General features: G+C 43.2%; 3 protein-coding genes across 3 annotated transcripts in view; 2 read left to right on the top strand and 1 right to left on the bottom strand.

Annotated features, from left to right (window-relative positions):
• The first annotated feature begins 31,091 nt into the window (after nucleotides 1-31,091).
• LOC137428106 (uncharacterized) lies at nucleotides 31,092-38,014 on the top strand. The gene is made up of 4 exons (XM_068118039.2): nucleotides 31,092-31,194; nucleotides 31,367-31,492; nucleotides 34,182-34,325; nucleotides 36,324-38,014. Exons 1-4 carry the CDS (start codon nucleotides 31,092-31,094, stop codon nucleotides 37,244-37,246), a joined length of 1,296 nt encoding a protein of 431 aa, XP_067974140.1. The 3' UTR covers nucleotides 37,247-38,014.
• A 1,222-nt stretch (nucleotides 38,015-39,236) lies between these two features.
• The window catches only part of LOC144888196 (uncharacterized), a 153,047-nt gene continuing 120,935 nt past the window's right edge, over nucleotides 39,237-71,348 (bottom strand). Inside the window, exon 5 of the mRNA XM_078778091.1 lies at nucleotides 39,237-39,950. Within this exon, the coding sequence (XP_078634217.1) occupies nucleotides 39,546-39,950 (405 nt within the window). The 3' untranslated portion in view covers nucleotides 39,237-39,545. The remainder of the gene's footprint in view (nucleotides 39,951-71,348) is intronic.
• LOC144892281 (uncharacterized) overlaps nucleotides 69,049-71,348 on the top strand; it is a 93,917-nt gene continuing 91,617 nt past the window's right edge. The window contains exon 1 of the mRNA XM_078778102.1: nucleotides 69,049-69,253. Coding sequence (XP_078634228.1) covers nucleotides 69,094-69,253 — 160 coding nt within the window. The 5' untranslated portion in view covers nucleotides 69,049-69,093. The remainder of the gene's footprint in view (nucleotides 69,254-71,348) is intronic.

The raw sequence follows: 71,348 nt of genomic DNA, 5'->3' as shown, positions 1-71,348 counted from the left end.
TATATATATATATAATGTCATGTCGCTGGGGATTAAGATCCATTTCAATGATCTTCAATGCATTTCTACTTATTCACACACACATACGCATGCATATACTTACGCTAACATTCGGGGTCTGCCTAGTAGGCTATGAGCCAGACCCTCAAATTTTCGACATTATGCTCAATCAGAGGGAGGATGGCTAACAGTTATTTTTGGCAAGGCCAGGGACCCTAGTGCTGAAAAAAATGTGATAGCAGTGTGAAACTCTTAGCCGTATCTGTGTTATCATCACATTTGTCAGACCACCCCAATAACGCTTTCGGTAATTTTTCCGCCTAAGATTTAGGGGGGTAGGGTTCATTTTTGGGCTTTCAAATAATATCTCCTATATGTATCAGTTAGTGTTGTATACCAGGTGAAAGATAATTGAATTATCTTTCACATGATGTATAGAAAGTGCCTGTGTGATATATAGTAACCTCTTTATGATCATTAAAACATAATTATTTCCGCCAACCCTCAAAAATTTATCACAAAATCCCCAATGAAAACAAAATTAGGCAAAAATTCAGTTTGGCGGATATTAAATGAATTTTTGAATTTGAGAAACACACAGTATGATTAAAGTCAAATTTGGGCCTTAAATCTCATACACCTTGATAAAGATGAGAAAATCCAATATACAGTAGTTGCTGTAACCATGACCTAAAATCCATAAATGTATATCTTCTCCCCCGCCTCTTATGATATATTGATTTCCATTTTACGATTTTTGACCGACAGCATGTATATAGTTTGTATACCATTATTGGTCTAAAAATAGTATATATAATATTGGGATGTCAGCCATATATAGGCCAAAAAGTACTGAAATTGGTGTCAGAAATGTCTAATTCTAAAAATATGAAGGCATTATGACCAAACTGTATGTGGTGTTCTTGAATATACCACAGACGTATGATGCATGTGATGATTAACCTACTCCATGTATATGTATGTATCCTGATGTACCCTAACTTGGCGAGATAATTTACATCATATTCATGCAAACGTTTTTAGTCTTGTAGTGTTGTATGGTTCTCTTATATTACCAGCTATACATAAAGTAAACCAAAGGAAAACAATGTACTTTCTATTTAAGCAACATATATTTATAGACATCATACCATAAAGTACACGAGTTATCAATTCAGCGTACACCATATTTGTTACACATATGAACATGATCTTTCTCCATACAGTTCTACAATTCAGAAGTTATCCTCGTCATCGTCGTCGTCTTCTTCATCGTCTTCTGCCGAACTGTCATCACTCTCACCATACACTCTCTGGTTGTCACATGTGGTGAGTTTGCACATGTCTGTGCACTTCAAACCACTGGCCATGCAGACACACATGGGTAGTGTGCATCTTTTCGAACAGGTGCATGCCAGTAAATCCAGAACCGCCTGTGGTGCGGGCTGTCCTTGCATCCAGTCGACTGCCAGCTGCACGCGACCATCCTGGGTATCCCAGTGCCATCCTTTCCCGATTGGACTCGGTACTGCTGGATCCATCTTGAGACTCCTCTTCCAAATAGCGGCTTGATAGTTGGCTTGCTGTGCATGTTTGGTTAAGCAGTCTTTGCACGGAGGTAGCTGGTGACTGTCGATCTCTCCCCTCTTGGCACAGAACAGGTGATATCTCAAGTCATTCACCTTCACTGTCCCCGACTTCGGTGCGTACATGAGACAAGTGAAGTTCTCCAATTTATCCATCAGTTCCTCACTGACGTCCCAGTCCTCTCCCAGCTGTGTACATGCATCCTGCACATCTTTGTTGGTTCTGATGAGTTTTAGTGCAGTCAGTTTTCCTCGTCCAGCGAACGTGCTGACTGTGTCGCATCTGGTATAGGCATGCATTCCAATTAGGGCCTGACATACATTTGTGCCGACTGACTTTCCTATTTTCCCTATGTCTAGGATTTTAGCCCTTGCTTTGGTGCCACATTTCTGAAACAACTTGGCATGAATCTTGGTATGAAATGCCAAGCCAATGACAAGTACGTCGGTGTCATCTGAGCTAATAAGCACAGACTGGTATCCATGTGCGGCAGCATGGGCAACATGCAAGAACAGACGACCATCTGCTTCCTCGTGTGTGCTTTCCAGGGCCACTACTTCTTGGCTAGCATCAGATGTGATCTGATAACACTTGTCATCGCATGTTACAAAGAGAACCTTTCCCTGTAGGCGTCTGATGTACTCTGGTTTCTTCCACTCTTCGACCAGGAACATGATAAGACTTGACTTGTTCCCAACATAGCTGAGAAACTTGCGCCATTGCCTTACAATTTGAGATGCCTTGATGTTTTTCAGCTCAAGTCCAAGTTCTTCCCCCCTGGTTAACCGTTCGCTGTTTTTGATGGAAGTCTCCTTGTATGTGTCAAAGACGACATCGATCCTCTGGCTACTGCATCCATCCTTCAGGGCCATGGATAGGACAATCATGGCCACTTCGGCAAATGTAGTTTGATCACCTGCCACCTTCTGTATAAGGAGCATCCCGTCAATAATTGTTGCCGAATTGTCGGGTATCCTTTCAGCCGGGGTCACAGTCCTTTGCAAGGCCGTGGCTAGGGCAGCTTTGTTGGTTTTCCGTAGAAGGCCTTCGGGTGTCGCCAGGGCCCATGGCAAGGGACCTAGAGGATGAGATAGCACCTCTGCCATGTGAAGATCTCGGCCCTGTGCCATCACGATAATTCTACCAAATAGAGCTCTGTCTGCTTGAAGAATTACTGCCCTGCCATTGCTTCTGCATTCCTTCTTCTTAGTGAGGTTGCTGAAACTCTTCAGCTTGTTCAGTTGCAAAGGGTCGTGGAATTTCTTGATTGGTGGGTTGCTCTCAAGTCGCTCAATCTTGAAGTTTGTGTAGCACTTGTGTCCGACTTCCCATGCTTTCTCCAGATCCTTGGCAATATTTGGAGGGGCTGCGCGTGCGGCGTGCACTTTCTATACTTCATTTGAAAGGTAATTCAATAACCTTTTACCTGATATACCACACGAGCTGATATATACACGTGATATTATTTGAGAGCCAAAAAACTAACCCCACCCCTTAAATCTTAAGCGGGAAAAATGACCCGAAAAGCGATAAATGGGTGATCTGACAAATGTGATGATAACACAGATACGGCTAAGAGTTTCACACTGCTATCACATTTTTTTCAGCACTAGGGACCTTGGCCTTGCCAAAAATAACTGTTAGCCATCCTCCCTCTGATTGAGCATGGTCGACCCCTCGGCTCATAGCCTATAGCAGGCATGTAAGACATCGGCCATTATAAAGCTCGCTGTGTTAATTGTGGAAAAGTTCTGAGGAGATTGCGGCTGGCTCAATAGCGCAGTGGACTGTTGACGCGTAATCAATGGAGGTTCCTGGTTCGAGCCCCGCATTGTCAGAATTTTTTCACACTTACCCCCCCGCAGGAATTTGATTCCTGTTTCTAAAATTATTTATATATATATATATATATATATATATATATATATATATATATATATATATATATATATATGAAGAGTTTCGTCACAAAACCCTATATGTGCCATGGACAGACCTTTGAGTAAAACGAAATTTGCTGTTCTTATCAATCTGTATAGGTTGGTGAAAGTTATTTCAAACTAAAATGTCTGTTGAATAGTAACAAAAAGTTATGCCAAATGTAACTGAAATCATACATTTAAAAATAAAGATTAGTTTGATTAAGTTATTTCAGTTTCTTCACAAAACGCCATATGTCCACTGCAGAGACAGGCGAGATATTGATAATAATGAACCAATGAATTCAAACCATCACCAATTTTATTTTTCACAAATAAACAGTTGTGCACACCGAGAATGTGATGTGAGAGGAGTGTTACAATGTTACTCATTGCCACTGATTGCACCAGAGGTTGACTCTGTGGCTACAGACAAAACTTCATCATAATAATCTTTCACCTTCTGCGGTGCACCAATGTCTCTCAGTAGATTCACAACATCTCGCTTCTTTGCCTCCTGCATAGTGCTCACCATGCCAAGACGTTTGGGACTGTATTGCGCCCAATGTTTTCCTCGCTTCAGTAAGCTGTGGTAGCAATAGGCAGGAGTGTAGGCATTCTTGAATCCGATCTTCTCGCTGTTCATTTCAAGCATTCTCGCGTCACTGATGTTGAACGATTTTTGACTTTTCACAAAGCCCTTAGTTTCAGTTTTAAAATCGAATGCTTCCCAGTCCTTGCCATAAACATACACATTTCCATGTTGGCGGAGGATCGAGTGATACTCTTCGGGCAGCAATATGGTCTCTGTCCTCCTTATCTGCTTTTCGATGCGCCCAAACACTCTGTCAGCAGGGAGGAAACTATGTCCTCTGCGACAAAACGTCCTCCCAAATCTGCATGTGGAGTACACGTTCCCCATCAGAGACATGAGCATTGATACTACATTAACGTTCTTGTTTTGCCCATAACACGAGTCACTGAACAGGTGCAGTGACCCAGCTTGGCGAATACTGCCATTCAATTTGCTTTGAAAACAGTCATGAAGTGCCGAAGCAATCATATTACTGTCCTTATTTTGATTCTCCAGCCAGACATACAGATGGACATCATTTTTTGTCTGCTCGCTGTTGGTTCCATGGTGAACAACTGCGCAAAAGAGGTAGAGGTACAACTGCCGGGAATAATATGCCTGCCCAACGGCAGTTTTCGGCAACACAAGATTCTGCATCATGTCGAAGCATACAGTCACGGAGTTGTCCACTTGCATCCCCAGCATATCATAAAAGGCTCTGGCTCGTCTGCGGTGGAGAATGAGCATTGCTGCTTCCGTTTTCCTCTCCTCGTCCGTCATGTCTGGGTCCCGCAACTTCAGTTTGAATTGCATGCACGTGGAGCAAGCGTCTGTGACGGGGTGGCCAAATCCAAGGTTAAATTGGTGTGTGAAAACGGAATAATATAGTGAGTAGCTGGTGTCTTGGTGATCTTGGTTGGTGAAAAGTTCGTACATCTTCTTCACCGACAAGTCAGATGGAAGATACTTCCGACCTGGGGCACCACGGCGGCCATAATGGCTGGCTCTGCATGTGAACGACTGAATGTGCTCCTTCACTGCCTCTCTCTTTTCTTCTTTTTGAGTGGCATTACGAGTGCCACCTCGCCGTTCAGTGGGAGCTGCAGCATTCTCAGCGTAGTAACGAGCCACGCTCGATACACGATCCTTGCTGATGCCTGACAAATACAACAGACCGCAATGAGGACATGGTCACAAAGCCGAGGACAACACACAATCGATTGTGGAAACTACAGAACAGGGAACCAAGGAACCAAACATTCCTGTACATAACCAGAGTGAATCAGTGATAACAAGACAATAAATGAATTTAGATTTATTGTACTCACCAAGAACTTTGGTGAATGTGGGTTTGCAAACAGGGACCTTCGCAGGGTGGTTTTCTGTCAGCAGATAATACTGTTACGGACCGCGGATTAGATGTTATATTTGCCGAGCGGAGGCTCCGCGACCGAACAGTTATTCCCCGACTAAAACCCGATTTACCCCAAACTTTGGTCGTATCGCGCCGCAGCTGCTCAATCTGGAAAACTCTAAAGCGACCGAATGCAAAGAGGAAGAAGACGTACAGAAGAGTAACTGGGTTTATTATTATTCACACATATAAGCAAAAAGAAAGCAGTCACGTTTATTTACAGGGGACATGAGACGCAGGTGACACAGTGAAAATTACTAGCTTACCTAACAGGCTTAACTTATTCCCAGGGACAAGACAAAAGACAGACTACGAACACACTTACACGGGGAATGATGATAGGGATGGCAGGTCGATGGCTGGCGGGATAGGGAGGTCCAACTGGTCCTGCAGCACGATCGGCTCGTTGGGCAGCCGCCGTTCCTTCGCGGCCCTGCTCCAAACTGCCGTCCAGGCCCCACGCTGCTGTGGCTGCAGTTTCGGCGGCTCGAGCCGCTGTAGATGCAGTTTCGGTGGCTCAAGCCGCTGTAGATGCAGTTTCGGTGGCTCAAGTTGCTGTAGATGCAGTTTCGGTGGCTCAAGCTGCTGTAGATGCAGTTTCGGTGGCTCAAGCACGCAGCTCAGCTCTGACGACCCAGCTCTTGTCTCCTCCCTCCTTGTCTCAACTCTTTCAAAGCTCCTCTCTTGGACTCAACTGCTGGACTTATCTCTCTCCTTGGGGAACGCCCCGCCGCGGGTTATATAGGCCCCGCCCCTCAACCTTTGCGAACCTCCCCCAAACGTTCTCTCTCCGCCCTCTCAAGCCAAACCCCTTGTTCATGGTTGGTCGAGTGGGGCTGGCTCACTCCTCCCCTCTCTGACGAGGTGGGGACCCGCCTTTCTTCCCCAACCCTGCCTCGTGGCCAATGGTGGTTGAAGAGAAAACCGCCCAAAATGCAGTTGGCCATCGAAATGAAATGAAAGGGGACCTATTCTTATTTCACTTGGTACAATGGAGTATTTAAGTTAATGGGAGACACAGCCTTACCCTAAGACACATAATAAGATATAAGCTATCGAACAGGGGTATTCTATTATTGGCTGACGTGGATGCTTTATGGACTAATTACCGAGACGCCCTTTTTACCTTTACACAACTCCGGAGGCAGGAGGCGCAGCATAAACAATAATAATAATAAAGCACACAATAAAAAAAAACACAATCCTCATATCCGCAACAATACTTTACAGATACATTCCGATCTCTCGCATTCTCACTCTCTGCTCGCTTTCGTTTCCTTTTTGGTGCAGTGATGTCCATCAAAGTAAGGATGTGCTGATCCTGCGAAATTTTCACGCTTTTCTCATACATTTTTTCATGGTTGAGTGTAAGATCAATATCCGTCAAAAGATAGGCCTGACAAGCTCGATTTTTGGGGGTGGTTTTACCCGCACCATTTGGCCGCAAGTGTTGACACCCGATTTCGGGCACTTTCCCAGCTCCGGAATGACGGATTTTCTTTCGTTTTTCCTGCTCATGGTTGTCTTTACATCTCCCTCGCTTTCTCTCTTTTGGTGAGAGCAAAACTGCTTCTTCAAATCCGTCAAAATCGTTCATTTTCTCGAATTTACGCTCCACCAAATAACACTTTTTCAACAAAGACTTTCAAACAGGAAGTGTCGCTGAACACTTGTGCGCAGACTCAGGTCAGATAAGAGGTCTTTTCTGATAGGCTGCATGTAGAATGTGAACATATCGCATTTTGCAAAAAAACTGGCTTGGTGCTTAACGAGTTTTGTGAAAAAATACATTTTGCACCGTTAAATTTTATGTATTATATCGCTTTTTGAAAATAAATAGTAAAATATGCATATGTAAATGACTGTTTGCCGTGTGTATGGAGGGGTTACTCAATTTTGGTGTTTAACGAGTTTTGTGACGAAACTCTTCATATAATATATATATATATATATATATATATATATATATATATATATATATATATATATATATATATAACTGTAAGAAATAGTAGAAACTCCAAAGTACGAGCAGGGCGTCTCATTTGTATTGAATAAATAATCGTTAGATTAAATAAGACGCGGACGTAGCTTCAGGACGTCGATCTTTAATTGTTGACAAGCTTTCGACCAACAAAGGTCTTCTTCTGAGTCTACAAAAGACGTGGTCGGGTTTTCATTTTGACTGCATTCACAAATGACTGCATTCACAAGCAACATTTCGACGTGGTCGGACACTCAGGGACCTCTTGGTAAAAGCAAAGCACCCACAGCCCCACAACAAAGAAACTAGGATCCCTGGCTTCTATAAATGCACAGCAAACAAATGCATTATTCACAAGCATTTACTAGAAGGAAACAAATTCTGTAGTTCGAGCACTGGACAAAAATTCCCCATCACCTCCTATATGAACTGCAAATCTACATGGGTCATATACCTAATCACTTGCCAAAAGTGCACCAAACAATATGTTGGAAAAACTGAAAATACACTCTACACACGATTTAATAACACCCGGTCAGAAATCAATAACTTCCACACCAGTCAGGGCAAATCTCTACCTTACACGATACACTTTAATCAACCGGATCACTCTATAAATGACATTCAGATCTCTGCCATTGAATCAATCACAAATCGATCACACACCACGATTCTGAAACGTGAGTCCTTTTGGATACACAAACTTCGGACAAAAGTCCCTCATGTCATAAATTTTGATGACTAAAGCATGTTCCCACATCAACCCAATCAAATTGTTAACCGTAACCCATTCATTCATTCATTCATTCATCATTCATTCATTCATTCATTCTACCTTTATATGTCATTTATATAAATATATAAATATATTATATGAATATAAATGGGATATGAATATATGCTTATGTGTTTATGTATGTATATCTCTATATTTGTAGATGCACATGCACCCTAACTGTAACGCAAACGGTCACTTCCGTTGAACTTGGGGCTGGTGAGTGAACTTTGGCGTGGCTCTTCCTTCTGTATGCATTTTCTACACACATCACACATCTCACACACATATCACCATACATACTTGACTGATATACATGCCTGCTGTTTTTGTAGACTCAGAAGAAGACCTTTGTTGGTCGAAAGCTTGTCGACAATTAAAGATCGACGTCCTGAAGCTACGTCCGCGTCTTATTTAATCTAACGAATATATATATATATATATATACCTTTATATAGGACTCGAACTGTAGGACTCGAATGTAGGACTTTATGTAGGACTTTATGTAGGACTCGAACCCTGGTGTTGGGCTAGCGGCTAGGGTGCCGGCTTAGGATCCAATGGATCCTGGGTTCGAATCCCGGCCGATTGCTGAATTAACGCCAGGGGGGTTGACTCAGCCTGTCATCCTTCCGAGGTCGGCAAATTGAGTACCAGTTCACTGGTAATTCCCTGTTTGTCGTTAAAGGCAGCAAAAAGGGTTGGCGTCAGGAAGGGCATCCGGCCGTAAAACATTGCTTCAAAAAGGGGACCGAAAAACAACAACAACCACGGTTCCCGAAAAAGGCCAACCCCCGCCTTGCGGGGAGAAATGGCCTCTAAAGGTGGTTTTTATATTTATATATACTAGGGCATGCCCGTACTATATATATATCTAAAATTATATCCCCCCCCCCCCCTCTATTTACATGAAATGGTTTGGTCCATTCGCAAAGCCAAAGCGAACGGCTTGCGAGTACGGTGACAACCCCCCCCCCCCCTCTATTTACATGAAATGGTTTGGTCCAAAGCGAACGGCTTGCGAGTACGGTGACAATCCCCCCCCCCTCTATTTACATGAAATGGTTTGGTCCAAAGCGAACGGCTTGCGAGTACGGTGACAATCCCCCCCCCCTCTATTTACATGAAATGGTTTGGTCCAAAGCGAACGGCTTGCGGAGTTTGGTAAAGAAATCGCCATCGCGTGCACAAACGCGCAGGAAAGCGAATGAATCGCAAATTAGTTTTAATTAGTTTTAAAACATAGTTTAACGGCAACATAGTTTGCCAACGTGAAATAAATGAATACGCTCTCAAATGTGCTGTCCGAGGCAGAGTCTGTTCGCCACGTTCGGCACACGTGATAGCTCGCTGCTCTCTGATTGGTTGAATCGTTTTTTGGACATAGCTCGGTAACTACTTCTCCGATTAATATGAAACCTTGAAAAGGCACATCCTCGGGTCCCCAGCAATATACCTGGCAAGTTTAAAGTATATCGGACCCGTGGTTGTCGAGAAACAGCGGTCACAGACATACAGAGATTACTGGAATTATAGATACTAGGGCATGCCCGTACTATATCTATATCTAAAATTATATCCCCCCCTCTATTTACATGAAATGGTTTGGTCCATGAAATGCTTTGGTCCATTCGCAACGCCAAAGCGAACGGCGAACGCTTTACATGAAATGGTTTGGTCCATGAAATGTTTTGGTCCATTCGCAACGCCAAAGCGAACGGCGAACGGCTTGCGAGTACAGTGACAATCCCCCCGGGGTTTTAATTAGTTTTAAAACATCGTTTAACGCCAACATAGCGCCAACATAGTTTGCCGACGGGAAATAAATGAATACGCTCTCAAATGTGCCATCCGAGGCAGAGTGTGTTCGCCACGTTCGGCACACGCGATAGCTCGCTGCTCTCTGATTGGTTGAATCGTTTTTTGGACATAGCTCGGTAAGTAATTGTCCGATTAATATGAAACCTTGAAAAGGCACATCCTCGGGTCCCCAGCAATATACCTGGCAAGTTTCAAGTATATCGGACCCGTGGTTGTCGAGAAACAGCGGTCACAGACAAACAAACAAACGTACAAACAAACAAACACACAGAGATTACTGGAATTATATATATATATATATATATATATATATATATATATATATATATATATATATATATATATATATATATATATATATATATATATATATATATATATATATATATATATATGTCATGTCGCTGGGGATTAAGATCCCCAGTGATGGAGGGCCAATCGAGCCTTAACTCTGAGGTGTATACCCCAAAATATGGCGGTGTTATCTCTTTTTGGCGCGTGAGGGAAACGGAGGTCCCTTGGTCTTATTTGAATGAACGGACGCTAAATCGAACCCATGAACTAATAAACGTACAAGGCAAATCAACAATACAACAAATGAAATGCAACAAATGAAAATAATGCAGGCAATAAAAAAATGAATGCGTGGTGAACTATAATTCCTAAATGAGGGACCCTCCATACGGACTCGTATACAGACACAGAGAGAAATAAATTTGTCATCATATATATTCAACTGGACAATCGTCCAAACACTCCAGCCATTCTCAGAGCGAAGATAGACACAGCTGCCCAGGAAAACATTTTAACACGGTATATTCAGAAGAATGTTCCCAGACAAGCTCCACCCTCATGGCTTTCCCCAGAATTGCACAACTATCCCCAAGAAGATGACCCTCTGTACATATGGGGGATCTAACACACCTCACGTTGATGCTGTGCGTATACCCTGCTCATACCAGCGAAGAATAGTCAATGCTGAATTCTTTGTCAGAGTCTGATGGCTCCGCCATATTAGGCCTACCAACATTGTCCACCCTATGGCTTGTGGTGCTCAGCTGCACTTTGAAGAACGATGCGAAATCTTAATATCCAGAGGAACTGTTAAACACGAGATGCCAACCAGACCATGGCAAACTGTTGAAGCTGATCTCTTCATCTTTGACAATGCAGAATACCTGCTCATATATGACTACTACTCCAAATTCCCTCGAGTCAAGAGATCAGCAGCCATGCCATCTGCCAGATGATTATGTCTATCTTCTCTGAGCACAGCATATCTGATCGTATTGTAACAGACAATGGGCCGTAGTTTGTATCCATCACATTTGCCAACATCGGCGAGAACTGGGGTTTTGACCACATTACCTCGAGCCCTCACTTCCCCTCATCAAACGTCAAGTACAGTCAGTTAAGAACATTCTTGTCAACGCCAAGCATGCTGACTGATCTGATCCTGTGCTCCACGCCTGTCGACCAATCCCTTCTATCATGTTCTAAACTACTAAACCAACGCACCCTCAAGACCAAAATCCTGATTTGCATCCCTAATACTCATGCTGGGAAGGACAACATCACGTTTCAAATTCAACAACGCCAATATCAGCAAACCATTTGACCAACATGCCGGACCGCAAATTTTCAACCTCAACCCGGGTCAGCCTGACTGTCTCGGACAGCAACACTGAACAATGGTTACCATTAATTGGCGGGTATATGCCCAGAACCCTGCTCATACAAGATATCTACCAACTTGGGAACCACGCAATGCTGGAACCACCGTCATCTGAACCCATCGCCTGACAACAACCATAGAGGTGCCCAAACAGCTACCTGATATTTTCTTGGGAACGATCGAGTAATATGTATTGTGAAGATCGTATTGTTATGTCGGTGGGGTAGCAATATGTAGAGCCAGATATATCTGTGTCAGTAGGTATTCGTCTGTCGCGGTAAGGGATCTGACCTGTAATAAGTTCTGTGTGTTTAGGCATTTTGTCGGGTAAGAGTATACTTGTGAGCATACCAGGATGTTCGAGTGATAAATAGAGTAGGACTTAAAGGGTAGTGCCCCTCTGTGTCACACCTGGTAGCTAAACCTTTGTCCCTTTTGGCACTGCACCCATTTAGACACTTAGGTCGGATCTTTATTACAACACTAAGTAAATCCCTTCCCTGACATGACTGTGAAAGACGAACAGGCAAGGAAACCAGGCCGGCGCACCGCTGATGATGGTTGCCGCCAATTACACCTCCGACAGGCCTAACCACATCGAGTGCCATGCGCTATCACCAGCTGCACCGACGAGCTATCACCACGCTACGGTCCTGTGATTGGTCGGCACGCTGGGCGCGAACCTCTAGCCAACGAGTGCGAGAGGCCCGAAGCTGGAAGGTTCGGTGGAAGTCGCTGGTTGGTAGCGCGCCAAGGCTGACGTCACCGAAAAGGATATTTGAGGGAGCGCCGAATGCCATTTTATCTCTTCTTCGTCTTGCGCAGCCCGAGTTGAGTTGTCATAGCCCGAGTGGAGTTCGCTTGCTTCTTGCACGTTTGCTTCGGGAGAGCTGACTGGGACATGGCAGGCCGATCGTGTGTGAAGATCAACCTCGCTTGGAGCCGCTAGCCTGCGTTGGACGCGCGGTGCTTTATCTGCTTTGGGGCCTCGTGTGCGAATGGAGTGGGCGTTGGCTCGGGCCTTCACGTTGCTGTGGTGCTGGAGCGAGGGGCCTCGTGGTGTGCGGCGGAGCTAGGGGACGCAAGACGACAGACGAGATAAGGCCGCATCCGCAAAACATTTTACAATTGCATAACAGACGTTTTTCTTTTTATGAATTCATATTCCTGTGTCTCGTTTCTGAAATCTGTGTGTGGGGACGTCCCGATTAGGATATTTATTACCGGCGCGTGCTTTTCCCTGTCCCGATTTTCTTTGCAATAAACCCTTGTATTATTTTCCATCCCCTGTTAAACCTGTGCCTTGTTGAATTAATTTCCTTGCAGGATCGAAGCTACAGTCGGCGCACAAGGTAAGCTTTTTGCGCAGCTTCCATTATCCTTCTTCCTCCCGTGCGACATAGTAAAATCCGTGTTTGGTTGTTGCCTCCGAATAAACCGTTTAGGCCTATCCGCGACCTTCTGGTGTTAACCGGAGTGGCACGACAGTATGTTGAGGTCATATGTATGCAAGCTAATAACAGAAACTGTGTTATTCCTTTTCTGCAACATTCCCCAATTAGTTGTGCAGGAAATATTGAAATAAATATTGACTTGGATATACCGGGCAATGCCGTATCCAATACCGGGTCAATACCAGGCTATCTACTTTCTCAACAATCCTCTTGAAGAAGTTCAGTCAGTCAAGCTTTTGGGTCTCAGTATCTACCATTATCTTTCCTGAGAAAGCACATTTCCAAGTCGCCAACTGGGCATCCTCTAGGACCAGTCGCAATTGTCATAGGTGGAGGTGGATGTTATTGTCGTTGCTGTGCAACTGGGTCCATCCCTCGACGAGTCAAGCACTGGGATTTGGGAGAATGAGTTGTCTCCATTGGAATGGATTCCACTTGTATCGGGAACTGGGGAGGAGGGGCTCCCATTGGGGCAGTCTTCACTTGGTCCGGTAATTGGACTACACATGGGACATTGATTTCCGGTTTGTTCTAGAATTTATGGCTCTTGGTAAGCATCGTCATCCCCTTCACCTTTTGTGTCATTCTCGTTCTTTTCTGGAATGTTTGAATGATATTGCCACATTGATCTGGCAGTAAGACACACATTTATTATGGTAATTTAGGAAATAAAACTTTGATATGGACTTAGAATGTAACAAATGACCCCACGTGGTTCCGAGGTATTTGATGTGACTGCGGCGGAAACACTCCGGGCTGATCTCGCTGATGTAACAAATTTTCCCTTGCAAACAAATAGCCCCGATCTCCACTACTCATATTGCAGTACTACTAATTACAAAGGGAGTGAAGGGGGACAACGGGAATCCTGCGAGCCGCGTCACCATGTACACGGTTGTGACGTCATAATCAGACAACAGTGTGCTTCCAAAAATGGATCCAACGACGTATTTTGTCTAAAATGTCATTAAATTAATTGCTTCTGTCTGATTTTGGTTCAGGTCTGAATCCAGATCCGGCTTATCAGTGGATAGAAAAGGTAAACTGTTCAGCCTGGTGGACGTACAGTCACGTGAAAAAGTAAGTAAGTACACCCCCATGTAAAGTTTTGACTTTTTCAACACATTTCAACATACATCTATTTGATCTTCATTTCAACAATATTGATAGATAAAGGTGATATAATATAACAAATATCATGAAACATTTACATTTTGTAGTCCTTTGTATAATTTAAATAAACATAAATGCAAATTTCGCATGTGGAAAAAGTAAATACACCCCTACATTTATCACGACTTCAAATACCTAAAATTAGAATCAGGTGCACCAGCTCAGGTACAAATTATTGGAACATCGTTGGAGAGGATCTTGGAGTAACCTGTCTTATTTAAACCTCAGACATTTAGTTTGGTTTGCTCTTTGTTGTTGAAGTGTGCGGCATCACCATGCCGAGATCAAAAGAGATCTCTAGGGCCTTCAGAAAAAAGGATATACATGCCTACGAGTCTGGGAATGGATATAAAAAGATCTCCAAACAAACAAATCAATCATTCGACTGTCCGGAAGATCATCTACAAGTGGAGACGTTTCCAAACAACTGCCAACTTGTTCAGGCCAGGACGCCTCAGCAAGTTCAGCCCGAGAGCAGACCGCAAGATGATGAAAGAAGTCTCGAAGAACCCCAGAATGTCATCACGGGACCTACTGGTAGCTCTTGCCACTGTTGATGTCAAAGTGCACGAGTCTACCATTAGAAAGAGGCTGCACAAATTTGATCTACATGGGAGGTGTGCCAGGAGGAAACCTTTGCTGTCCAGAAAGAACATCAGGGCAAGACTAAAGTTTGCCAATGAACACCTCGGCAAAGTCCAGCACTTCTGGAACAATGTGCTCTGGACAGATGAGTCAAAGGTAGAGCTATTTGGCCACAGTACCAGAAGACATGTTTGGCGAAAACCAAAGACAGCATTTGACCACAAGAACCTGATACCAACTGCAAAGCATGGTGGTGGAAATATTATGGTTTGGGGCAGCTTTGCTGCATCAGGGCCTGGACAGCTCACCATCATAGAATCCACTATGAATTTTTCATTGTACCAGAGGGTGCTTGAGGATAATGTGAGGCCATCTGTCGGAAAGTTGAAGCTCAACCGAAGGTGGACCTTGCAACATGACAATGACCCTAAACATACCAGTAAATCCACAAGGAATGGCTGAAAAGAAAGAAATGGAGGGTTCTGGAATGGCCAAGTCAAAGCCCTGATCTAAAGCCCATCGAGATGTTTTTGGGGGATTTGAAACGAGCTGTGCATGCAAGAAACCCCTCAAACATCGCACAGCTGAAAGAATTCTGCATGGAGGAGTGGGCAAAAATTTCTCCCAGTCGATGTCAGAGACTGGTAGACGGTTATAAGAAACACCTACTTCAGGTTGTTTCTGCCAATGGGGGCAATACCACCTTTTGGAGCCAAGGGTGTACTAACTTTTTCCACATGCGAAATTTGCATTTATGTTTATTTAAATTATACAATGGACTACAAAATGTAAATGTTTCATGATATTTGTTATATTATATCACCTTTATATATCAATATTGTTGAAATGAAGATCAAATAGCTGTATGTTGAAATATGTTGAAAAAGTCAAAACTTTACATGGGGTGTACTTACTTTTTCACGTGACTGTATGCTCTTTTCGGAATACCGTTCTTGTTATGTATGGAAATATCGCCGATTTTCATTTTTTCCCAATTTCATTCAGATTTTCATTCCCAATTGTTCCATGGAAAGAAGACCAATTCAGCTCAATTCAGTGGCTTTTATTGTACGAGCATCAAAGGCGGCCGGCCAGCAAGCCTAAAAAACACTTAGCATGGCATTTTTTGTTAGAAGCTGGCAACCACGCCAATTATCTTCAGAATACCTTGCTGAACAAGCATTCTGAGTATTGCGCTGCAATACATGTCCCCTTCTGGCAGTCTGTCGTCCGGAAAACTGTTGGGGAAATTACCAAAGTTCAAAGTGCCATAACTTTGTCAAAAAATGATCGAAACGTCGTGAAGTTCGAACTTGATCTGTAACTTATCATGAGGAAACCATGTTCCAAGTTTGAAATCATTAGCATTCAGAGTTTAGAAAAAAAAGTCCGACATCTGTTCTTTGCGTGACAGACGGACAGACAGACAGACTGAGGGCAAACCTGTGGTCCCCTCCGGTGTACACCGGTAGGGGACTACTAATCTTCTATACTGTATAACAAAGGTGTCATGGCCAGGACGGTATATACAGGATGAGAAAATTTTCTAATTGACTTCTACCTGCGAACGGCACACTGAACAGACGGATCTCAAAAAATATGAAAATTTATGCCCAATTCATGCTGGGTTTCAAACTTGTAGTAAGGGAAACATATGAAAATCTGTTCACTAAATTGTTACCAAAAAATTTCTTCACCAATATGTTTGTAAACGTGTGTAATAACATGTGTTAAAATGTTGAAGGTCAACTCCCCTGGGAAACCCAGAAAAAAAGCTGTTGAATTCGGGTACCGAAAAATTATTTTCGAGAATTTTTATTTTTTTTAATCGGCCCTTAAGTAACTTATGAGGGGTCAAATAAGGGTTTTTCATGATTCTGAGTTGATTGTTAACATTTATATTTCACCACAGACACTCCTTTGTGGAAAAATAATTTCTAAATATATCTCATTTTCTACTTTGCAGGACATGGAGTCTAGCAATATGGATGAAGACGTTACTCCACCTGTGCTCAATTGCTTCATCTGTGCACGCTCGGATACACCAGCTGAAAGGCTCATACAGGCAACTCCAAAGGGATACTCAACTTTATTGAAACAAGCAGAAACTGTCGAAAATGTTACTGTTGTGGAACGTATGAAGGAGGCTCAAAAGGAAGGAAAACTGAGGTACCACCAGAAGTGTAAAAATGATCTGTACAACAACTTTGTTGCAACCACCAAGAAGTCAGCTCAAGCATCAAAGGCAGAGAAAGAGTCATCAAAGTTGAAGAGAAGACGCACTACTTGTGAGTTCAGTTCATCAACTGGCTGCAGTTCTAGAAGATCACAGTCAGTTGACCTCCTGTATAAGGATGTATGCATTCTTTGCAACCAACCAGCCCAGCTCTACAAAAATAATCCAGCACAAGCTAGAAAGAAATACAGAGTGCCAGATAATTTGACTGCAGATACACTGAAGGCAAGCTTGCTGAAGACAGCATGGAGTCGCGGGGATGACTGGGGCACTGAAGTCACTGGACGCCTGGAAGGGATCAACGACTTGGTAGCAGAAGAAACACTGTACCATTTGCGATGCAAACTTATGTTTGCGAGAGGTGACAGTTTGTCCAAGACTGATGAGGAAGGAAAAAGGAAGAGAGGACAGAGGAGTATTGATGAGGAGCGAGAGGCAGTTTTTATTGAATTCTGCGAATGGTTAGACTCAGAATTAGAGCATGGGGTAATGAACATGGACCAAGTCCATGAAAAGCTGCAGGAGTTTGATCAGTCACCAGAGAAGAGCCTTTCGTATTCAAAGCATTGGCTAAAGATAAAACTTCTAGAGAAATTCCCTCTTATATTATAAACTCCCTCTTATAAACTCCTTATAAACTCCCTCTTTATATATATTTTTGTTTGTCTGGTTGATTTGTTTGTGAAGTAAATGTCAGCTCTTTCACGAGCCTCGATTCAGTATACAAAAAAAATAAAATAAAAAAATACGAAGACACCTTGTATTTCACAACACAGGAAAGAAGGGCAGATGTACTCTGTCTCAAAGATGGCACCGACAATATTCTGCGAGTGCATCATGCTAATCTTGACCATGGAGATGAGAAGACTCAGATCATAAAGACGGCACTCAAGTTCATATCCAATGATATTGCCTTGATTGATTTCGGTCCAAAGTCATACCCCACCACACACAGTATGACTGACATCGATAGTCAGCTGACACTTGTTCCTGCAAGCCTTCAGATGTTCTTGAGACCGATTGTCAAGACAGACGAAAGAGTTGCCGTTTGGGGGCAGAATTTTATTAAGGCCTGTCGACCTCGGTCTGGAGTATTGCCACACCAAATGGGGCTTGCCATACAACTTGATCATAGATTTGGGTCAAAATGGATGCTCAACAAGTTCCACCGGCTGGGATACACTGAGTCTTACACGGAGACACAAAACTACAAATACTGCTTCCTTAATAGTAGGAGTGGAGATGATGTTCCAGATACTTCTGGCACTCTTGACACCATTGTGGAGGAAACCGATGAACAGATCAATGATGAGGTTGCGGTTGATGCTGCGCTTGAGGATCAATCAGTGATGACAGCCAAAGTGCCAGCCAGTGAAAGTGAATTGTCAAGTAATGATCAGGTGGTCTTTATGGAGGTTGGGGAAACAAACAATGCAGTCACTCAGTTTGTTGGAGACAATATAGATTTAAACATTGTCTCTATTCACGGAAACACTCCCTTTCACTCAATGGGTTGGATCGAAGTCACCTCTCCGGCACCACCTTTGCCTTTGCCTTTGCCATCCGGCACCACATTCACTCCGTGCCTACCTGCAGACCTGGGACTGGATCCTTCTACAGAGCATGTCTCTGAACCCCAGTGACTATGGATGGACAATAGGTGTGCATGGGTATGAGCCAGTTCCAACACTGGACCCCACGGCTCCTGAGGAGCTATTGCAGTTCACGAGCTGTAATTGTCATGGAGATTGCAGCAACCGGCGATGCAGCTGCAAGAAGAATGGGGTCACGTGCATCTCGGCCTGTGGAGTCTGTAATGGCATTACATGCAGAAACTGCAGTCATGATGTTGTTGAGTCTGAAGAAGACATAGACAATGACTGTTGAAACTTCTGACATTGTGAATGAGAAATAACTCTCGAGTATTATATATGTATGTGAAATAAAAGCTTCTTTGTGTGTAAATGTAAAAGTGAAAATATAAATGTTAACAATGAACTCAGAATCATGAAAAACCCTTATTTGACCCCTCATAAGTTACTTAAGGGCCGATTAAAAAAAAAAAAAAAATTCTCGAAAATAATTTTTCGGTACCCGAATTCAACAGCTTTTTTTCTGGGTTTCCCACGGGAGTTGAACTTCAACATTTTAACACATGTTATTACACACCTTTACAAACATATTGGTGAAGAAATTTTTTGGTAACAATTTAGTTAACAGATTTGTGAAATATCTCATAAAATGCCCTTACTATTGATCTGAGTTATGCTGAGACACGTGTGTACAAAATTTTGCTGAAATCGGCCAATATTTGGTGGAGTTATCGCACGGAAACCAAAGTGTGACAGATGAACCTCATTAAATATGCAAATGTATGCACGGTTGAATGTGGGCGCGGATGATGTGAGACCGGGTTATCCTGACCGGGTTATCTTGACCGGGTTATCCGCGGACCGTGGAAGCTCGGCTATTTCTGACGCGTACTGTGTGCACTGCTAAGGGGCAGAGTATCAGATACATATTTAAAGAAGTATTCACGCAGATTATACGCGCAGGAGCATATGGTAAAGTGACACTCCAACATCCCTGGATGTATTGTTGATGTATTGGTAAACTAAGTGAATTTAATGTATTCTTGCCTGATATGAAGAATTGTGTTAATGGAAACAAAATTCAGTGAAAACGTTTTTGACTTGATGCTTATTCTAGGAAAGCATTTTAAAGAACAGTCCACGATTACAGCATATTGTACACAAGGAATATTAACAGCTTTGACGAACCGCACTCCAAATTGAATGATCATTTTAAGGCCATTTTCCCCGCGAGAGCGGGAGTTAGCCTTGCGGGCCCCATGACAATCATGGTTCCCTGTTTGAGGCAATGTTTTTATGGCCGGATGCCCTTCCTGATGCCAACCCTTGGTCGCCTCTCACGATGCGCAGGGATACGGTGCACCTATTCTAAATCGGGGAACACACCGTGATCATTCATCCCAGCAAGCTGGTACTCAATTTGCCGACCTCGGAAGGATGACAGGCTGAGTCAACCCCCCTGGCGGAAAACTGTTGGGGAAGTTTCCAAAGTTCAAAGTGCCATAACTTTGTCAAAAATGATCGAAACGTCGTGAAGTTCGAACTTGATCTGTAACTTATCATGAGGAAACCATGTACCAAGTTTGAAATCATTAGCATTAAGAGTTTAGAAAACAAAAGTCCGGAAAACTGTTCTTTGCGTGACGGACTGACAGACGGACAGATGGACGGACTGACAGAGGGGGTGCAAACCTACAGTCCCATCCGGTGTACACCTGTAGTGGACTAATAACATAGGGGTGGATGCCACGCTCAAATTTGCATATTTCGGACATAATGGTCACTTTGACCATATATGGTCAAAAATGACTATTTTTGACTTTAATACGCATTTAATCTACATTTCATCGGCTTTCCGAAAAAAACAAGCATTCTGAGTATTGTGCTGCAATACATGTCCCCTCCCGGCAGTCTGTCGTCCGGAAAACTGTTGGGGAAATTACCAAAGTTCAAAGTGCCATGCCTTTGTCAAAAATGATCAAAACGTCGTGAAGTTCGAACTTGATCTGTAACTTATCATGAGGAAACCATGTGCCAAGTTTGAAATCATTAGCATTAAGAGTTTAGTCTGGAAAGCTGTTCTTTGCGTGATGGACGGACTGACTGACTGACTGACTGATTGACAGACGGAGGGATGGAGTGCAAACCTGTAGTCCCCTCCGGTGTACACCGATAGGGGACTAATAAGTATATATGCCAATTATGCCATAGCCTTGTTAGGTTGAACACAATTGCGGTCTGTAAGTTTGGAATTACATGATAAAACATAGGAATTTCAAGGACAAAATGTCGTTTTTCTCGATTTTCATTTTTACAGTTGAATGCATCTATTTCAGGGTAGATATGCACTGTCCACAGCATACAAAGGAAATATTCGTTAATACTGGCCTACATTAAACAACCTACTTAATAAAACAAGCTTTCTTTATCTTTATAGATTCACATTAAATAGAAAGCAGTCCGACCGAAAATGGCAAGCCCTGGTGTGAAGCCGGTGAAAGTGTTGAAGCGTGAATCAACAATGAGGAACGTGAATCTCCCGACGAGAAGAGTCGACTCGTGTCATTAACAACAAATGACGTAGCAACTTCGGAAATTGAGGACGACTTTCTGAGTGCAGAGACAAGAGGTAAGCTGATGGTCAAAGAGAATGTGAAGAAACGTCTGGTCGACAAGAGCGTCAAATTTTTTGATCTTCTTCAGAAGAATAACTCAAGAAACTTTGGAACACTCTACAAGACGAAGGTAACGACAACACAGAATGAGACAAAGGTGGTGAAAGCAGACCAGAAGCTTATCCAGCAACTGTTCAATGCTTCCCGAGCCGGTAGAAATGTTCAGCTGGACAAGGTTCTCCAGCACGAGTTGTCCTGTCTTCCTCTTTCTCTGGCGAAAACCGACGGGAAGATGAATTCCACCTCCAAGTCAGATCTGCTTGGAATCTTATCAAAGGACATAGGTATAGATATGCCAGTTACCTTGCTCACTTTCAGTAGACTGTCATGTGTGATTGTCGATGGGCATGCAATGATCCAATCACTCTGGAAACCGAAAGACTGTCAAACATTTGGTGATTATGGGAATGTGTTCTCCCATGCAGTAGTACGATATTTCAGTCCCTCTGTTCGAAGGGTCGACGTTGTATTTATTCGATATCGCTCAGCATCCATCAAGGGACCAACACAAAACAAACGAGCAAAAGATAAGAAGAAGCCCATCCGGAGAAACATTGACCGACGTGACGTTCCTCTCCCTCAAGTGTGGGAGCAGTTCATCAGTCTCGATGATGATAAGGCTGATCTGGCCGGATTCCTTCGTGAAGACCTGATGAGCAAATGTAGAGATCTCCCCCAGGCACAGGAACTGATTACTGCTGGTGGATTCACTGAAGAATTAAAGGCACAGTCGAGCATACATGGAGATATCTCCCAATTGTCAGCTAATCATGAAGAAGCCGACACTTGTTCGATCCGACAATGCCTCCATGCTGCTGATACAGACTTTGGTAGACTCCAGGTGATATGTAGGGATACAGATGTGCTTCTCATGCTCCTTCACTTCTTTGTCTCCAGGGACGTGGAAGTATGGATGATCGGTGGCTCAGCAAAAGATCTGAAATGCTATCCAGTCCACCAAATCGTCAAAAAGTTATCTCAACCAGTCATTGAAAATATACTTGGTTTTCACGCTGTCACTGGTTGTGACACATGTTCGTCGTTTACGGGTGTTGGGAAGAAGGCCGCATGGAAAGTGTATGTTGAACATCCACACCTGCTCGAAGGACTTGGTCGAGATCGGGGCTTTAAACAGACGGAAGAGTTTGTTTGTCGCTTGTACAATGTGCCAGATCCATCTGGTGACGTGAATGAGGGCAGGCATGATGTATTTTCCAAAGGCAAGAAATCTTTGGAAATGCTTTCACCAACAGAAGACTCGTTCCAACTGTTGTAAAATAATCAGATCTACAACAGGGTCTCAGAAGGTGAGTTTAATCTGTATCGAACACCAGCAATATCTGAAAGAGAATTAGCAATCATAGGATCAATATATGTCAAGCATATGAGCAATAAGAGTATCATAATCAAGCAAGCGACATGAAAAGTAGTCCCCTTACCATTCTAAGCATACGCGTGGATAAAGCATGATAAATGTCTCAGGACTGCGCTTCATATCTCAGAGCTAAGTTCTTATAATAGCCACGTAGTGGAGAGAAGCGGTAATGGCGCCTGGGTCGCAACTTGGATACAATTTCACCACATTTCTCCCCGGGTTTAAAACCTCGCTAGCAAGCCGGTTAGCATCAAGCATATAACTACAGTTAGCAGCTGATTACATAAGAGTTACATCACGACCAGCCAAAACGATCAGGGCGGCGAATCTCTCGTCCTGTGCGCATGCGGTACACGTCGGGGGCCCTCGGTGGCAGCATCTAGATCGACTCCATCAGGGGTGCTCGCAGTCGACGGTGACGGGGGTGGTGCAACTATATTTGGCGGCTCGGGCGAGTGATGGGGTGGACGCAGAGGCGAATTCCCCAACACTGGGTTCCCCGAGCAGAGCTCGGTCCCAACGAGATCCCCGGAGGGCACGGGTTGACGGACCGACGCAGTTGACTCGCGTCCATCTGGCAGTTGGATCCGAGCGTGATCAGGATTAGTTTGGAGGATCTTAACCTTGTCAACGAGAGGGTCGTATTTGCTCGCGCGCACCGCCCGTTTGAGAAAAGCCGGACCGGGCTGAGCAAGCCACCCAGGCAGAGGGCGGACAGATCCCGTGCGATGCTGGTAACAAAATAAACGATCGTGCGGAATTTCGTTTGTAGCAGTGCATAGGAGCGAGCGGATTGAATGAAGGGCCCCATGTACCATACCAGTCCATTGGTCTGGTCGCAGGCCATGAGTCTTGAGGCCCAAAGAGATGGCCCTCCATATAGTGCCATTAAAGTGCTCCACGCAACCATTGGCGTGTGGGCTGTATGGGGGTGGTGTAGCTAGATGCTATATTACGCTGCAACAGAAAGGCCCACACATCCTGCGACAAGAACACAGCACCTCTGTCGGTATGCACATACCCCGGATTCCCAAACATCGAAAACAGATATTGCAGACGTCGGATAACCGTAGCCGCGGACATATCGCTGCACGGGAAGGCAAAAGGGAATCTAGAGTACTCGTTCACAATTGTGAGGAGGTAACAAGAGGTACCGGAGGCAGGTAGCAGCCCTTTGAAGTCCATCACTAATCGGTCCCAAGGTTTAGTAGCCTGAATCAGCATCCCCATGTCGGGTTTATAGAAGCGGGGTTTGAGTTCAGCACAAACTGGACAAGTGCGGCACAAACGACGAACGTCCTCGACAGAGTAGGGCAAATTGCGGCTTCACACAAAATGAGCCAGACGAGTCACCCCAGGGTGACACAAGGTATCATGGAGAATGCGTAAATCGTCGGCAGAGTTTAAACTCGCGCAAACACCTGGTCTGGATAAAGCGTGTGCTGCGTGATTCTCCTGCCCAGGGCAGTACTTGATACCAAAGCTATAATCAGCAAGCTTGATGCGCCAGTGAGTGATTTTCTCGTTTTTAATGTGCTGGGCATGTTTTGTGTCATACATGAAAGCAACACTCTGCTGATCGGTAATGACATCGAAGCGTTTGCCTTGCAAATATGGTCTCCAACGACGAATCGACTCACTTATTGCGTACGCCTCCTTTTCCACAGAAGAATGACGTCTCTCGGCGGAGGATAACGTCCTTGAGAAGAATGCCACCGGCTTCGCCCCCCCCCCCCCCCCCCCCCCGAGAGAGAGTAGCAGCGATGGCGTGATCCGACGCGTCGCTCTCGAGGACAAAGGGAACGCTATCGTCGATAGAAGACACAGCAGCGCCAGGTATGTCCGACTTCAGAGCCTGGAATGCGACCTTGGCAGCGGGAGGGAGAGGGAACATTTTACAATCGATGAGGGGACGAAGCTTCTCGGAGTAACTTTCGACCCACTTTGAATAGTGTGCAACAGCCCGAGGTCACGCTTCAAAGAAGCACGATCATGCGGCGGTGCCATGTCGAGCAAAGGTCGGAGACGTTCCTTGTCAGGTGTTTATGGTTCCTTGGGTCACAGTGTACCCCAGGAGATCAATCGTCCTCGAGGAGTAGCCCCATTTGTCCTCATTAAACGTCAGACTATACTTTTGCGCCACCTGGAGGAAGCGTTGCAAATTGGCGTCATGATGAGCCTGATCGTAGCCACAGACCGTCAGATTATCCAAATAAACAAAAATGTCTGTTAATTGTTCTTTGGTAATGATGTCGTCCATGGCCCTCTGGAAGCGAGGGACCCAATTTGTTATGCCGAAAGGAAGACGCGTAAATTGATACAACCTCTGTCCAGATTCAAAAGCTGTATAGATTTTGTCATTGTCAGCTATAGGGATTTGATGATACGCACTCCGGAGATCGAGAGTGCTGTACACGCCATATTGGGCGACCTGTCGAACCAGAGAATCCAATCCTGATAGCGGATAGGCATCCAGAAGCATAAACCTATTAATGTTTTGCGAATAATCGATTACCATGCGCTTGCGATTATTTTCGGACCACACGACCAAAACCTGCGCATGCCAAGGCGAACGGCTGGGCTCGATTATGCCTTCGCGGAGGAGTTTGCTCGTCTCCTCAGAAATGAATTGAGTATCAGCCCGGGAGTAGCGCCAGGATTTGATCGCAACTGGGGCGCAATCCGAAGTCAGGTTCGGAAACAAAGTCATCGGTTCAATAGACAATCCTGCCAGGGCGCATACCAAGAGCGTGTCATCTCCCCCCAATTTAATTTTAAGTGACCGTGGTGCTTGAGAAAATCGTGCCCGAAAATCGGTGCATAAGATGGGCAGTACCATTAGGTGAACATCAGGGTACATTTTACCATTAATAATAACTAGCTTCACACGACATTCGCCCTTTGTCCGCATCCATAAAGATTGCGATGCCATGTAGATTCTGCGCGAACCTCCCAGGATAGGCCAACCTTGACGGCGGACGAGGCCCATATCGACGTAGCTCTCGGTCGATCCCGTGTCGACCAAAGCTCCAGCTGTTTGCCCCTCAATCAGGACTAGGACGACGGCTCTGGCCAGCCCCTGTGGTCCGGGCTGCGTCGGAATGGCCAGTGGTGATGCGCATGCCATACGCGTCGAGTTGGTGCCAGCCAATTTTGGTCGGGTGCGCCGCGCGCGCCTCGATCGGCATACTTTGGCAAAGTGTCCCTTCTGGCCACAAGTATGACAAGAAACTTCGCGCGCCGGGCATGCAGTACGGAGAGGATTTCTATTTCCGCAGAAGAACCACTTAGCGTTGCTCACGGCCAAGGTAGTCGCGGCGAGGCTCGTACCTTCGGCTCCGAGTGCCTCAGCCGCCTCGGGCTGTGTGTCGGGTGCAGCGAACTCCGTAGCAGCTTCGGTCTCCGAGCGCCGCTCTTCAGTGAGCCCTGCTGTAATGTAAGGCCGTCCGTACACCTCAGATTGCACCTGCGCTTCGTAAAGCACAATAGCTTGATCGAGGGCCTGTTTCAGCGTCAGGTTTGGCTCATCCAGCAGACGTCGCCGGATGCTAGTAGAGTAAAGTCCAGAAATTAAAGCGTCACGCATCAAATCATCACACATTTGCTCATGGATTCGGGTCTCATGCGCACATTCTTTGCCAAGACGCCGCAATTCTGGGGCAAAATGAGTGAGGGCCTCCGAAGCGTCTTGCTTCCTGAAGGCGAGCTGGTACCGCGTGTGAATAACATTCCGCGGCTTGATATAGATGGTGCGCAGCTCAGTCACGGCATCGTCGAATGTTGCACAATGAGATATGTAGTCGTGAATGATGTGGGTCACATGGGAGTTCAGCACTGCGTGCTTCACATCGTCTGTGATGTTGGTATGCCCTTGCAGGTAGCTGGTCAGCAGACTGAGCCAATGCTTGAGCTGGCTCGGAGCTTCTGCAGTTTGTGGGTCCGCTCCAAACGTGGGCAACTGTAAAAGCTTGTGGGTCATGTTGATCTTGGATGATGGCAATAGCTCGATACAGATTAAGTGTTGTAAAATAATCAGATCTACAACAGGGTCTCAGAAGGTGAGTTTAATCTGTATCGAACACCAGCAATATCTGAAAGAGAATTAGCAATCATAGGATCAATATATGTCAAGCATATGAGCAATAAGAGTATCATAATCAAGCACGCAAGCAAGCGACATGAAAAGTAGTTCCCTTACCATTCTAAGCGTACGCGTGGATAAAGCATGATAAATGTCTCAGGACTGCGCTTCACGCCTCAGAGCTAAGTTCTTATAATAGCCACATAGTGGATAGAAGCGGTAATGGCGCCTGGGTCGCAACTTGGATACAATTTCACCACACCAACTACACTGGGAACGGTCCAACTACCAAGCCAAGATTTGGCTGTAAGCAAGCGTTCCAGTTGCCAGAGCCGAGGATCCATCTGTATGTGGTGGATGGTCAACAGGTCCGACTGGGTTGACTATTGTGTGGACTCGAATCCCATCAATCCCAAAGGCCTGTACCGAGATCATCTCTTGTGGATGTCAAATGAAATGCCGCCGGGCTAACGGCAAGTGCTATGTATCGAGACAGGTGTGCACTTCAGCATGTGGCTGTAACGCAGAGAACTGTTGCAATCCGTCCGATCAAACCATGGACTAAATAACCATAAACATTCATGGACTGTGACATAGAAATACAATTTTGAGACGTGTGTTTCTATGCGAACAGATTCATCTATAAGAACTATGCTATTCATGAACAAAGTTTGCTAGTAGAAGTTGCATCCACTGCATCAATCAATATTTCATTTATATTGTTGTGGATATGAGAATGTTTTTTTATTTTGTTGTTGTGGTAAAATGTTGTTGTAAAAGGTTGTTGTAAAATATCACCCCTCCTCCCTCCGTTTGTGGTTGTATAAAGGTCAAAGGGCGTTTCCGTAGTTAGTCCATAAAACATACATGCAGGACACGATATATCCTTTCTTTTGACAGTTATATCCTTATTATGTGTATTAGCGTAAGGCTGTGTCTTCCATTAATTGAAATACTCCATTGCACCAGTGAAAGAGAATAGATCCCCTTTCCTTCCCATCCCCAAAATCTCCATCCAATATTACATCCCCTCTCGTCATTGCCGAGCCTCGATTGCCAATATTACCTCCCCTCCAATAACCGCCATTGACCACGAGGCTCGAGTCAGGGAAGAAAGGCGTGTCTCCACCTCGTCAGAGGGGAGGAGGGGCGTGCCCGCCCGTCGTCATCCAGGGCGGAGCCCGAGGGTCGCGCGACCAACCAGGGCCGAGGTGAGCACCCCGATGGGCGTGTCCTGAACGCCGGCGGCTTAACCGCCGGAGGCGCTATAAAAAGGCGCGCACGGAAGTAAAAGGAGAGGTGGTTGGACAGTTGGTTGGTTGCACAGAGTTGGTTGCGCAGAGAGTTGGTTGCACCGTTGGTCAGGGTTGGTTGCACCGTTGGTCAGAGTTGGTTGCACAGAGTTGGTTGCGGTGAGGAGTCGGTGGTCAGAGTGAGGGACCAAGAAAGAGTGGAGGGTTTGGACCAGACGAGTGGGACAAGGCCTGGCAAGGCAAGTGGAGGCGGGAGCAGCAGCGACACCCGGCAGCCGCTTGGGGCCTGGGCGGCGGTTTGGAGCAGGGCCGAAAAGGAACGGCGGCTGCTAAACGCGCCGATCGTGCTGCATGACCCCCCTTGGACTTCCCTCTCCCTCCAGCCATCCACATCCTGCGATTCCTGCAATTCCCCGCGTGAGTCAGTGTCTTTTGTTTGTTCTGTCATGGGATAAGTTAAGCCTGTAGATAAGCTAGTATTTGCACTGTGTCACCTGCGTCTTATGTGTTGTAAATAAACTTGATTGCTCCTTTTTGCTTGTGTGTGTAAATAATAAACCCCATTACTCGTCTGTACGTCTTCTCGTTTTAATTCCTTTTCCTCTTGCATTGCGTCGTTTTTGTCTTTTCCCTCATTGAGCAGCTACGGTGCGATACGGCCAAAGTTCTGGGTGAATCGGGTGAGTTTTGTTAGGTCGCGGTCTTACACCACCGCTCGGTCTATAACATCTAACCGCGATCTGTAACAATATGGATATGAATACATGTGAATATAGTATATCAATATAAATGAAGAACTCTAAAAGGACAAATGGAAGTATTTTCATTGTATTGTTGGTTGATTCACAATATCAATTGTGAAACTGATATTGTACCCACATTGATTGAGCATTACGCTTTGCGATTTGGGATATCAAATCCATTTCGGGGTCAATTTCATTGCCAGTTAAGAATAATTTAATTAGAAATAGTAGAATATGTATGTTATCAAACAGTTTGGATGATCAAGTTTGATAAATCGTTAAGGTTTGGCAAAACGGTGTCTTTATTTTTTCGTTCCAGGCCTGTTTTTACAATTTAGAGAAAAACGTGTTTTTGTGTCGAGAATCTGTTCGTAATTCAATATAATTTCAAGGAATTTTAAGGCTACCAAACTTTTATAAACTACTCTACATCCTTAAATGATAGTTTTGGAAAGCCCTTGTCTTATAGATGAAAATAAAGCAGTATTTGAAAAATGGTAATTTGGGTCACCAGTGGTCAGTTTTGACCAGTATGTCTGAAAAAATGTGATTTTGAGCTTGGCATCCACCCCTCTGTTGTAGAGCAAAGTCTTGTGAACACATGCAGCATGGATGCCAGCTTCTAACAAAAAATACCGACGGCACTTTTTTAAAGCACTTTTTTGCCGGTTGGCCGGCCGCCTACTTCTATTGAGTAAGTGAGTTATCACTTGCTTCCTGTTCAAACCTGTTCTTACTTTGCAGGAAAGCTAGGGAACATGAGTGTTGCTTTACAATACAAATCGTGATGCACAGCAGTATTGTAATCTTTGGAATATGGAATGCTAATAAAGTGAAAAAACAGTATACTTCGTGATAACTCTGAGTAATCTACATTACAAATTACCTAAATTTTGTGCTGTGCTTAAATATTAATTATGTGCATGATAAACTTAAAGGAATAAAGCTTACATTGATAAATCTGTGCAAGGATGGAATACAATATTTCTTTAAAACCATGAAACTGATTTTCCATACAGAAGGGAATGCCAGGACTTTTTCCTAAGGTGCCTATCTTTATGGCTTATGTTGAAATGTAAACCAGATGCTTCACCGCGCATGCTTGTCTCGAATCCCTGACCCCTTGTTCGAACTCTCATCCTTCAGTCGAACGCCCCAAAGCACAGAATAATTTCTTTGTCTCCCCAAACACTACATAAGACAAGATGCAAACTGAATTGGGCAGAAGACCTGCTGGATATGTTGCATGGAGTCCTGTTTGAGTACGCCGGCATATACTGTTAAACTGTGTTGTAATCCTCATTATATTTGAGGGAGGCTTCTCCATTAAATTAAATATTTGACATTGTTCTTGAGGTGTGGACATTCTATTTAGTGTACACCTTTTCACGACACTATTAACTTGGAGATTAAACAGCAATTGCATAATGCCTCTGCAGGAGGTTTTTCAAGATACACCCTCACCATATTCTGCTATATTGTTTAAAATCGCTGCCCCGACTGTGCACATATTATGTACAGTGTACCCCAGCCAGATCCCTCATATAAGTGATTCTATCTCACTCGAACATGCAATCCATACTATTCTTAAGACGTTATTGTTGTGGAATTTTTCATCCCTCCCCCCCACCTTTCCACATCACAATATAATGATAACTTGAGGTAAGCAATATACTTTTATGAGAGAATGGAATGTTACAAAAATTGAAAGGCTGAGTTTCCATGAACAAAGCAAAAAGGTGCAAAAATTATTTTTCCCACCTTTTTTGCTCGATGCTCTCTTGTGAAATCTCATGACGATGGCTATAATCCAAGAGTGGTCGAAGAGCATAAGTCTGGTTATAGAGTTGGTTTGAGAGGTGGAACCACCTGCAGAAGTAGGAGTAGTAAAAAGGTGATGAATAAAAGTGGCCCCTTGTTTAACCAGGCCATGAGTAATGTTTGAGACTGATTTTTAGCAAAGGCACGGAGTGAGGTGAAGATGATAATCCCAGGGCACGAATTAAGAGTTCAGACAAACAACACAACAACATGCATTTTAAAGGCCATTTTCCCTGCTAGAGCGGGGGTTAGCCTTGCATTCCCCATGACAAATAAACGGTCCCAATGACTCCCCATGACATGACAAATTAACAAAGACGAATTAAGAGTTCAGAGAATGATCTTTATACGGCAATGGAATGCACACAGCTATTCTGCATCAGCGAGAACACCAAATTGTCATTTGATCATGCACTTTCTCCATTTCTAGACTACCCTGCCCTTTACAGATTCACGAGTTTTTTTCCATAACCCTTCCGTTGTTGACCTCTTTGGTTAAGTCGCAAAATGTGTTTTTCTGTTGGAGACCACATGCGTTTCTCCTCACTACTTATAGTGATTGTTTTGGTTTCAAATTGTATGTTTATCCCTACCTTTATTTTGATGAACTGTTGTCACATGGTTTGCAGGTGAAGCTCAAGCGGTGAAATCGGAAACTTTTGAAAACGACCTTCTTCAGACTTCCAAGGATTCTTTGAGCAATGATCATGTGAAGCAGGAACCGTGTGATTCTCCACCCATGGAGCCAAGCAAAGGTGCTCAGGTGCTTTGATTTTTCGACTTTGATTTTTATGAAAGGGCAGGGTGGTGAGGTGAACATGACAATCCCAGGGCACTAATTAAGAGTTCAGTGAATTATCTTTACGAGTGAGGTACCCGTGCTATGCACGGGTGGGAGGCCAGAAGCAAACAGACAATTCAGAAATGGCGAATGCTAAAGCATGAAACCAATAAATTCCCCATTCCTGCAGCACCTTCATCAGTCGCATGTCAGACATGGACAGCGAGTTCGTGAAGGACTTCCATTAAAAACGTACCCATTCAGAAACAAACAGGTACGTTTGTTCTTTACCCATAGTACATGGTTTTGTGTCATTGTAGTGCAAAATTTGCTACACTAGTGGAACCAATGTTTTTTGGAATCCTTATACCCTAGGCAACAAGACCTGAGTTGGTTCCATTTTTTTCAATGGCGTCTTTGGCGGCCATTTTGACTTTCAAAATGGCCGCCATCTTTTGCAATTTTGTATGTATCTTTTCACATAAAACACTTTGATTAACCATTTTTTCTGGCATTTCTGTCATTCCTTGTACAGAAAATCCACCAGAACACATATCCAGTTAACAGACGTTTTTTGAGAAATATCTTTGGCTAACAACTTGTTTTGAGCATAATCTAGTGGGTTGTAGCTGAAGAAGTATATGCACAAATTTTCTAGAGACGCCAAGTACAGGAAGAAATCTGGCTGCTTCAGTGAACGTGTGAAGTTAATCAGCGCCAACACTTGCCTCATGTACATTCGTGCCCATTGATACATTGGGAATTTACTGTGGCTCCTGTCAAAATCACTCAGCTGCTTTTCCAAGTTTAGATGTTCAATCTCCATTAGAAGTTGGTGATGGGCTTCCTGAATGCCTACCTCTTTCTTGTTTGCTTCTATCAAGTTATCCATACAGGCAGATAGAGCTTCTACAACTGCAGGCTTCTCTTTCAGAAATTCTGAAAGCCAGAGATCAAAGAATACCTCTAATGTGAGCTCATGAGCTTGAACAGCATGATTGTGGTGATTCCCATTGAGTATCTGATTTACTGTCACAGTGCTGTACAGATCCTTGCTCCAAACTTCATCAAGCCCGCTGTGCTCAACAGTCCTCCCAAGGCACCCTAGTGCACACAAGACAGTGTGGAAACCACCAGGGCATACCATCCATTTCCCAGCATATTGGTCATGAAGATATTCTAACTTTAGGGCCCTCTTGTAAAGATCCATGTCTAATGTAACTAAGATCGTTCCAGTGTTTTCTGGACACACAACACTATTGAGGTACGAAAGCTTCTCAAGAACTGTCACCAGTGTTGTCCACTCATGAGCTGGTGCCTTAGTGATAGGCATTGTGTGATCTTGATCAAGGTTGGGTGTCTTGTTCTCTTCTGGAGTGCACACACGAGAATTGTATGCTGACCAAACTGGTATACCGTCTGATGTCTCTTCATGGTGCCTCTGTGAATACCGTGAAAGTAGCCATGCAAAGTCTTGCTGTGTTGCATTAACAACTTTATCTTGATACTGACCAAGTTGAAAGTTTTCATAGCGTGGATTTCTACTTGGCTTGGGGTTAGGGACGAAGACGCCATTGAAAAAAATGGAACCAACTCAGGTCTTGTTGCCAAGGGTATATAGATGCAAAAAAACATTGGTTCCACTAGTGTAGCAAATTTTGCACTTACATATAATAATTCTACATAACACCATGTACTACCAGTCAATGGCGAATCTGCATATGGTGATCCGCGAATTTCATGTTTCGAAAGTAGAAACCGTCACGGCATTTCGTCATTCACTTGAACTCGATACCTCTTTTTTCATTCCAAACAGCATAACTCCAATCACAAATTAAATAACATTAATATAAAAAATAAACTTTCAACAACATTTGTGACAAAAACAAATATTTAAATCCTGATGTGAAGTTCCGTACGGTTGGGTGAACACAATTACGAATTCAAACTCGTAATTGTATTCACTCAATTCCAATCATCAATTGATACTTCAACAAAACGATTAACACAATTAGCATTTAATGATTTAACATCACAATTGAATGACGGTTGTATTTGGATATTATCAAACCCGCGCATTGCCGTCATCTGTCCACTTCCGCATTCGCGGCAGGTTCATAATTGTCATCAAACTCTAAACAGTATTTGCAGAATTTCAATAAAAGCCACATCACTGTTCATATCGGTAAATATTATTCCATCGTGTTTGGAAAAACTGGAAAATTGGAAAAACAATATTGCCTATTTTACTCCAGGGGGTCCCAGAATTACCCACCCAAAATATCGTTGCGATCGGTTCAGCCGTTTTTGCGGTACCTTCGAATGGACGGACGGATGGGTGGACGGACAGACGGACATTTGGTGAATTGTAGTAAGATACGGCAATGGAATGCAGACAGCTATTCTGCATCAGCGAGAACACCAAATTGTCATTTCATCATGCACTGCCTCTATTTCCTGACCACCCTGCCCTTTCAGATTTATGAGTTTTTTTTTCTTCCATAACCCCTTCGTTTTTGACCTCTTTGGTTAAGTCGCCAAATGTGTTTTTCTGTTAGAGACCCCGTGCATTTCTTCCCACTACTTAGAATGATTGTTTTGGTTTCAATTTGCTTGTTTATCCCTACCTCTATTGTGATGAACTGTTGTCACATGGTTTGCAGGTGAAGCTCAAGTAGTGAAATCAGAAACGTTTGAAAACAACCTTCTTCAGACTTCCAAGGATTCTTTGAGCAATTATCATGTGAAGCAGGAACCGTGTGATTCTCCACCCATGGAGCCAAGCAAAGGCGCTCAGCTGCTCGAAGGTAAGTCGGACTCTCAATCGATCACATCACATTGTGTTTACTTGTTTCGTTCATTCTTTCACAATGAAATAATTTTGTTTCAAACCTTGCAGAATAACAGGTCCATTTAAATCGTTTTCACTCAAATGGCTTGATTGTGATTGAGAAAAGGAAACCTATTTCATATACAATCCAGGTTGCACATAAAAAAAACACATTCAAGGTCATTGCATCACGTCAGACAAGTCACAACCAATTTTCACCCCTGTGGATATCTGCATATCTCTTATAGTTATGTTATAGTTATACACAAATCTTATAGTTATGGATGGATTTGGACTAAACTTGGTGTACAGGTTTAATGTGTGCCCAGAACAAATAAGACCTGGATCTGGATTCAGATCTGATTTTTTTAATTGATTTTTGAATCTGGATTTAGATTCATAATTGAGATATTGGCCCAATATTGCAAAAAGATATGGATGCGTTTTGAGAAAACCTGGTGGATATGCTTGGTAGGTGACAAGTAAAAGCCAATTAGATATGGTTGAAGTCCATCTGCAGATCCAGCCTATCAGTAGAATACAAAACATAAACCGTTCAGCATGGAGGAGCTCTCTGCCGAGTGCCATTTCCTGTTCAGTTTGAGTTGTGTATCCCACAGTTCAAGTTTCTGATCAGATCAATATCCAATATCACCATCTCTCCTAATAATGAATAGCTTGCACAATGATAGCATTCTGGATTCCATTTTATTCACGATTACTGTTTTAACCTCACTATTTTGACACAAAACTATTCTTACCATACTGCAGACCATATGCAGAATGCAGAGAGACCATAGACCTGTCTCCAATGTGGCATGATACCATTCGGAATGTGAAAGTGATCGACCCATAGATTTGGCTTCAATGCGTGTGATTCCAATAATCTTGATGGCTTTGGTTTCCACAGTATCAAGTTGAGCAAGGTGTGTAGCAGGGGAGCCAGCCCAGTGGAATGAATGAATGAATGAATGAATGAATGATCGTTTTAAGGTCATTTTCCCTGCTAGAGCAGGGGTTAGCCTTGCGGGCCCCATGACAATCATGGTTCCCTGTTTGAGGCAATGTTTTTTATGGCCGGATGCCCTTCCTGGCGCCAACCCTTAGTCGCCTCTTACGATGCACAGGGATATGGTGTACCTATTGTAAACCGGGGTACACACCGGGATCATTCATCCCAGCAAGCTGGTATTCAATTTGCCGACCTTGGAAGGATGACAGGCTGAGTCAACCCCCCTGGTGTTAATTTAGCGATCGACCGGGATTCGAACTCAGGATCCTAGGATCCCAAGCCGGCACCCTAACCGCTAAGCCAACACTAGGCCAGTGGGGAGAGCAGTATTCCATCAAGCTGTGAATGAAGGTCTTGTAAGTGGATGGGAGGAAGGACGTCGTACGACGGAGGATGCCCAGTCGGTAACAGGCTTTGGAGGAAAGATTATGGCTGATCGTGAGACCAAAGAGTTTCAAGAGGATTGCTCAGAAAGTAGATGGGAGGGTTTGCACATTGTCCTTTCGGAGAGAGTGCGACAATTGTTAGGATTGAAAAACGTATTCCAAGTGTGGTTTTGTCAAGGTATGAAGAGGGGGGAAGAGGATGCTGCTTGCCCATGTGAAGGATGAGTGATTGGTGGAGGGGTCGAGCAATGTATGGATTCAACAGAATGTTGATCGAAGTATGTTCACTGCCATGGGAAGCACAGAGAAGCTGATATTGATCGGAAGAGACCTCAGATTGTTATAAACGGTGTCCAGGATGATGGAACAACCTTTGTGAAGGTAGTTTGTGTGTGCTGAGTAACTGTTTCATTCATATGGCCAGTTCCAAAATCTTCCTTTTTTCAATCCTAACTGGATCCTCTCCCTCCAAAAGAAATGTTTATGGATAACATTCAAATTAGCTTGAGAAATACCATACTTATCAAATATGGACGAGTTGGTGTGAATTGTTGCTTTTTGTGACTTGTCTTTACAGAGAAACAAATGAAACTGGATTATTGGTCCAACTGTTCCCAGTTGCTCAACACACAAGTTTTCAATCATCACATGACACAGACAGTTACTCAAGATACTCGCACATTTCGCAGCATGTCTCGGAAATGTTGCACAGAGACCCTCAAGGATATACAAGGAAGTCGGAACAAGTGTTCTTTGTGTGACAAATCATTTACAACGTTGTCATCTTTAAAACAACATCAAGCAATCCACATGGGCAAGAAGCCTCACAAGTGTTCTGTGTGTCCTAAATCCTTTCCTAAATCATCAGATTTGAGGAATCATCAAATACTGCACACGGGAGAGAAGCCTCACAAGTGCACTGTGTGTCCTAAATCCTCGACTGGATCATCAGTTTTATGCATTCAGGAACGACAGCAGACGGGTGAGAAGCCTCACAAGTGTTCTTTGTGTTCTCAAGCCTTCACTCGATCATCACATTTAAAGAGACATCAAATAATACATGAAGGAGTGAAGCCTCACAAGTGTTCTTTATGTTCTAAAGCCTTTACTCGATCATCACATTTAAGGAGACATGAAATAATACATACAGGAGAGAAGCCTCACAAGTGTTCTGTGTGTCCTAAAGCCTTTACGAGATCATCACATTTAAGGATACATCAAATAGTACATACAGGAGAGAAGCCTCACAAGTGTTCTTTGTGTCATAAAGCCTTTACGCAATCATCATCTTTGAGGGATCATCAAAAGATACACATGGGAGAGAAGCCTCACATGTGTTCTTTGTGTCCTAAAGCCTTTATTCGACCATCACAATTACACATTCATCAAAGACAGCACACGGGAGAGAAGCCACACAAATGTTCTTTGTGTCCAAAAGCCTTCACTCAATCATCACATTTAAGGGATCATCAAAGAACACACACAAGAGAGAAACCCTAAATGTGTTTGTGCGCAGCGAGGCATTTGCTTCTTCATCATGTTTGTCTCAACATCAAAGAATGCACAGACAAAAGCTTCTACAAGAGATATTAAAGGTATCTTTCAGTCTTTCCCCCCTCCTGCTTTACCTGGCTCTGGAACCACTGAGTAACCTCATCGATGAACAAGGACACTAATATAATCTAACGTCCAAAAGAAAAATGACCAAAGAACCTGAAGGGTGACACATCTACTGTACATGGATGATCTAAAACTGTGTTCACTGAATGATAACAAATTGGCAGATCAACTGAAATAAGAAAAGCGTTACTCGGAGGACATTGAAATGGAATTTGGTCATGACAAATGCGTCAATTGCACATTTCTATGTTGTAAAACAAAAACACACAATATCTGAATCGATGAATGGACAACAATACAGGAATTAGAAAATGAAGCATCCCACAAATAGTTTGAAACCTCAGAACGCCCCCAAGTTCAACACAAAAAAACATGCATAAAATAATTAATCAGCAAAGAGTAACGACGCAGGATAACACTTATTCTGAAGTCATCCCTCTCTCCAATGAACAAAATTAAAGGTATAAGCCAACTTGCAGTACCGGTATTCCAGTACAGCTGTGCAATTATAAACTGGACACAAGCGGAGATCAGAGAATGGGATTTGTACATGAGGAAGAAAACAACATTTAACCAGAAAAGGTATCCTTGATCTATTCGGCAACAAACTTCCAAAAAAAAAAACAGGCGCAAATTATTATATACTATGCCTTGACAGAAGAGCTTGCAAAAAAAAGAGCTTGACAGAAAAAAGAGAGATCGACGAGGAAGGTTCCTTGGAATGGCTAAGAGGTCAAATTAATTGGGATGGAGAACGAGTAATCATAAATGCCCAAGACCAAGGACACTACACTTGTGCCTTTAAGAAAATGGTGGGATTTAGCTAATTTGACAAATGGAGGTTTTGTGGAGTAGAAAGAGAAAGTACCAGTCACCTTTTTTTCAGCAAGAAAAAAACTCTTGTCAGCAGGAGATAGTTTGCCCACTTATGCCGTTGTACGGTATCCGCAATGTAAAGCTCACAGGTGAGTGTGCTTCAGTGGACCATGAGGAAGCTCATCGCAATGTGACAAAGAGGACAGCATGGGGGGTTCAGGCCTGCCAAGGACCGGATATCTATTCTCCTCTTCTCCTTTGCTCCAATGCCAAAGGGGACTGCAGCTTTAAGCCGATTATGATGTCATTCCCAATTCGACGTGCTCTCGTGGGCAAAAACAACAAACTCTGCCTGTATTTTGGAGGGAAAAAAGAAAAGCATGGGTAACAGCTTGCATCTTTATGGATTGGTTCCACAACTATTTTGTCCCTGAAGTGGACATGTACCAGGCAGACAAGAACGTCATTGAGTTTACTAGATTCTAAATAATTAATCATCATCAAACGTTACATCATACTGTACTGTTCCGTGTCTTCAATAAAAATTGGAAACAGTACCTGTTGTTGTTGTTGTTGTTTTTATTTGTAAGCATTTTAAATGAAACTGTAATCATGTGCATTCGTGTTCATAAAATTTAATTTTTTTCCCTGATGAATGTCAAACCCCTGGGAACCTATCCCCCTTTTTCAATGGGGGCCATTTTGATTCATACAACTGCATGAAGAAGTAAATGTATTTTATTTGCCAGATGTAGGTCGCCCCTTTCTTTGAACTTTTCTAGAGCATTACTTGGTTCTGAAAATAAACTGAAACTAAACTGAAACTAAACTGAAAATAAATGTTATTTAGTGGGCACTTCGCTCAAATCGGCTCTTGAATCTCGTCAGGAATCGTCAACCCAACCCCCATCTTCAGGGGCAAGGGGGGAGATTTGGAGGGGCAAGGGGGGAGTTCAGGATGGGAGGGGCAAGGGGGGGTTTCGGAGGGGAGGGGCAAGGGGGGAGTTTAGGAGGGGAGGGGCAAGGGGGGAGATTTGGAGGGGAGGGGCAAGGGGGGAGTTCAGAAAGTGGATGATTAATGAAAGATGAACATTTATAACAAATTGGGTTCATTGTGATTTTCAAGTTAGCGATCCGTTTAAGAATGATGGAGGAGGGGTGGAATGAATGAGAATTTAGAGCATGTAGTGAGAGAATTATAAGAGATTGAATATTTTTTTGAAATTGAATGGGTTGAAGAGGACATTGAAAGGAGCCTTTTAAATGGGAAGAAAAACAGCATGTTGTAATAAACCACTGAATAAAACACTGCAGGGGAAAGTTTAAACATATTTAAACAGAACCGTGAAGAACAGTCTTATTTTCACAAAGATACCAATGGGGAGAGGGCTTTGAGGGACAACCATGAGTCACTTGAACAGGACAAAAGGTGGAAGGCAGGAGATGATGGGGGCGGGGCGAGACAGCGCACGTGGACAGAGGCGCATGACTCTCTTCTCTTCTTGCCCTCTGCCATTGCTCTCTGACCCTGGACCCTTGCTTGTTGGGCGACGACGGACGGTGGAGAGACGTTGGAGCGCTGACGATCCTCCTTCCCTGCATTCACGCACAGGACCTCGCGAGTGATCGCACGGAGACGCGAGGCCTGCCGCAGCGGCGTACGTTGGCCGAGCAGCGCGCGAAGAAGGGCGCGTCGAGGCCTTTCTTCCCGCCAACCATAGAGCCACGTCGGACGACTGCGCTCGGAGCCTGACGATCCCTGACAATCCTGGACACACGAGACAGAGATAAGCCCAGCAAACACAAACACAAAGGTTCTTTTAATTTATATCTTCCTTTGTTTGTTGATACGTCTGCTAAGAGGGATCCTGCTTCAGAACATTTATTTACCGGTGTGTTCTTGTTATCGGCTTCCAAAAAATAAATCGATTATTTTTGTACATACAGTCACGTGAAAAAGTAAGTACACCCCATGTAAAGTTTTGACTTTTTCAACATATTTCAACATACAGCTATTTGATCTTCATTTCAACAATATTGATAGATAAAGGTGATATAATATAACAAATATCATGAAACATTTACATTTTGTAGTCCATTGCATAATTTAAATAAACATAAATGCAAATTTCGCATGTGGAAAAAGTAAGTACACCCTTGGCTCCAAAAGGTGGTATTGCCCCCTTTGGCAGAAACAAACTCAAGTAGGCGTTTCTTACAACACTGTCTACCAGTCTCTGACATCGATTGGGAGAAATTTTTGCCCACTCCTCCATGCAGAATTCTTTCAGCTTTTTTTTTTTTTGTATACTGAATCGAGGCTCGTGAAAGAGCTGACATTTACTTCACAAACAAATCAACCAGACAAACAAAATATATAAAAAGAAGGAGCGGACGACAAGAGAAGGGGAAACACACAAACACATGAGAGCACACAACATTTAAGAGCAGGGAGATGTGTGGGAGGGAGAGGGCTTGGGGGGAGGAGGCATGGGAAGGGGGGGGGGGGTGGGAGAAGTATAAAACACAAGGACACCAAGGACTTCCAGGACAGAAGTTGGTATTTCAAAAACTAGGGCATGCCCGTACTATATATATATCTAAAAGTATATCCCCCCCCTCTATTTACATGAAATGGTTTGGTCCAAAGCGAACGGCTTGCGAGTACGGTGACAATCCCCCCCCCCCCCCTCTATTTACATGAAATGGTTTGGTCCAAAGCGAACGGCTTGCGAGTACGGTGACAATCCCCCCCCCCCCCCCTCTATTTACATGAAATGGTTTGGTCCAAAGCGAACGGCTTGCGAGTACGGTGACAATCCCCCCCCTCTATTTACATGAAATGGTTTGGTCCAAAGCTAACGGCTTGCGGAGTTTGGTAAAGAAATCGCCATCGCGTGCACAAACGCGCAGGAAAGCGAATGAATCGCAAATTAGTTTTAATTAGTTTTAAAACATAGTTTAACGCCCGAGCGAGTTTAACGCAATCGCAAATCGCATCGCAAAGCGAAAGAATCGCAAATTAGTTTTAATTAGTTTTAAAACATAGTTTAACGCCAACATAGCGCCAACATAGTTTGCCGACGGGAAATAAATGAATACGCTCTCAAATGTGCCGTCCGAGGCAGAGTCTGTTCGCCACGTTCGGCACACGTGATAGCTCGCTGCTCTCTGATTGGTTGAATCGTTTTTTGGACATAGCTCGGTAACTACTTCTCCGATTAATATGAAACCTTGAAAAGGCACATCCTCGGGTCCCCAGCAATATACCTGGCAAGTTTAAAGTATATCGGACCCGTAGTTGTCGAGAAACAGCGGTCACAGACAAACATACAAACATACAAACATACAAACATACAAACATACACACAGAGATTACTGGAATTATAGATAGATGTGGAATTGGGGTGAAATTAGCGGGGGTAGAAAAGATCAAGGTTTTGGATGGGGGAAGATAAGAGATGGTGGTGAACAGCTGTTTTAAAGACCTGGAGGGTGGAGTGGGATTGAAGAGAGTGAGGGAGTTTGTTCCAGAGGTGGGAGAAAAGAGGAATGAAGGAGTGAAGGTGAGCAGAGAGTCTTGATTTTGGCAGTTTAACCATAAGAGGGTTGCAGGCAGATCTTGTGCGACCTGGAGGAATATTTGCGGGACAGAGCCCAGAGAGAGCTGGGGGGGGCAAGGCCAGAGAGGAGTCGGTAGAAGACGGAAAGACCACCAACCTGCCTGCGGTGAGTGAGTGAGAGGCCCTTGGAGTTAGCTTCATCGCGGGAGATTCCAATGATTCTGAATGCTTTGGTTTCAACAGCGTGAAGACGAGCTAGGTGTGAGGCAGGAGCACCAGCCCAGAGGGGAGAGCAGTATTCCATTGAGCTGCGGATGAAAGCCTTGTATGTGGTGAGAAGCTCAGGTGTGCCAAGGAAGGGCTTCGCACGACGGAGGATGCCCAGTCGGCGACTGGCTTTGGAGGCCAGATTTGAAATGTGGTTTTCCCAGGAAAGATCACGGCAGATAGTCAGACCCAAAAGCTTGAGTGACAGAACTTCTTGGAGAGGAGTATTCAGAAAGTGGATGGGAGGGTTGTCCAGTCGGTCTTTTCGGAGAGACATCGTAAGTGTGTGAGATTTGTCAGGATTGAAAGACATGTTCCACTTGTTTGCCCAGTCTGTGATTTTGTCCAGGTCTGCAGAGAGTGAGGAGGCTGCAGACTGCCGATCTGAGGGATGAAGAATGGAGCGACAGAGAGTAGAGTCATCAGCAAAGAGATAGAGAGGATTTTCAAGAGAGTCAGAGAGATCAGTGATGAAGACCAGAAAAAGCACAGGGCCCAGAACACTGCCTTGGGGAACTCCAGCCTGAACAGGAAGAGGAGATGAGAGAAACCCATTCAGGGCCACACGTTGACTACGACTAGAGAGGAAGTCCGCCAGCCATGCGTGGAGATTTCCATGGATACCAAAAGAGGAGAGTTTGGTGAGCAGAGCGGGGTGCCAGACCGTATCGAAGGCACGTGATATGTCAAGGGAGACTGCTCTAATTTCCTGTTTGGCATTGAGGACCTCCATCCATTGTTGAGAAAGCAGAAGCAGCATGTCCAGAGTAGAGTGACCAGGTCTGAAACCAAATTGATGATCAGAGATCAAGCCATTGGAGAAGAGGAAAGATTTCATATCTGAAGCAATGATGGATTCCATGACTTTGCTGATAATTGGGAGAAGGCTGATTGGTCTATAGTTGCTGGGATCTGTTTTTGCACCTTTTTTGTGCAAAGCGGTGATGTTGGCAGATTTCCAAGCAGATGGCAGATGACCTTGAACAAAAGAGAGGGTGAAGAGAACAGAGAGAGAGGGAGTGAAAGAGCGGAAGAACAGGATTTTAGGACCCGTGGGCTGATGCCGTCAGGTCCAGTTGCAGAATCAGAGTCGAGGGTTGACAGAAACTTTTCCACCTTGTTAGGAGGAAAGGACACAGAGTCCAGGAGCAGATGGGTATGACTGGGTATGGTGGGTACAGAGAGGGATGGGTTTGGGACACAAGATTTAGAGGCAAACACAGAGTTGAGGCATTCAGCTTTTTCACGTGCGGAGTCAGCCGTGTGGCCGTTTGAGGTGAGGGAGGGGATGGAGGGGAAACAAACACCAGAAACAGATTTGACCAGATGCCACCAGGATTTGGAAGAGGGAGACAGATAAGAGAGTTCTGTCCTGAGAACGGAGAGATATTGTTTCCTGGCTCTCCTGAGGGTGGACACACACTTGTTTCGGGCTTTGTGAAAGGAAATGAGATTTCCTTCCATTGGATTTGCTTTCCAGGAGACGAAAGCAAGTTGTTTCTGGGCAATAGCCTCACCACAAGATTCCGTGTACCATGGACGGGAGGAAGGGTATGACAACTGAAGACGAGATGGGATAAATCTGTGCATGAGAGAGAGCAATTTACTTTGGAAGAATTCCCAGGATGAGTTGATGTCAGAGGCGGTAGAGATGGGAGACCAGTCCAGATGATTGATGGCTGCTTGAAGACCGTGCCAGTTGGCCTGAGTGAAATGCCAGACTCGTCGACGCTGAGGAGGCTCTCTGAGAATGGTCAGAAAGATGTTAACTTTAACAAGCACATGATCAGATGAGCCGATTGGAGCAGAAGAAGAGCAGCAGACATTTTCAGCGAAGTTAGTCATAACCAAGTCCAGAAGAGAAGATGCTCCGTTGACTGAGATCCGGGTCGGGAAATTGACAGATTGTGTCAGTCCCAGTGAGTAACAGAAGTCCTTTGCTGAAGAGCCATGGCTGGTGAGAGAGGTACCCACACCCAGCCAACTGGCATGGTGACAATTGAAATCACCACATATGAGGAAGAGAGAGTTGGGATGGGTAGATAGAAGTTGGTCCATATTATCAGACAGCGAGATGTAGATGGAGTCATCACTGTTTTGTGGACGGTACAACACACATATGAACAAAAGGTGGGAGCGAAGGGGAAGCCGTAGCCAAAGGTATTCCTGGGGGTGAGGTGGAGAGAGGGTAGTGCAGGGCGAGTGAGGAAGAGAGTTTTTTTATAATGATAGCAACCCCCCCCCCCCCCCTGCAGGACGAGGCTAATTCAGCTGTGCGATGTTTGAGGGCTTTCTTGCATGCACAGCTCGTTTCAAATCCCCCCCCCAACATCTCGATGGGATTTAGATCTGGGCTTTGACTTGGCCATTCCAGAACCCTCCATTTCTTTCTTTTCAGCCATTCCTTGGTGGATTTACTGGTATGTTTAGGGTCATTGTCATGTGGAAATGTCCACCTTTGGTTGGACTTCAACTTTCCGACAGATGGCCTCACATTATCCTCAAGCATCCTCTGGCACAATGAAGAATTCATAGTGGATTCTATGATGGTGAGCTGCCCAGGCCCTGATGCAGCAAAGCTGCCCCAAACCATACTATTTCCACCACCATGCTTTGCAGTTGGTATCAAGTTCTTGTGGTCAAATGCTGTCTTTGGTTTTCGCCAAACATGTCTTCTGGTACTGTGGCCAAATAGCTCTACCTTTGACTCATCTGTCCAGAGCACATTGTTCCAGAAGTGCTGGTCTTTGCCTCGGTGTTCATGGGCAAACTTTAGTCTTGCCCTGATGTTCTTTCTGGACAGAAAAGGTTTCCTCCTGGCACACCTCCCATGTAGATCAAATTTGTGCAGCCTCTTTCTAATGGTAGACTCGTGCACTTTGACATCAACAGTGGCAAGAGCTACCGGTAGGTCCCGTGATGACATTCTGGGGGTTCTTTGAGACTTCTTTCAGCATCTTGCGGTCTGCTCTCGGGGGAGAGAACTTGCTGGGGCGGCCTGGCCTGAACAAGTTGGCAGTTGTTTGGAATCTTCTCCACTTGTAGATAATCTTCCGGACAGTCGAATGATTGATTTCAAATTGTTTGGCGATCTTTTTAAATCCCTTCCCAGACTCGTAGGCATCTATAACCTTCTATATGAAGGCCTCAGAGAGCTCTTTTGATCTTGGCATGGTGACGCCGCACACTTCAACAACAAAGAGCAAACTAAATTAAATTTCTGAGGTTTAAATAAGACAGATTCCTCCAAGATCCTCTCTAACGATGTTCTCATCATTTGCACCTGAGCTGGTGCACCTGATTCTAATTTTAGGTATTTGAAGTAGTGATAAATGTAGGGGTGTACTTACTTTTTCCACATGCGAAATTTGCATTTATGTTTATTTAAATCATACAAAGGACTACAAAATGTAAATGTTTCATGATATTTGTTATATTGTATCACCTTTATCTATCAATATTGTTGAAATGAAGATCAAATAGCTGTATGTTGAAAAAGTCAAAACTTTACATGGGGTGTACCTACTTTTTCACGTGACTGTAAATTCCGTCTTCGGTTTGGATTTATTTCCTGCAGGTTTGAAGACTGCTCGGGACCACAGGTAAAAGCTCCCGCTTCTTCTTCCTCTCCCCCCCTCCCCCCGCGCTTCATAGTGAAATCCACCATTGAATAACACCTCAATGTAAGCTCAATTGGTCATCCATGGGTGCTACATCTTAATAGAGCCCTCCACAGGACAGTATTTTATTTGCCAGATGTCTTTTAATTACATGCTGTTGAAATGTGAGTACATCTATTAATTACACAAGCGTGACTCGGTGCGCTCTGCGCGCCTCATCACACGTTGTTTCAGAGGGATAGGCATCTTTTACCATTTCGGTGTCTTTTGGGTCTTCAGGGCCATTTGGGTCTTCAGGATATTTTGGATCCTCTGTGCCTTTAAGGGTAATTTGGGTATTTGGGGGTGTGTTTTGGGTCTTTTGAGTCTTTGGTGTCTTCAGGATATTTTGGATCCTCTGTGCCTTTAAGGGTAATTTGGGTATTTGGGGGTGTGTTTTGGGTCTTTAAGAGTCTTTGGGGTATTTTGGTTCTTCGGGGTATTTAAGGGTCTTTTGGATCTAAAGGGTATTTGGGGTCTTCAGGGTGTTTTGGGTCTTCAGGGTGCTTTGGGTCTTCATGGTGTTTTGGGTCTTCAGGGTGTTTTGGGTCTTCAGGGTGTTTTGGGTCTTCAGGGTGTTTTGGGTCTTCATGGTGTTTTGGGTCTTCAGGGTGTTTTGGGTCTTCAGGGTGTTTTGGGTCTTCAGGGTGTTTTGGGTCTTCAGGGTGTTTTGGGTCTTCAGGGTCTTTTTGGATCCTCTGGGTCTTTTTGGCTTCTCTGGGGTCTTTTGGGTGCTTTGGGGTCTTCAGGGGCTTTTGGGTCTTCAGGAGCTTTTGGGTCTTTTGGTTCCTCTTTGTCTTTGGGTCTTTTGGGTCTTCAGGGCCATTTGGGTATTCAGGGTGTTTTTGGGTCTTCTGTGGTCTTTTGGGTCTTCAGGGTGTTTTGGGTCTTCAGGGTGTTTTGGTTCTTCAGGGTGTTTTGGGTCTTCAGGGTGTTTTGGGTCTTTGGGTGTTTTGGGTCTTTGGGGTGTTTTGGGTCTTCGGGGTCTTTTGGGTCTTCGGGGTGTTTTGAGTCTTCAGGGTGTTTTGGGTCTTCGGGGTGTTTTTGGGTCTTCGGGGTGTTTTGGGTCTTCGGGTGTTTTGGGTCTTTGGGGTGTTTTGGGTATTTGGGTCTTTTGGGTCTTCAGGGTGTTTTGGGTCTTCAGGGTGTTTTGGGTCTTCAGTGTCTTTGGGGTGTTTTGGGTCTTTGGGGTGTTTTGGGTCTTTGGGGTGTTTTGGGTCTTTGGGGTGTTTTGGGTCTTTGGGGTGTTTTGGGTCTTTGGGGTGTTTTGGGTCTTTGGGGTGTTTTGGGTCTTTGGGGTGTTTTGGGTCTTTGGGGTGTTTTGGGTCTTTGGGGTGTTTTGGGTCTTTGGAGTGTTTTGGGTCTTTGGAGTGTTTTGGGTCTTTGGGGTGTTTTGGGTCTTTGGGGTGTTTTGGGTCTTTGGGGTGTTTTGGGTATTTGGGGTGTTTTGGGTCTTTGGGGTGTTTTGGGTCTTTGGGGTGTTTTGGGTCTTTGGGGTGTTTTGGGTCTTTGGGGTGTTTTGGGTCTTTGGGGTGTTTTGGGTCTTCGGGTGTTTTGGGTCTTTGGGGTGTTTTGGGTATTCGGGTCTTTTGGGTCTTCAGGGTGTTTTGGGTCTTCAGGGTGTTTTGGGTCTTTAAGGGTCTTTTGGGTCTTCAGTGTCTTTGGGGTGTTTTGGGTCTTTAGGGTGTTTTGGGTCTTAGGGGTGTTTTGGGTCTTTGGGGTGTTTTGGGTCTTTGGGGTGTTTTGGGTCTTTGGGGTGTTTTGGGTCTTTGGGGTGTTTTGGGTCTTTGGGGTGTTTTGGGTCTTTGGGGTGTTTTGGGTCTTTGGGGTGTTTTGGGTCTTTGGGGTGTTTTGGGTCTTTGGGGTGTTTTGGGTCTTTGGGGTGTTTTGGGTCTTTGGAGTGTTTTGGGTCTTTGGAGTGTTTTGGGTCTTTGGGGTGTTTTGGGTCTTTGGGGTGTTTTGGGTCTTTGGGGTGTTTTGGGTCTTTGGGGTGTTTTGGGTCTTTGGGGTGTTTTGGGTCTTTGGGGTGTTTTGGGTCTTTGGGGTGTTTTGGGTCTTTGGGGTGTTTTGGGTCTTTGGGGTGTTTTGGGTCTTTGGAGTGTTTTGGGTCTTTGGAGTGTTTTGGGTCTTTGGGGTGTTTTGGGTCTTTGGGGTGTTTTGGGTCTTTGGGGTGTTTTGGGTATTTGGGGTGTTATCTTTGGGGTATTTTGGGTCTTTGGGGTATTTTGGGTCTTTGGGGTATTTTGGGGTATTTTGTGTCTTTGGGGTATTTTGTGTATTTGGGGTATTTTGTGTATTTTGGGGTCTTTTGGGTCTTTTGGGTCTTCGGGGTGTTTTGGGTCTTCAGTGTATTTTGGGTCTTTAAGGTCTTTTGGGTCTTCCTGGTCTTTGGGGTATTTTGGGTCTTTGGGGTCTTTGGGGTATTTTGGGTCTTTGGGGTATTTTGGGTATTTTGGGTCTTTGGGGTATTTTGGGTCTTTGGGGTATTTTGGGTCTTTGGGGTATTTTGGGTCTTTGGGGTATTTTGGGTCTTCGGGGTCTTTTGGGTCTTCGGGGGTCTTGGTGGACTAAAGGGTCTTGGGGGGATTAAAGGGTCGTCAAAGGTCTGAGGGGTCTCAGCAATCTGAACGTCATTAAGCAGGTTAATTAAGAGGATGTTCATTTTATTTGAAGAAGAAGAAGAAGTTTTAGTCACACAAACAAACATACATAACGACATGACGACATAACCATGTTCGTTTGCTCTGTTCTCATAAGAAAGATACCATTGAAACCTGACCGAGTACGTCTATTAAATACATACTAATGGAATATGAGAACAGTACGTCCGTTAATTGAATGTTATGGAAACCTGAGTACATCGATAAATTACACTGAGTACGTCTATTAATTACATGCAATAGAAACATGTTTACGTGCGTCTTCTGCGTATTTTCGGTTTTCATGGTATTTTGGGGCTTCGGGGTCTTTTTGGGTCTTTGGGGTATTTTGGGTCTTTAAGGGTCTTGTGGAAGTGTAACTCAGTGTAACATATTGATTGGCCCTGGTAACTTATTAATTAACCTGGTAACAAAGCAGATACATTTTATGTGTATGAACAATGTAATCTCTTGAAACACCTGGTCAAGGCCCCAGGCTAGAGCACCCCCCCCTGCTGTGTAAATGGAAATCACAGCAGGAGGGGAGCGAGCTGATGCCAGGACTCGGTGCGATGCATGACCTCGGGACATTAGCGGAGAGGAGATTAAGTCCAGTTTGGCGATATAACGAGAGCAAACGTTGAGTAAAGTAGACTTGTCCTCAGAAGCCCTGCCCGACGGAACGATGGAATGAACGAGTACGGCGCTGCGGAAGAACATCAGCCGAACGAAAAGGACCATGGAAAAGAGTTAATCTCAGCCATTGAATAATGCGGTATTATTTGGTAAATGGAATGAAGTGAATAATAAACCAGACCTTGTGGTAAACCTGAGTCCGGTCATTGGAGTCCTGTGAGTCATACACGAAATTCTTCCACAATATGGAGGCACCGCTGAAATTTCGAGTGGACGTCGCCAAGGTGAGCATGTAAGCATGACGTCTTGGGGATCTGTCCATTATGAAATATGAATTCTGAAGATGGAGGATTTGGTGTGTGGGACTTGCATTCCGTAGGTAATCCAAGGAGTGTAAAAGTATTTTTGTCACGACCGTCCAAGGTAAAAGTCACGGATGGAACGGTTTAAATGATTCTATTATTCGTGTGTTTGCGAGGATGCGTACGGTATACGCTGGGTGTTAAGAGCCTTACTCTGGTCTGCGGGCAAGTCGGCTCATGAAGTGCACCATGAGGCGATTTGTTTGCCGGGTCGGTAAGGTTCGGTAAGGTCCGTACACGTGTACAATCGTGTACACCCGTTTTAAATAGAGAATTTTTTTCAGTTTTCCCGCCATAACTAAAACTTGTTGTGTTTTTTTTGACGAAATTTGCTAGATAAATAGCATGGGTGACACGGATTAAATGATTTTATGATTATGAATTAATGAGAAAATGATTTTATATTTAAATATAAAAATTGATCTGCTTGGTGTTAGTTTAAGGGCTGTTCCAAATTTATCTTGATTATGAGACAAAAACAGCAGAATGGGAATCAACAGACAATGGAACAGCTCGCGACGAGTGTTTGTGGGTGACAACCACCCTCTGGTCGAGGCTCATAGAAGGGGTGATGCTTACTGATTCGGCACGCTTAAAATAGGTGTTAATGGTTTACGAATGTTTAGAGGTCATTGCAATGTGATAATAACACTTGTTGGAACTTGTTGTTGGAACTTGCTGTTGGCACTTGTTGGAACTTGTTGGAACTTGTTGTTGGAACTTGTTGTTGGCACTTGTTGGAACTTGTTGGAACTTGTTGTTGGAACTTGTTGTTGGAACTTGTTGTTGGAACTTGCTGTTGGCACTTGTTGAAACTTGTTGGAACTTGTTGTTGGAACTTGCTGTTGGAACTTGTTGTTGGAACTTGTTGTTGGAACTTGTTGTTGGAACTTGCTGTTGGAACTTGTTGTTGGAACTTGTTGTTGGAACTTGCTGTTGGAACTTGCTGTTGGAACTTGTTGGAACTTGTTGTTGGAACTTGTTGTTGGAACTTGCTGTTGGCACTTGTTGGAACTTGTTGGAACTTGTTGTTGGAACTTGTTGTTGGAACTTGCTGTTGGAACTTGCTGTTGGAACTTGCTGTTGGAACTTGTTGGAACTTGTTGTTGGAACTTGCTGTTGGAACTTGCTGTTGGAACTTGTTGGAACTTGTTGTTGGAACTTGTTGTTGGAACTTGCTGTTGGCACTTGTTGGAACTTGTTGGAACTTGTTGTTGGAACTTGTTGTTGGAACTTGCTGTTGGCACTTGTTGGAACTTGTTGGAACTTGTTGTTGGAACTTGTTGTTGGAACTTGCTGTTGGAACTTGCTGTTGGAACTTGTTGGAACTTGTTGTTGGAACTTGTTGTTGGAACTTGCTGTTGGCACTTGTTGGAACTTGTTGGAACTTGTTGTTGGAACTTGTTGTTGGAACTTGCTGTTGGCACTTGTTGGAACTTGTTGGAACTTGTTGTTGGAACTTGTTGTTGGAACTTGCTGTTGGAACTTGCTGTTGGAACTTGTTGGAACTTGTTGTTGGAACTTGTTGTTGGAACTTGCTGTTGGCACTTGTTGGAACTTGTTGGAACTTGTTGTTGGAACTTGTTGTTGGAACTTGCTGTTGGAACTTGTTGTTGGAACTTGTTGTTGGAACTTGCTGTTGGAACTTGTTGGAACTTGTTGTTGGAACTTGTTGTTGGAACTTGCTGTTGGAACTTGTTGTTGGAACTTGTTGTTGGAACTTGCTGTTGGAACTTGCTGTTGGAACTTGTTGGAACTTGTTGTTGGAACTTGTTGTTGGAACTTGCTGTTGGAACTTGCTGTTGGAACTTGTTGGAACTTGTTGTTGGAACTTGTTGTTGGAACTTGCTGTTGGCACTTGTTGGAACTTGTTGGAACTTGTTGTTGGAACTTGTTGTTGGAACTTGCTGTTGGCACTTGTTGGAACTTGTTGGAACTTGTTGTTGGAACTTGTTGTTGGAACTTGCTGTTGGAACTTGCTGTTGGAACTTGTTGGAACTTGTTGTTGGAACTTGTTGTTGGAACTTGCTGTTGGCACTTGTTGGAACTTGTTGGAACTTGTTGTTGGAACTTGTTGTTGGAACTTGCTGTTGGCACTTGTTGGAACTTGTTGTTGGAACTTGTTGTTGGAACTTGCTGTTGGAACTTGCTGTTGGAACTTGTTGGAACTTGTTGTTGGAACTTGTTGTTGGAACTTGCTGTTGGCACTTGTTGGAACTTGTTGGAACTTGTTGTTGGAACTTGCTGTTGGAACTTGCTGTTGGAACTTGTTGGAACTTGTTGTTGGAACTTGCTGTTGGAACTTGTTGGAACTTGTTGTTGGAACTTGCTGTTGGAACTTGTTGGAACTTGTTGTTGGAACTTGTTGTTGGAACTTGCTGTTGGCACTTGTTGGAACTTGTTGGAACTTGTTGTTGGAACTTGTTGTTGGAACTTGCTGTTGGAACTTGTTGTTGGAACTTGTTGTTGGAACTTGCTGTTGGAACTTGCTGTTGGAACTTGTTGTTGGAACTTGCTGTTGGAACTTGTTGTTGGAACTTGTTGGAACTTGCTGTTGGAACTTGTTGGAACTTGTTGTTGGAACTTGTTGTTGGAACTTGCTGTTGGCACTTGTTGGAACTTGTTGGAACTTGTTGTTGGAACTTGTTGTTGGAACTTGCTGTTGGAACTTGTTGTTGGAACTTGTTGTTGGAACTTGTTGTTGGAACTTGCTGTTGGCACTTGTTGGAACTTGTTGGAACTTGTTGTTGGAACTTGTTGTTGGAACTTGCTGTTGGAACTTGCTGTTGGAACTTGTTGGAACTTGTTGTTGGAACTTGTTGTTGGAACTTGCTGTTGGAACTTGCTGTTGGAACTTGTTGGAACTTGTTGTTGGAACTTGCTGTTGGCACTTGTTGGAACTTGTTGTTGGAACTTGTTGTTGGAACTTGCTGTTGGCACTTGTTGGAACTTGTTGGAACTTGTTGTTGGAACTTGTTGTTGGGACTTGCTGTTGGAACTTGCTGTTGGAACTTGTTGTTGGAACTTGTTGTTGGAACTTGTTGTTGGAACTTGCTGTTGGCACTTGTTGGAACTTGTTGGAACTTGTTGTTGGAACTTGCTGTTGGAACTTGCTGTTGGAACTTGTTGTTGGAACTTGTTGTTGGAACTTGCTGTTGGCACTTGTTGGAACTTGTTGGAACTTGTTGTTGGAACTTGTTGTTGGAACTTGCTGTTGGAACTTGCTGTTGGAACTTGTTGGAACTTGTTGTTGGAACTTGTTGTTGGAACTTGCTGTTGGCACTTGTTGGAACTTGTTGGAACTTGTTGTTGGAACTTGTTGTTGGAACTTGCTGTTGGCACTTGTTGGAACTTGTTGGAACTTGTTGTTGGAACTTGTTGTTGGAACTTGTTGTTGGAACTTGCTGTTGGAACTTGCTGTTGGAACTTGTTGGAACTTGTTGTTGGAACTTGTTGTTGGAACTTGCTGTTGGCACTTGTTGGAACTTGTTGGAACTTGTTGTTGGAACTTGTTGTTGGAACTTGCTGTTGGCACTTGTTGGAACCTGTTGGAACTTGTTGTTGGAACTTGTTGTTGGAACTTGCTGTTGGAACTTGTTGGAACTTGTTGTTGGAACTTGTTGTTGGAACTTGCTGTTGGAACTTGTTGTTGGAACTTGCTGTTGGAACTTGCTGTTGGAACTTGTTGGAACTTGTTGTTGGAACTTGCTGTTGGAACTTGTTGGAACTTGTTGTTGGAACTTGCTGTTGGAACTTGTTGGAACTTGTTGTTGGAACTTGTTGTTGGAACTTGCTGTTGGCACTTGTTGGAACTTGTTGGAACTTGTTGTTGGAACTTGTTGTTGGAACTTGTTGTTGGAACTTGTTGTTGGAACTTGCTGTTGGAACTTGTTGTTGGAACTTGTTGGAACTTGTTGTTGGAACTTGCTGTTGGAACTTGCTGTTGGAACTTGTTGGAACTTGTTGTTGGAACTTGTTGTTGGAACTTGTTGGAACTTGCTGTTGGAACTTGTTGTTGGAACTTGTTGGAACTTGTTGTTGGAACTTGCTGTTGGAACTTGTTGTTGGAACTTGTTGTTGGAACTTGCTGTTGGAACTTGCTGTTGGAACTTGTTGTTGGAACTTGTTGTTGGAACTTGCTGTTGGAACTTGTTGGAACTTGCTGTTGGAACTTGTTGGAACTTGTTGTTGGAACTTGTTGTTGGAACTTGCTGTTGGCACTTGTTGGAACTTGTTGGAACTTGTTGTTGGAACTTGTTGTTGGAACTTGCTGTTGGAACTTGCTGTTGGAACTTGTTGGAACTTGTTGTTGGAACTTGTTGTTGGAACCCGTACTTATTTAATTAATTACATTTCTTATTACATTACAGTAATTACATTACAGTAATTACCTGAGGTAATTACAGTAATTACAGTTCCGGTAATTACAGTAATTACAGTAATCATTACAGTAATTGCAGTAATCTTATTACAGTAATTACATTACATTAACTCAGGCACCTTTTGAGTAAGGAAGCTGATATTTGGACATGACACTGACCAAGGGATGTGGCTGTCAAGGAAAATATTGATTTATTGATTAATCATTTAATAAATTAACTCGTTGATTTATAAATGACTTATTTAATTAAAATTCCTGAGAGATACATCTTCGGATGAAATACTTGCAGATTGGTTATGCTATGAGCCAATTGATTAAGGAAAATATTTTGTGATGGCCATATTGGCAATTTCGTGGCCATATTCGTGGCAACTCAGTTAGTGCCACTGCACCTTTAAAATGCATCCCTGCGTTCATTTTTCGATCGATTGAGTTGAAATTTTGAACAATCGGATCTGGACTGTCGTTGTTAACGACTCTAGCATGCACTCGTCCAATCAGGATGGAGCGGTATGGTCCCCGGATTATCACTGCCCGCAGTTTTAATTAATTTTACTTTCCTCTTGGTCATATAATTTTGAAGACATGCATGTCATGATAGAGGAAATGTTTGTTCTGTTGAACGGAATAAATGTTGTTTATTTGAGTGGATGGGTATTTTTGTGTATTTTGTATATATTTTCACGACTAATTCCAGTTAACATCCTGCAAAATTTGCTCGTTTGCTGGCCGAGTCGAAATTGCGTTGAGTTTCTATGGCATGCGCCATTAAAAGCGCTGTGTAATGGTTGAGCTCCCTTTATTTCGTTTTGGTCATCGGATGAGCAGACAAAGTGACGAATGCTGCGGCTGGAGCAGTAGAAGCGATGTTTTTTAATGGAAACGATGTAATGAGTAATAAACGTGGGAGGGGGCAACACCACGCATACCTCTTTTAAGGTGTGTATAAACCCTGGAATATTTCAGCAATCAATACAATGCTGAAACTATGTAAGTGAAGTGAATGAGTAATTTAATAAGTAATTTAATAAGTAATTTAATAAGTAATTTAATAAGTAATTTAATAAGTAATTTAATGAGTAATTTAATGAGGAATAAACGTGGGAGGGGGCAACACCACGCATACCTCTTTTAAGGTGTGTATAAACCCTGGAATATTTCAGCAATCAATACAATGCTGAAACTATGTAAGTGAAGTGAATGAGTAATTTAATAAGTAATTTAATAAGTAATTTAATAAGTAATTTAATAAGTAATTTAATAAGTAATTTAATGAGTAATTTAATGAGGAATAAACGTGGGAGGGGGCAACACCACGCATACCTCTTTTAAGGTGTGTATAAACCCTGGAATATTTCAGCAATCAATACAATGCTGAAACTATGTAAGTGAAGTGAATGAGTAATTTAATAAGTAATTTAATAAGTAATTTAATAAGTAATTTAATAAGTAATTTAATAAGTAATTTAATAAGTAATTTAATGAGTAATTTAATGAGGAATAAACGTGGGAGGGGGCAACACCACGCATACCTCTTTTAAGGTGTGTATAAACCCTGGAATAAACGTGGGAGGGGGCAACACCACACATACCTCTTTTAAGGTGTGTATAAACCCTGGAATATTTCAGCAATCAATACGATGCTGAAATGATGTAATTTATTGTGTAATATGGTCGACCTTGGGTTTGTTTGGGTTTGTTGTTTATTTTTGTGGGTGTCTATTTTTGAGTATTTTGGATATATTTTCACGACTAATTCCAGTTATCGTCCTGCAAAAGGTCTGCTCGTTCTTTTCCTTTGAGTCGTAAATTCCTGTTGAATTCTCATTAAAAAGCGGAATTAAGTACGCTGTGTGATGATGGAGATCCTTGATGACGAATCAGGAATAGTGAATGAGCAGACAAATATCACGGATGGTACACCAGATAGGGAAAATGTAGATGAAACCCCTTTTGCTCAGGTGCTGTGTAGCGCTGCACAAAGATCCATATGAGCGGGGCCTGGGTGCTGTGTAATTAGTACACAAAGAACCAATTACTAGGGTGCTGAATAAACACAAAGATCCATTTTTGGAGCTGGTTCTCCCGGTGCTGTGATTTATTCAAAGAACCAAAATCTTGTAAGAATTAAGATATGAATTGTCGACATCATAAATACTTTAATATATGTAACGATTTTTGTAACGATCATCCTGCAAAAGGTCTGCTCGTTCTTTTCCTTTGAGTCGTAAAATCCTGTTGAATTCTCATTAGAATGCGGAATTAAGTACGCTGTGTGATGATGGAGATCCTTGATGACGAATCAGGAATAGTGAATGAGCAAACAAATATCACGGATGCTGCGGCTGGAGCAGGGGAAGCGATTTTTGAATTGTTCAGTGATTATTCGATATTGTTATGACTTATTGTCAATAGGTATACTAAGTGGCCATGAGGTAGCCTGTTGCTATGTACAGTTTTATTCTATTGTTGATTATACCACATAGCTGTGGTGATAAAGGAAATGTTCGTTTTAAATAGATGATTATGATAGGACCATGACTATAAAATCATGATGATTATTATGAATGATATCATAGGGTTCAAATGCAGAATGCTGCATGAACTTGGGAAAGAACTTTCAAGCCCTATGGGATAAATTGGGTATTACAAGCGATGGAGTTTCAAAATTTAGCATGATTGAAGAAATTTTACAGTCTTATTTCAGGAGTTTTACGAAATTTATATTGCCAAGAGATTTTGGATACTATTAAAAGAAAAATGATGAGATGTTTTTCCCAATGAACTTTAATATCTGCCATCCATTTTGGCTGTCTCACGAATGAAGGATGAGTTGCCTTTAGTGGTTGCAAAGAAAATTTGTGGAGACCAGGCAAAATGGGGAAATATGTCAGATATGACCCTAGGACAGGACGGTGATTCATCAATTAACATGAGGTACGAACCAGAGGTGACGACCGATGAGATTCGATCTCAGTCAATGGATGGACCTGTCCTGACATCATTGGGGAAAGGGCTTATGCAAGGAGTCATCCAAAATGATTAATTTGATTTATTGATGAATATTGATGAATTAATTGAAATTGAATAATTGATTGAATTGTTAATTGATTGAATTTAATTGATTGAATTTAATTGAATAAATTTAACTGAATAAATTGAACTGAATAAATTGAATTGAATATATTGATTGTTTGATTAATGAAAATGCGGTCTCAAGAAAGAAGCTTTGATATCTTTGCGAGATATTATCAATGTGGAGACAACCTGGGAAAATTGAGCAAGGTGGTGAGTTTATATACAGATATATATGTGCGGTTACCATTGTGTGATTTCCCCGTCAAACAGAGCGGACACCTGAGGATTCACCCATTTCATACTGACCCTCCGGCTCATCTGCAAATACTGATCTGTGAGATTGGATTGTGCAAAAGCCACAGCTGAGGGAGATTCTCTGGAAATCACCGTGTGAACAGGTGGAGAGACCCTTCCTGGAGGTACGAGTGAAGCTTCAGAGGAACAAACTACAACACATCCAACGCTACTTTGATAAAAGGCAGAATGGGAAATGGAGCCTACAAGAATACACAAGGACAACCAGAGATTCCAAAAAAAGGTACTTGTACACATCATATGTACGACCGTTATGGTGCCGAAGCTATAAGGCAGGTCGAGAATTGGTATTTGTGGACAAAGGGACATGATGAGGAGTTTCCAAGAGATGGTACATTTGAGCGAAGTCGATTGGAAAGATTAGAACAAAGATTGAAAGCCAGAAAGAGACAGAATCTAACGGTAGACTGGCTTGCATTCCATCTTTGGGATGGTGAATCCAGACAACGGGAACAGCAAGAACAGATAACGGATGTAGAATTTAAAATAAAAAGGATACAGGATACAGTGGAGGAGACAAATGCACAACTGCCCTCGAAATTAGGAATGAAAGTGACAGTTGTCCCATCTGATTTCCAGTTGTCTCCCCAAAAAGGACGGTACAGAGAATTTTTTCGTGTTTCAGGAGATAACGAGAGATTGCAGTGGCAACTCAGGGATGTAGAGATGCAGCCCAGCAATACAAGTGCACAGGTGCACAGCCCAGGTAACGACAGAAGCCGGTGCTTCAACTGTGGAGAGATGGGACACTGGATAAGGAGATGCCCATATCTGAGCAGAAGACAATTTCGACAGGGAAACCAAGGACAAAGAAACCAAGGACAAAGAAACCAAGATCAAGGGTACCAGTGCTGACCGATACCTCAGACAATGATTAGGCCTTCATTGCGACAAATCCCAAATGACGATTGGCCTCAACAAATTAGATTACTGGACAAACATGAATAACTGTCGATGATTCTTGTGTCTGAAAAGTTTTCAGAGCAAGAATGATTCATTTTTCTTTTTGCTTGTTAACAAATTAATAATTAATTGATCAAATGCCAAAATTGGATCTTCTATTTTGGGCACAGCAATTTTAAATTTACAAAGTTTGGAACAATTGCGTTGCAATTGTTGGCAAACCAAGTAACAAGAGTCACATGATGATCAGGTGGGAATTTCGGACTATTGTTCCGCACAATTGATAGGTCAATGGTCGACTGACATGCAAATGGGTGTGTAGTCAAAATTTGGATAGATTATTGTGAAGGCAGAAAGGGTAATTTCAATTTGACATCATAAAGGTTTTCTAAGAATGGACTTTTGGTTCATTTGTCTATAAGCATTTTGAATTTGATTGACAAATTTTATGAAATTGAAATAAAATTGACACCCATCTGATCTGTAAATAATGGTTCCAACGCAAACAAATATGCATAATGCATGTGTGTGTGTGTTTTTGTGTATCAATCTTACAAGATTGTTGACACCGACAGTGTGCCTGTCTGGAAATGGATAGTTATATGTGGATGGGATTGGGATATGTGGATGGGATTGAATATCCAGAGAATCCGTAAAATAAAATAGAAATATAATTTGATTATGAACATTATCTCTTTTGTCAAGGGAAATGGAATATAAAAAATTTGATGTGCTGGGTTATGAGCAGCCATTAATTAATAGTAAAATTGTGAGTAATTTTGGGATTCCATTTTTGATAGAATGTATATGAGAATAACATCTATTTATGGATATGAGCTTCATAAAAGGAAATGAGGAAGTACAAAAACATCCAAATTTGGGAGAGGTCTTACACTGACTTCCCAGAATACTCTGCTCATGGATTTTATATATATAAACTTGAATTTTATCAGCATATAAATTGTGCTGTATGTATGGATGTGTTTTAGGCATAGATGATATGGGAAAAGAGTAAAGAAAATTTTGCTGGTTTGAACTATTGTGGGTTTTCAGTTCTGGAGTTTAAACAAAGTCACTGGTTAACAGATGAGAAAGGATAGTAAATAAATTATTCTCTGCTGGGCAAATTAAGTACGATATTACTAAGACTTATGAGAGCTATTGTTCCGCCTTACAGCAGTGGAAAATTATTGGAAAAAATTAGATCCAACATAATGAATCTATAAAAGAATGTGATAGGGATAATATCCTCAATTTGTACTAATTATTTGATTGTGGGTAAAGGAATTAAGTCATCGTAGTGGATTGTTAACAGCAGCCTGAAAATGTCCTGAGAGTGTGCATCCATGTAATCAGAAATCCCAGATTTGTTTTTACAAACAACATTTTGGTAGAGGTCTTGTGTGGAACACTTCCTTGGTAGATAAAAAACGGTACTGCATGCTGGCAGCCACTTTTGCGGCCAGTTAGGCCAAACAAATTGAGAGGAAATTGTAGTTAAATACGTAAGTTACACATGGCTATTTGTAAAAAAGGAAATTTGTTGAGATGGGAAACATTTTTTCGAAGGTTTATTAAGGTGTTATAATATGACATGTGGCAAGGCAAACTATTGGATGGGAAAATTAGATCTGGCTATAGAATAAATTTATTGACCCCTTGAAGTTAATCCTTCGAATCATTGTTTCACTGGCATTTTTGTTCAAATTGGAAATAGTTTGGTAGAGCTTTGGTTAAAACCTTTGGTTGCGGTATCTTGGAACGAAATGATAAACCATAGGAGATTGATAAGAATAGAAAAAATATGGACCCAAAATAGAAAGTTGGATTCATGCCCCTCATTGCAAACAAGCACATGGGGCTAAGGTGGACGATCCCACAGAAAATGAGGCTGCACCTAGCAGCCCAGCAGAACATTCAGTGGTAGATAAATGATAGTCGTGATTTACAGTCATTTGAATTACATTTTAACACCCCTTGCATTGATAAACATTACATTTTCAACATGTGATATTCCTACTTGGAATAGTGACATTTATTTGCCTACATGACATACAATTACCTGCTGATATTAACACCACATGAGTGAAAAATGTATCACAACTACACTCATGATCAGGGGATTGAGTTCAACCCCGGGAGATAGGGGGATCAGGGTAAGACAAATAATCTGATTATGTTACATATTAAGGGATTTTCTTTATTTACCTTTTAGGAAGCTTGTTAGTTTGGTATATAATGTTAAATGTCATCGACATATAACTATGTCATAGATATGAATATATACAAGGAGTAGCAGACTTGTTTGTTGGTTTAGTAGTTATATTGGCAATTGTTTTAGTGGTGGCTTGCTTGAAAGCCTTAGTGACGGTGTGTTTGAATAAGGTAACCAACAACACGATGATAACGCATGAAGTGACAAATGAGGAAAGAAATGTGGAACCAGAAAAGGAAGACTTTTATGGCGACATAAACAGTAGAATTAAGATAATGGCATAACGACAATGTTATGAGTTGTGTCAATTACAATATCAATGAACTCATATCACCACGAGTGACACACTGTTAAAAAAAAAAAAAAAAAGAGGGAAAAGAAAAAGTGGAGAGGAATTATGGTAATAATACATTATGCTTAATTTGTTGGTTTGGAAAAATTGTTGTTGGGAATTAGGTATTCCCGTTTGTGATTGTAATCATATACAATGCTATTCTTAGTTTAGTAATAAAATACATACCTGATTGAATATTATTTGTGTGACGCATATAAATGAATATAACTTTTTGAGTTAAGGAAAAACAACAAATTGTTGAATGTGAAACTGTCGGAAGATATACATGATTATGCTGATTTCATGGTAAGATGTACCCATCTGATTCAGTGTGTGCGGAAAGCAGATTCAGATATGACTGAGCATAAAGATAAGACGAGATCACATTTTGGAGGGATTGCTAACGGAATTGGGAAGAAGTTCGAGAAAGAAAATTTGTGGCTAAAAAATGAAGTTAATCGTGGCATACACCCTCTTTCTCAAAGAATGATGAAGACATTCTCCCGTGTAACTTGGAGATGAATGCTTACCTTCACCAAGGAAATTTATGTGACCATTTGCCTGGATCACACTGCAACATATGAAAGAAAGGCGATCACTTACTCTTGTTCGAAGACTTCGAACATTCACCACATCAGAAGTTGCAGGACAACGACATTTTACCTGCAACCTCTGTGAAATGCGGGGACATATGTTATTACTTCACCAACGTCCGGGGAACCAGCATGGAGCTGCAAAAACGGCTGTGCCCTTGTCACAACAGCTGTGCACGATTCTGCTGGTTGCTCCTGGTAAGGACCATGAATGACCTGAACACCATGGTCCCAACATCAGTGTGGATGCATCCGGCATCCATGTTCCACATCTTGCTGGCCAATCATGGTTCACAGCAAAAAAAGTGGCAAGAATGCTACATGGAGAGAAGGGTCAGTCTATGACTCCGCAGTGTTACCACAACAGCGAAATCCTACACGAAGTAGTGCAGGAGCTATGAAGATATTAGGAGAAAATGCTTCATACCTGGATTCAAACACAAGTGATCAGCCCTTCCTTTCAAACAAAGTCAACATTTGTGTGGAGGCAAACGTTTTTTGCCAGATGGTGCAGATGCTGTACAAAACTTGAAAATGAAGTGAAATTGTTGTATCTTGGTGATGGTGAAGTGTTGTTTTGAAAATATATTTGTGATGCAAATGCAATAGATTGAACGATATGGAAGAAGTCAATGACCAACGAAATGTTTTGTGATTCTTGCAGGATGACGGTGTATGCCTAAGGGAATTTGATTACCAAAGTGATTGATTATTTACTTATACTTGTAATGATGTTTACTAGTAGTGATTGATTGTTTACTTATATTGATGTTTAGATTAATGGTTAATATAAACAAAAACAAAAAGATGAGGGAATTGTGGAAGTGTAACTCAGTGTAACATATTGATTGGCCCTGGTAACTTATTAATTAACCTGGTAACAAAGCAGATACATTTTATGTGTATGAACAATGTAATCTCTTGAAACACCTGGTCAAGGCCCCAGGCTAGAGCACCCCCCCCTGCTGTGTAAATGGAAATCACAGCAGGAGGGGAGCGAGCTGATGCCAGGACTCGGTGCGATGCATGACCTCGGGACATTAGCGGAGAGGAGATTAAGTCCAGTTTGGCGATATAACGAGAGCAAACGTTGAGTAAAGTAGACTTGTCCTCAGAAGCCCTGCCCGACGGAACGATGGAATGAACGAGTACGGCGCTGCGGAAGAACATCAGCCGAACGAAAAGGACCATGGAAAAGTGTTAATCTCAGCCATTGAATAATGCGGTATTATTTGGTAAATGGAATGAAGTGAATAATAAACCAGACCTTTTGGTAAACCTGAGTCCGGTCATTGGAGTCCTGTGAGTCATACACGAAATTCTTCCACAATATTCTGGGTCTTTTCGGTATTTGTGGTATTTTGCATGTTCTGGGTCTTTTTGGGTCTTCAGGGTATTTTGGGTCTTTGCAGTCTGTAAGAGTATTTTGGGTCTTGGTGGTCTTAAGGGCCTTGGGGGACTTAAAGGGTCATCAAAGGTCTGAGGGGTCTCCGCAGTCTGAAGGGTCAAATGGTATATTCCAACATTACATAATTAAGAGTTCATGGACTGTGTTTTTGGGTGCTATTTATAACAAGATGCTATTGAAAGGCGAGTACGTCTTTCAATTACATGCGATTGAAATGTGAATGCGTCTATTAAGTAGATGGTATTCTTAGAATATTTACCCTGCACAGTCAACTTGGTGCGAGCCAACTCTTCTGTTTTGAACGTTTTTTTTTTCTCTTTGATCCAATATGGCTGCCAGACTACGTGAGCGATTACATCATAAATTTATATTCTCTAATATAAGTGTTACATAGATCACACTCAAATTTCAAAATGATCAGACTCAGAAGATCAGAAGCGTTGTCCTGTCTAATTAAGACGTCATAATTACGACACCAATGACGTCATCATTAACAACACCTTTTTCCCCAGGCGCAGTTCTTTTCAATTAGCCACGTTTCAATTTTTTCCATGGAGCGGTTTTGGAGATATAGAAGTGTAACGTTTTTCAGTTTTTCAAAGATGGCGCCTGTACCATGTGAAAAAAAAAAACCCACCGTTTAGAGGCCATTTTTCCCCGCAAAGCGGGGGTTGGCCTTTTCGGGGACCGTGGTAGTTGTTGTTTTTTGGTCCCCTTTTTGAAGCAATGTTTTACGGCCGGATGCCCTTCCTGACCTGACGCCAACCCTTTTTGCCGCCTTCAACGACAAACAGACACGTACCATGTGACCTATTACATCATAATTATCATTAAAATATTCTGCAGGAGGAGACGCTTCTATGGTGAACATTTTGTGTCCACGAGACCAACAGTTGCAGGGGAAAAAAGATTCATGCTGATTGGATGAAGCGTTATACTTGTCGAATTATGACGTAATAACGAAGGCACCGATGACATCATCACTAATATAACACATCTTATTCCCCATGAGGAGTGCTTGACAATGAGCCATGCTTCAATTTTTTCCATTGAGCGGTTACAGAGATATAGAGGTACAAAGTTTTTCCAAGATGGCGCGTGTACCACGTGACCTATGACATCATAATTATCATTAAAATATTTTACAGGAGAAGGTGCTCCTCTGCTGAAACTTTTGCGTCAATTGGACGAAGAATTGCAGAGAAAAAACAATTCATACTGATCGAATCAAGCGTTGTACTTGTTGTACTCGTAGAATTATGACGTCATAAATAAGGTACCGATTACATCATAATTGACATAGCTTATTCCCCATGGGGAGTTCTTTACGATGAGCCATGTTTCAATTTTTTCCATGGACCAGTTTCAGATATGGAGGTGCAACATTTTTCAATTTTTCCAAAATGGTGTCCGTACCACGTGACATATGACGTCATAATTATGAAGAAACAATTCTACACACGGAGGCGCTCCTATGGTAACATTTCGTGTCAATCGGACCAACGGTTGCTGAGAAAATGAATTTTTAAAATGCAGACACGTACGTCCGAATGCCATACGTACACACGCCACACATCCGCACGTACGTAGCCGAATGCTTAACCTTGCAATTCGCTTCATGAGCACAGGGTAATTACATGCTATTGATACGTGAGTACGTCTATTAATTACATACCATTGAACTCTGCCCGAGTACGTCGATTAAATACATACTATTGGGATATGAGTACAGTACGTCCATTAATTACATGCTATGGAAACGGAAGTACATCTATTAATTACATGCTATTGAAACATGATTACATGGGTCTTCTGCGTCTTCGGTCTTCATGGTATTTTGGAGTCTTCGGGGTCTTTTTGGTCTTCATGGTATTTTGGGTATTTGGCGTATTTAAGGGTCTTTAAGGGTCCATGGGGTTTTTTCGGTATTTGTGGTATTTTGGTTCTTTGGGGTCTTTGTGGTCTTTGAGGCATTTTGGGGTCTTTATAGTATTTTGGGTCTTCAGGGTGTTTTGGGTCTTTGGGGCCATTTTGGATCTTCAGGGTCTTGTGGATCATCTGGGCATTTAAGGGTAAGTTGGGTCTTTGGGGGTATTTAAGGGTCTTCGGGGTCTTTTGGATCTTTAAAGGTTTCGGGGTCTTTTTGGCATTTGTGGTATTTTGGGTCTTTAAGGGTCTTTGGGGTCTTCTGGTTCTTTAAGGGTCTTTGGGGTCTTTAAGGGTCTTTTGATATTTGGGGTGTTTTGGGTTTTTGGGGTATTTTGCGTCTTCGCTGTCTTCAGGGGCTTCTGGATATTTTAGGGTCTTTTCAGTATTTGTGGTATTTTGGGTCTTTTTGGACTTCACAGTGTTTTGGGTGTTCGGGGTATTTTGGTTCCTATGGGTCTTTAAGGGTCTTTGGGTATTTTTGTTATTTGGGGTCTTTTGCATCTTCGGGGTCTTTTGGATCTTCGGGATCTTTGGGGTTATTTGGGTCTTCAGGGTTATTTGGGTGTTCGGGGTCTTTGGGGTATTTTGAGTCTTTATGGGTCTTGGAGGACTTCTAGGGTCGTCAAAGGGCTGCAAAGGGGTCTCATAAGTTTAAACGGTCAAAAGGTATATTCCAACAGTCCGTAACGAAGAGTTCATGGACTGTGTTTTTGGGTGTTATTTATTTCGAAGAAGAAGAAGACGTTTTGGTCACAAATATATACAAACAAACAAACAACCAAAAATATGTTTGCTCGATTATAATGTGATTCACAATCTCCTTTTCTGGAACGTCTGAACGATATTGACACATTGATCTTTGCAGTAAGACACATTTATTATGGTAATTTCGGAAATAAAACTTTATTATGGACTTAGAATGTAACGAATGACCCCACGTGGTTCCGGGGTATTTGATGTGACTCTGGTGTAAACACTCCGGGCTGATCTCGCTGATGTAACAAATTTCCCCTGTAACACATAGCCCTGGTCTCCCCGACTCATATTGCAGTACGACTGATGACTAAGGGAGTGAAGGGGGACACCGGGAATCCAGCTCGCCGCGTCACCATGTACAATAACACGATCCTGCATGCTGACCGGATCCCAATCGCTTCACTGAAGGGTTTAATGATAGACATCATGTTGCACTTCACAACCACACGGCATACCTGTCTGCAATTCTCAACGAGGATGAAAAACACAGTGAAACACGCGAAAACCGGGCCTTTCGTGGCAGAGCTGTTGTTGTTGTTGTTGTTTTTGTTTTTGTTTTTGTACTCCTCAGTGTCTGTCACGCTTTATTCTAAAATCTTAAATGGTTCCTGCCGCCACACGTTAAACATCTTCATCCAATTCAGAAAGATAGACGGACTTTTAAAATAGAAACTTGTATCTTTACCTTTTAAACACATTGATTTTGTTCCAATTATTAAATCGATCATTTCTTCTTGTTTCCATACTTTTTCCACTCACATCCCGACATCACATCCTTTTTCATTTAAAAAAATGTTTTTATTACTTGTTCAATAGCTTTCTAACGACCGAAAAGTAAATGGAATGAACTTACCTATGAATCGTTTACTCGATTTTACGTCATTTCCTCCATCTTGCGGAAGTACCTTCAGAACGCGAGGTGGCGTTATCCTCTTCATCTTGGCGCTCAGCTCTCCTGCTCTACTGAGTTTGGCTGACATTGTAAAAAGGAAAGGATGTTAAATGTTACAGCGAGGCAATGGGCCTCGTGAAGGAAGTGGGACTTTCAGATTCCTCATACGTCTGGTCATCTGGTACGATATACCTGTCCAGATCAACCGAGTCAGCAAGGCATTGCAGTCAAAGGAAGTGCAGTGGGATGTTGCATTAGATCTAATCCAGGCGTGTCATGGTCACTTTTCTTACGAGTCTGTCTGTGGGTCTGAAACTGGTTCGTCTGCAAAGTTCAAAATTGAATTTTTCAACACGGTTCTTCTTGTTTGTCTGACTGCACCGGACAGTAGATTTGAGCAGGTGTGTTGCTTTCTCCAACAAATTCAACTTTCTATTTAACATCGCAGCCACGAAAGCTTTAAGTGACAATGATCTTAGGAACTCAAGAACTGGAGGAACTCAAGGTTCTGTACAACTCGGTGCCTGAAAGATGTTCTCCACCAGAAACACTGAGCTATACAACTAAAAACCCTCATGGACACTTATCCAAATGTACATGTGGCTGAGGGTTTTACTGACGATGCCGGGATTTGTTGCATCTGCAGAACGCTCTTTCTCAAAGCTGGAGCTCACAAAGCTACAATCTCACAGGACAGGTGACCCAAAAGACCCTGAAGACCCAACGTCACAGGTCACACCTGACCACCATCTCAATCGAAAAGGACTTTGGACAAAGTCTGAAGTTTGATGACATTATTGACGACTTTGCATCCAGGAAAAGTAGAAGGATGAAATTGTAAAGCATCTGTGTGTGTGTGTGTGTGTGTGTGTGTGTGTGTGTGTGTGTGTGTGTGTGTGTGTGTGTGTGTGTGTGTGTGTGTGTGTGTGTGTGTGTGTGTGTGTGTGTGACATTATATTTTGACTCCATGACTCATACATGTTTGATGCTCTTCTCAGCATACATGCTTGATGCTCTTCTCCGCATACATGTTTGATGCTCTTCTCCGCATAAATGTTTGATGCTCTTCTCCGCATACATGTTTGATGCTCTTCTCCGCATACATGTTTGATGCTCTTCTCCGCATACATGTTTGATGCTCTTCTCCGCATAAATGTTTGATGCTCTTCTCCGCATACATGTTTGATGCTCTTCTCCACATAAATGTTTGATGCTCTTCTCCGCATACATGTTTGATGCTGTTCTCCGCATACATGTTTGATGCTCTTCTCCGCATGCATGTTTGATGCTCTTCTCAGCATACATGTTTGATGCTCTTCTCCGCATACATGTTTGATGCTCTTCTCCGCATACCTGTTTGATGCTCTTCTCCGCATACATGTTTGATGCTCTTGTCCGCATAAATGTTTGATGCTCTTCTCCGCATAAATGTTTGATGCTCTTCTCCACATACATGTTTGATGCTCTTCTCCGCATACATGTTTGATGCTCTTGTCCGCATACCTGTTTGATGCTCTTCTCCGCATACCTGTTTGATGCTCTTCTCCGCATACATGTTTGATGCTCTTCTCCGCATACATGTTTGATGCTCTTCTCCGCATACATGTTTGATGCTCTTCTCCGCATACATGTTTGATGCTCTTCTCCGCATACATGTTTGATGCTCTTCTTTCTCCGCATACATGTTTGATGCTCTTCTCTGCATAAATGTTTGATGCTCTTCTCCGCATATATGTTTGATGCTCTTCTCTGCACACATGTTTGATGCTCTTCTCCGCATACACGTTTGATGCTCTTCTCCGCATACACGTTTGATGCTCTTCTCCGCATACATGTTTGATGCTCTTCTCCGCATACACGTTTGATGCTCTTCTCCGCATACATGTTTGATGCTCTTCTCCGCATACATGTTTGATGCTCTTCTCCGCATACATGTTTGATGCTCTTCTCCACATAAATGTTTGATGCTCTTCTCCGCATGCATGTTTGATGCTCTTCTCCACATATTTATTTTCGTATCCCAATGGAACCTGGCAGTCAATTCCTAAGTCAGATTTGATTTGATGCCTTAATTCATCGATTTGATGGGCTTTAATGCAAAAACCCACTTCTTTCTCTGATTATTCATTCCAGAGTTATTGTTAGAAATGTGATTTTCACCCTTTAAAGACCTTGACATTTAAGTTGGTTCATTGTTGGCCACATATCACACTCTGGTTGACCCACACCACCATCCTATCCAGTTTGGTTACAATTGGTGCAGGCACAGCCGAGATATGACAATACATTACCCATGATAGTGTGGAAAGGCTGATACGCGCAGAGACAGACAGAACTGGTCATTCTAATGCTTCGCCAACCCCCTCTAAAACCGAGGTATGAATCGATTCTTCACTTGAAGAGCTGTCACCATATTATTAGCCCTCCAATAGAAAGAGCCCCCACGTGAGGTTTCCAGGAGGACCCCACATACCCAGCGCATGGTCTGCGCGCCAACCCCCACCACCTGTGTGCTCCATGTTTTAATTAATTACACTTCCATTGTGTACAGAAGGTTAGGAGACATGAGTGTACATTTACATGAATTACAAGGACAGAGATAATAGGCACATGTGGTACATGGGATTTGAACCTAGTTCCTCCTAATCACGTGACACCTGGGATTCACATAAACAAGCAAACATGGCGGAACCTCTTTGGAAACTCTTACTAACATGAAACAGGACGAAATGGTCCGAATGTCCAACTTTTAAACTTGTTTAGTACGAGGACAGGAACCGCAAGGTCGTTGTTAAACTTGTTTAAATATCTCGGGAACGAACTTCGTCACGAGGCGTCCAGGTTACATTTGGGGCGTGGTCTGCGGAGATCCGAGAAACGATGAAAACGCCGTTAGAGTTAAAGAAGAAGAAGAAGTGGAAACTGTGGAAGCAGAACACGTGGTTCTCTGGTTCGCTGTCCCTCAGTTCTGTTGTACCAGAATGAATTGTCCCGAAGTTACAAACGCCGAGCTGTGTCTGATGAACGGAGATCTTTCCGGTGAGGAACACAAGGTGAACCCTCCGGGATCCACGAGGGTCTCCGATGGGAGGAACCTGCTCGGTCCGGGAGAATCTGCCGCGGATAAGGAGTTCGGACCCGGTACGTGACGTTCTTGTTCCCGTGCGGGGCCCGTGCTGTGCACTATGTACGGTAATAGTTTATGTGGGAATCAAACTATGTACGGATCTGGTTCCCTCGTACAAGATCGTGTCGATGTCCTGATTGGGTTCCCTCGGACAAGATCGTATCGATCTCCTGATCGGGTTCCCTCGTACAAGATCGTGTCGATGTACTGATCGGGTTCCCTCGTACAAGATCGTGTCGATGTCCTGATCGGGTTCCCTCGTACAAGATCGTGTCGATGTCCTGATCGGGTTCCCTCGTACCAGATCGTGTCGATGTCCTGATCGGGTTCCCTCGTACAAGATTGTGTCGATGTCTTTATCGGGGTCCCTCGTACAAGATTGTGTCGATGTCCTGATCGGGGTCCCTCGTACAAGATCGTGCCGATGTCCTGATCGGGGTCCCTCGTACAAGATCGTGTCGATGTTTTGATCGTGTTCCCTCGTACAAGATCGTGTCGATTTCCTCAGCCGGTGAATCGATCCCGTTCGTTGTAATCGGAGCTTGAACAGACATTTTTATTCCTCAGAGCAGATTCGTAATGGACGAGTTTCGCTGTTACAAAGTAAAATTTATTCCAGAAGCGCCAGTTCTCGTTCTTCTAGTTCTTGAATCGTTTTAAAACTTCAATACAATAATGAGTTTACTGTCGAGTTTGATTTTATTCATTACATAATCGACTATTGGAGTCATTATTAACTACGAGTTGAGCCTGCGGAACGGACTGTGTGTGTCTCTCTGTCTCTCTGTCCCTCTGTCTGTCTGTCTCTGTCTCTCTGTCTGTCTGTGTCTTGGTTGTTATCTCCATAATTTAGGTTTTTTAAGGTTAAACGAAGATCTCCCAGTACTCGAAGTATCCAAACCACCCCTCCCCTCCCCCCCTCCCTTCCCCCCCTCCCTTCCCCCCCTCCCTTCCCCCCCTCCCTTCCCCCCCTCCCTTCCCCCCCTCCCCTCCCCTCCCCCCCTCCCTTCCCCCCCTCCCCTCCCCTCCCCCCCCTCCTCCCCCCCTCCCCCCTCCCTCCCCCCCTCCCCCCCTCCCTCCCCCCCCTCCCCCCTCCTCCCCCTCCTCCTCCCCCTCCTCCCCTCCCCCTCCTCCCCTCCCCCTCCTCCCCTCCCCCTTCTCCCCTCCCCTCCCCTCCCCTTTATCCCCCTCCCCCCCTTCCCCTCACCTCCCCTCCCCTCCCCCCACCTCCCCTCCCCTCCCCTCCCCTCCCCCCCCCCCCCCCCCCCCCGTTCGGTGAAGAATTGCGATTCATGGACGAAGTTGTGAAGTTTTGTTGTTCTCAGAGTTTTGTTCCGAGGGCTCTTTTCAGGATCGTCACTGAGCCCCAAACAGCCGCCTCCAACTGTACTTTGTTTGTGGTAATATTCCCAGGGATGGTTTTTAAGATCTCCATAAGGTTCTTCTTCATCATTCTCGCTGATCCAATTATCACTGGTACAATTTAGCACTCTTCAGCTTCCAGGTTCTTCCAGGTTTCACTTCATCGTTGAGGTCTTGGTATTTGGTAATTTTCTTGATTTCTGCATAATTTAGGCCAAACTCGCTGGGGACTGATATTTCAATCAGCAATGTTGTCTGTTCCTTTTTGTTCCTGAGTACTATGTCTGGTCCCAGTGCTTTGTTTTCCATGTTTATTAACTCAACTGGACTATGTCCAGCTGAGTTTTTGTCGACACCCGGTGTCCGTCGTCCGTCTGTCGTTTGTAAACAATTCGACCTCTACGCTCTAAAAGTCACAAATATTGATTAAATTTGATGAAACTTGTTATGCAGCATCTTTCAGACATAAACTAGTTTGTGATTGCATTTGGGCGTTGCACGCCCAAAAATGGGTGCGGCAGGGCGGCCATATTGAAAAATCTATTTTTGTCATATATATATATTTTTTTAGCACATATAAACTATATAGTTTGTCGTTCTATTATGCATATTCTAACCATATTGATATAGACCAGTTGAGTTCAGGTTCCCTGGAACCTCTCTAGTTCTGGATGGGATCATCAGGTCATACGTGAACAATATGTCCTTGTTTTCAATGATTCCTTTTGGTTCATCTTTCCATTAGTT

The sequence above is a fragment of the Myxine glutinosa genome, chromosome 5, assembly GCF_964187855.1.
Source record: "Myxine glutinosa chromosome 5, kmMyxGlut1.1, whole genome shotgun sequence".
Lineage (NCBI taxonomy): Eukaryota > Metazoa > Chordata > Myxini > Myxiniformes > Myxinidae > Myxine > Myxine glutinosa.
This window is presented reverse-complemented; position numbering and strand designations above follow the sequence as displayed.

What these genes read in the sequence shown, in the direction of transcription:
- LOC137428106 (XM_068118039.2), top strand. Translation starts at nt 31,092, where the DNA reads ATGGAATGCACACAGCTATTCTGCATCAGCGAGAACACCAAATTGTCA. An exon ending in ACCCATGGAGCCAAGCAAAG is followed by an intron (nt 31,493 to 34,181) that starts GTGCTCAGGTGC and finishes CATGGTTTGCAG; the next exon opens with GTGAAGCTCAAGTAGTGAAA. An exon ending in AGGCGCTCAGCTGCTCGAAG is followed by an intron (nt 34,326 to 36,323) that starts GTAAGTCGGACT and finishes TTGTCTTTACAG; the next exon opens with AGAAACAAATGAAACTGGAT.